At 32.1% G+C, this 60,544-nt stretch overlaps 2 protein-coding genes, 1 long non-coding RNA gene and 1 pseudogene across 6 annotated transcripts; 1 reads left to right on the top strand and 3 right to left on the bottom strand.

The window, feature by feature from the left end:
• The first annotated feature begins 8,546 nt into the window (after positions 1-8,546).
• Positions 8,547-10,681, top strand: LOC125370382. Its single transcript, XR_007216287.1, has 2 exons — positions 8,547-9,535; positions 10,417-10,681. It is a non-coding gene; the product is annotated as an uncharacterized LOC125370382 (long non-coding RNA).
• A 4,052-nt stretch (positions 10,682-14,733) lies between these two features.
• On the bottom strand, positions 14,734-19,561 carry LOC8278984 (putative disease resistance protein RGA4). Of its 4 annotated transcripts, XR_001535757.3 has the most exons (5): positions 16,079-19,561; positions 15,885-15,934; positions 15,713-15,753; positions 15,282-15,541; positions 14,734-15,170 (listed from the first exon to the last, which is right to left on the bottom strand). XR_001535757.3 is itself a non-coding variant. In XM_002526712.4 (2 exons), exon 1 carries the CDS (start codon positions 19,426-19,428, stop codon positions 16,126-16,128), a length of 3,303 nt encoding a protein of 1,100 aa, XP_002526758.1. In that variant the 5' UTR covers positions 19,429-19,561; the 3' UTR covers positions 15,884-15,934; positions 16,079-16,125. The 4 variants fall into 4 exon arrangements, 1 of the variants encoding a protein (XP_002526758.1); XR_001535758.3 differs by lacking the exon at positions 15,713-15,753; XR_007216373.1 differs by lacking the exons at positions 14,734-15,170; positions 15,282-15,541 and having other exon boundaries at positions 15,712-15,753.
• A 14,708-nt stretch (positions 19,562-34,269) lies between these two features.
• On the bottom strand, positions 34,270-34,949 carry LOC8278985 (annotated as a pseudogene).
• Positions 34,950-38,158: 3,209 nt separating this feature from the next.
• Positions 38,159-38,975, bottom strand: LOC8278986 (dnaJ homolog subfamily C member 10). Its single transcript, XM_002526714.3, has one exon. It carries the CDS (start codon positions 38,817-38,819, stop codon positions 38,319-38,321), a length of 501 nt encoding a protein of 166 aa, XP_002526760.3. The 5' UTR covers positions 38,820-38,975; the 3' UTR covers positions 38,159-38,318.
• Positions 38,976-60,544: the final 21,569 nt, after the last annotated feature.

Below are 60,544 nucleotides of genomic sequence, written 5' to 3'. Positions count from 1 at the left end.
TCGAGTCCTTGAATTATGCAGTTTCATGCTATTAAACCCTTATTCCATACAAGTTTTAATTAAATGAAAAAAATAGCAAAGTTTTATTACTCTTATTTTTCTAATTAAAATAATAATAATAATAATGAAGAAGAGAAACAGACTCGTGGATTAATTAGGTAAGGGCAGGCGGACTCAATAATTTTCCATGGAAAAAAATTAGTATCTCTTTCTTTTTTTTTTTTTTTCCTTCTGTTTCTTACTTTATATATTGATGATTATGTGTAGTGTAGGTCAACTCAAATGACGTTTGTATTCTATTTAGGGATGGTGGACGTTTGTATTCTATTCAGGGATGGCAGTCGTATATAGTACAGTTAGACATAGGGTATCTGAATTAATTTCCGATATCCGTTTAAATAGTATATATATATATATATATATATATATATATTATATTACATTATAAATTGTATATAAATAAAATAATAAAAAATTAAAGTTATAAAACGTTATTTAATAGTATATGATATAGATTTTGTGATTTTTTTATTTTTATTAATATATTTTAGAATTTAGTTACTATAAATCGGTTCGTAAATATGTATTCGTTTAATTACTCGAATATTTATATAAACGGGTATTTAATGAGTAGGTTACCTGCTATCCATTTAAATATCCATAAAATTTATTTCGTAACTATATATATATGAAGCAAGTTTTTATTGAGTTTGAGTATTATTGTAAGTAATTCTATTCAAATTTGGGACGACTTCAGATAATAAATGTAATTTTTAAATAGATTTAGAATAAGTTTGAATATATATATTTTAATTAGATTAATATATTTTTAAATGTGTGGATACCTTACCATTGCCATTCCTAATTCAATCAGTAACAAAATAGGGGCCGAGAAGGGCAAATAGAAGTTGGGTACAAATGGTTGTTGGAGGGTTAAGTGGGTTGATGATGGGTCCTTTTTCTGATGTTCTTTTAGGTATGAAAAGATGCCTTACCTATGTTATTTGTAATAAAATGGGACATATTACGAATTATGTGCTACCAAAGTGGAAGAAGAAGAGAATGGGCTTGATGTGCAATCACAAGCTAACTTATGGAAACCTCAAAATTTAGGACGGCTTAAGGCGGCTGAAGATCCCCTTGTCATTCATCCAGGAAACTCCAATAGTGTTTCTTTAGCTGGAGGAAAGTTTCTTCGCCCTAATTCTTTGGGGGAGATGAGTGCGTCTGCATCTCACGCACTAGTATGTAAAGGTAAGAGTGTGTTGCATCCTGTATCCTGCTTTCTCTCAGCCGCCCAAAAAAGATTCCCTAGCTGATGATAATCATGGTGCAAACTTGCTAAATGTCCCTAAAGTATCTCTACTTCTCAAACTCTCGTTAATGAATCTGGTATTATGAAGCTCAATAAGATTTCAGTTGTGGTGGAAGGTGCTAATGCTTCACTATTTTCTGACCTGGACCCTTGTAATATTTTTTCCATGGTCCCCTTTCTTAACCCTGGGCCTTTCCCTGATACTTGGAAGATTGGGCTTTCTCATAAGGCCTTCTGTAATAATTTAAATAGTATCGGTCTTAGTGTTAGCAACGCCTCTTCTGGTAATTCTCTTATGTCCAGCCCAGCTGAGGAGGTTTGTAATTCTCCTATCTTTATTGACATCCTCAGCTTTGATTTAAAAGCCAAATATGCCAATTTGGATCGTACCGATCTCCTGACTGTGGAGCAACAGATAGAGATTGCGACTCACTTGATCTCCAAGAATACGAATATTAAAGGTCTTTGTGCTAGTTCTTTAGAAGGTGAGAGGACGTCTTTGAGAGGTCTTAGTACTAGTCTTATCCTTGAAGAAATTCATGAAGATAGTGTGGTTCTCGGGGACAATGTTATTCTTGGCTCTGGTAATGTTGGTAAGCTTGGGAAGTCAAAGAAATGGAAAAAATTGGCTAGAACCTTGGCTGGTGGTATAAAGCATAAGGAGGAAGACAACCTTATTTCTAGTTCTAATCCTAAACGCAGTAAAGAGGATGTTGTTGTTATTGGAGGTAATCCTGTGAAACACTTAAGATATCTGAATTGTCTATGATGGAGGTGGCTAGCCAGAAGTGGCCCCACCTTGATAAATGAAGATATTGAGCTGGAATATCCAGAGTTTAGGGAAACCTCTGAAATTTCTTACGCTTAAAGAGACTTGTTGTTCTCATTCCCCGGAGGATCTCTTTGTTATGGAAACCAAAAGTGCTAGAGCAAAGGTTGAAAGAACTATTAGAAAGTGCAATTCTAATAAGATGGCTATTGTTGACCCTATTAATAGAGCTGGAGGTCTAACACTTGCTTAGAAGAACTCTACTAAAATTTCTTTTATTTTATCTTCTAAATTTTTCTTTCATTATAATGTATATGATCCTATTAATGGAAATTGGAGTCTTATTACGTGTTATATGTACAGTGTGGAAGTGCATTAGAACTCAACAATTCATTTACCTATGAGAGTACTATAACCAGCTCAAACCTTATGCAGTGATTGGGGACTTCAATTCTATTTTGGCTTACAAAGATAAAATGGGGGCCAGACCTTTCAATTCGTCTCATCACATACTGTTTATGGATTTGGTTATTAGCTTAGGTCTTGTTGATATTGGTGCTATTGGCCATAGCTTTACATGGAATAACAAGCGCTCTTGGAGTAATAACATTTTATAAACGCGTTGATAGAGTTTATGTATGTTATGACTAGAACTTAAAGTCCCCTTGTGCAAATGTTGGCTTTGACCACAGACTTATCCTCTTAGACATATACGGGGAAGGAATTTTTTCAAGTAGCTGTTCATATATGATAGCGGTGGAATAGTATGGTGGAGGTTAATCGGATAGCTAGTAACGTTTAGAGGCAAAGTTGTAGAGGATCTTCAGCCTTTCAGGTGTTCTCCAAGTTAAAGGCTTATCATCATGATCTCATTAGCTGATAAAAAAATAAGAATCAACAGTAAAGTAAATATGAATGTATTAAAAAAGAACTTGTGACTGTCAAGGAGGTTTCCAAGGGCAAAGATTGTTAAAAGATTAGGGAGTTGGAGCTGAGGCTTCAAGAGGATCTTATTAAAGAAAAATGTTTTTAGGCACAAAGGCAAAACATGACTGGCTTAAATTGGGGAGAATAAACTGACATGTTTTGATGCTAAAACCATGCAAAGAATAAGGAATAGAACATGAAGTTTGGAGGACGAGGGGGGTAATTGGTTTATAGCCCAAAAGGATATTTCTGAGGTTGCTATCTTGTACTTTAAGAATTTGTTTACGACCTTGCCTCCTACAAACTTCAATGAAGTAACTAATGGCTTTATCCTTAGAGTGACTGAAGAGATGAACCAAGCACTAACCATGACGATTAGTAATGAAGCAATTAGTCAGGTTGTTTTCTCATTAGCTCTCGATAAGGCTCTTGGTTGGGATGATTTTACGGTTGGATTTTTTTTCAAAAACATTGGGATGTCTTGCAAAGAGACGCTTGTAAGGCAATTTTGGATTTTTTAATAAAGGGAAGTTGTTGAGGAGTGAAAACCATACGATCATCTCCTTAATTTCGAAGGTTACATGTCCTATGAATATGAGGAAGCTTAGGTCTATTAGCCTTTGTACTATTTTTTATAAAATTATATCTCGTATCTTGATGAAAACAATCCAACCTTTTATGCCTTATCTGATTAATGAGTCTTAGAATGTCTTTGTTAAAGATAGGTCCATTGTTGATAACATCTTGATCAGTCATGAGATCTTGCATTATCTCAAGTCCTATCCTTGCAGTGGTAGGAAGGAACTGGCGCTAAGGCTTATGACTGATTACAGTGGGGATACCTGGAGCATATATTAAAGCTCATGGGATTTGACCAGCAATGGATTAGCTAGGTTATGGAGTGTGTGATGTTAGTTTCCTTTTATGTTAATATAAATAGCTCGATTCATGGCTATTTCTCTCCATCTAGAGGATTGCATTAAAGTGATCCTTTATCTCTCTTTTTATTTGTGATATGTGTTGAAGGCCTTGGTCACTTATGTAACCAAGCTCAACTATCGGGTAAGATCCCATGTATAAGGGTTTTTAGATTTTTTCCAACTATTAATCACTTATTATTTGTGGATGATTCTCTCATCTTTTGACCTACGTCTTCCTCGGCTGTTCATAACCTTCTTGTAATCCTAGATAAATATGGGACGGTCAGAGAAAAGTGTATAAACTTTGATAAATTAATTATTTTTTTAACTCTAATACTTCGATGGATACTAAGAGGAGACTTGCTAATATGATGAAGGTTCCTCATATTGGAGCTCAGGATAAGTACTCGGGACTACCGACAACTATAAACAAATCCAATTAACAGACTTTTCAAGAACTTAAACTAAAGGTAGCCATAAAAGTCATTAGGTGGAAGGAAAACTTGTTATCCTTGAGAGGTAGAGAAGTATTAATTAATGTTGTAGCCAGTGCAATCCCGATTTATACTATAAGCTGCTTCAAGCTTCCCCTGTCTTTATATAATGAAATCAATAGCATTGTCTCTAATTTTTAGTAGGGCCAGAAAGGTGATGAGAGAAGAATGCATTGGACCTCCTAGGATAAATTATGTGTGAGTAAGCTGCATGGGGGTATGGGCTTTAAGGACCTTCATGGGTTTAATATGGCATTTTTAGCAAAACAGGTTTGGAGAATTATGGCTAATCCTCAGTCTCTTTTAGCAAAAGTTTAAAGGTAAACATTTTCCTACTACAAATGTTCTTTCAGTGCCCGTTAAAAATAATGCCTCATGGGCTTGCAAAAGTCTCATGTCAACTATGGTTATTGTGAGAAGGGGGGTATGATGATAGATGAGAAATGAGAGTTCTATTCGAGTTAGGGAGGACCCATGGATCCCTTTGGAATATCCTTATAAAGCTATTTGGAATCATGACTGGAATGGTAATGATTTCCTTGTTTCGAATTTTATTAACCATGCTCTGAAATGTGGGAATGTGGTGAAAGTTAGAAATGCTTTTATAAGACTCTAAGCGGATAGTAATCTAAGTACTCCGCTCTTTACTACTGGGTGCTTTAATGAACATATTTAGATCTTCAAAAAATCTAGTCCTTATTCAGTTAACTTGGGGTATTTTGTTTAGTGGTCCTTTTTCCGCTACTCTGGTAGGACTACTGACCATTTCTTAGTTCCTTCTCCTATTTGGAAGCATCTATGGAAATTAAAGCTCCCTAATAAATTAAAAGTATTTCTTTGGAAGCTGGTTGCCAAGGATTTACTGGTAGGATCCTTACCCAAACCCAGATTGAACCATCCCTCTGAGTGCATTAGTTGTGAAGCCAAGGAATCTGCCAAAAATCTCTTTCTGGATTGTCCTTTTGCTAATTCTATTTGAAGGCTTTCGCTGTTGGATTTTAACTTCGGTAGTTTTAATGGTGGTAACTTCACTACCTCTACTGACTATTAGTCTCAGATTATTAAAGATCTATCTATTCTTGATAGCTCAAGCAGAAGTACTATGCTTGTTGTTTTCATCCTTTAGAGTCTATGGAAAGGCATGAATAACCTTTTTTTTTCTTAACCTTCAGTGGAGCAATAAAGTAGTAGAAAAAGCCTTAAAAGATTTTACTGAATTCTCCTCTGTAAATGAGGTGCCTCCTTTTGAAGATAGTTCAATGGTCTTTAAATTTCATGCCTATATTCTTAGAGATGATGAGATCAAAGTTAATTTTCATGCAGCTCTAGATAAAAACAATAATAGTGGCAGCTTTGGCCTCATTGCTACTAATGCTAATAATGAGGTGATTGACTTCTATTCGAATAGACTCTGTGCTTCCTCTTTCCTTTTTATTATGGAATGTTTGGCTCTTCGGCAAGCTGTCCTGTGGGCCATTAGTAAGGGTTAGCGTCGAGTCCTCTTTGAAGGGGATGCCCTGGCGGTTATTCAGGTTGTTAATGGAGTTTCTACTCCTCCGGCTGACTCTGCAGTTGGGTTCTCTGATATTTCTAAATTAGTAGTTTCTTTTGATAAAGCTTCCTTTTATTTTGTTAGGGGAGATCTTAACTTTGCAGCTTATAATGCTACTAAGAGGGTTCTTAGTTCTTGACTTGCTTTTTATTAGTGTTTTTCCTCTTATTAATACATCCTATTGCCTTGTGTTAAAGAAAAAAGAGATTAGGATGTTTATCTCAAACCATAAAGAGGTTACTAAGAGAGAAAAATATTCCTTCTCCCTAAGAGACGAGCCAACCAACAAATCTGTTATAACCTTTAGTAGATTAAGAACATGTATTCAATGTGAATATTATGATGTCATTATAGTGTTTTATGTCATTTCAATTCCTAACATCTTATTCGAGTCTTAAGATTTCTTTCAAAATTTTATCCTATTGTCTTCATCAAATATCAAAATTTAATTTTCATTATAAGTCTATTTTACCATAAATTATAGATGATTAATATAGAAAAATATATAATTTTTTACTATATTTATTTTTTTATAATTTAATCATTTTAATAATTATTAAAGTGTGATAAAATGTATATTTATAAATAAATAAAAACTCGTTGAAAATAAAGATTTGTCAACTTAAATACTGCAGAATTATTTCTTATTTTGAGATTTAAGTCTGATATTGGATTCAGTAATAAAATATGGAAAATTCTTTCCTAGAATTGGTGGATGTCTCCACCTATATACTAAATCGATAGATAATTAGCATATTTATTAGTTTTAAATGATGAGTATGTGTCATTCATATAATACCAAAGCGTAAAATAATCATATATATGTATTATTCTCTTATTAATTGTGGTGTATACAGTAAGTCTAGATAAGAATTTCTCATAAAATATAATCTATTTTCCCTTTAATCTCATTCAGCTCAATAAATAAAATAAGATAATATATTTACAATCATAGTTTTTGTGCTTAAAATTTGTATAAACTTGTAAATTCTAGGGACAAAAATCTAATATATTAAATCACATTTTGTTTGTTCAAAATAGTATAAATCCACAAGAATTGATTTCACCTTTTACTTATTAATTATAAAATGTGGACTAAAGAGCAATATTTATTTTATAAATTATTTTATTATTTAACATGATCTTATTTTGTTGTTTAATAATGGAATAATTAAAAAAAAGTATGTAAACTTATTAAGATTTAAAAATTAAGTGTTTAAATTTTTATAAGTTATATTTAATAAATAAAATTAAAAAAATATTAACATTTAAGTATATGAAATCGATCACCTCTATAAAAGAAGCTGAATAATTACAAAACTGATATGAACTAATAAAAATTTAACAATCAAGTATTTAAACTTTTTAAAGTTATAATTTGGCGTGCATGCAAATCTAGTAAATATTTAAATTCTTATGTATATAGCAGGTCAATAGCAATTATCTTAAAACAAATAAAATCAATCATTATTGAGGATGATAATCTTGACTATAATATTAATTATTATTATTTATATTTATGACATGTATAGTATTTATTTTTATAATTTTTATTGTTTAAACAAAATATTTTCTCTCTTTTATGTAAATATTATGAGTTAAATACTATTTACTTCATGAAATTTGGTCTAATACATAGGTCAGTTCCTGCACTCATTTTCGTTATATTAAATCCCTTTGAATTTTAATAAAATTAACTACTACTCCTTCCATGTTAATCGGATGGGTAATGTTCAACTTGTGTAATTAAAACTACCAATTTTTTCGAGCATTATTCTTTAATACTATAAATTTAAATTATTATATGAAATAAATGTGTTTAGTTAAATTCTTTATCGGACACTGAAATCAAATTATACAAAAAGTGAGACTTTATTTATATTAAATTGTAAGTAAAAGAAAATTAAGTGTTTTAAAAAATTTAAAATTTTATCGTATTAAATTGTACAAAATTAAAAAATCAAAGTAAATTAAAAGATATTAATTATTATTTTGTTAGACTCTAGAACTAATTTGTACTTTAATAAAAAATTGATTTTGAATAAATTTAATATTTAATAGTAAATTAAAAATTAAATTATAATCATTTTTATTAATTATCTTGATATTTTATTATTTTAATATAATAAAAAAATTAATAGAAAATAATTTATATATTAAACCAAATCTCAAAGAAGGAGAGCAACCTCATTCTCTTTCTAACTAATGTTTATTTATTTATTTTTAGTAAAAACTAATACAAAATTTGTTAATTAGAGATAGAAAAATGATAAAACTAGGAGTAAATAAAGAAAAAGGAATCAAATTATCAAATTGAATACAAAAAGTGGTTAATTAAACCTATGAATACGGTTTAATTTTAAAACCGATGGTTAACCAAACAAAATACTTATATTCACACACGTTTTATACACTACATATAGGAAATGTTATGATTAAACAAATATTTCTATTTTCCAACTATAATAAAATTGATACTTTATAGCACGTGCGACTGTACATATATTTATTCTTCCTTTTCTTTAGTTGTTAGCTTGTAATTAGGTTGTTGGGTCAGCAAGTCTTTACTTTCTCTTTCATTAGTTGTTGTACTCGTAGATATAAGTAACTAGTTGGAGTTCCTTTACTTTTGTATCAAATATTATTTTTTCTTGTTATGAATATAATTTCACATTCACAATTCTTTATATTATCATAGCTTAATTCTTTTCTATTTTTCTGAAGAAATAAATAGTTAATACCCTCTCTCGAATTTCATCTTTTAGCCAAACAAATTAGTTTTCTTGAATCCTTGTAACTTTCTGATATTGTTACATATCTTTGTTTTGCAAATTGTTGGTTGGTTGTTTCTAGATCTAGAAATTTTCTTGGTTATTTTCTTGCTGTCCGAACAAAGTTTTTTCTTCCTTTTTACTTGAATGGCTAATCAAGTTAGAGCATAAGATTTACCTTTGAGTCCTTATTATCTACATCCTAATGAGAATCCTTTTCTGGTTCTTGTGTCCTCTTTACTCACTAGATCGAATTATTACTCCTAGTCAAGAGGAATGAAGCTTGTTATTGTCTAAAAATAAGTTAAAGTTTGTGGATGGATCGATTAAGATGCTTGACAAAGAAAATACTTTGTTTCCAGCTTGTGAAAGATGTAATACTATGGTGTTGTCATGGTTGATTAAGTCTTTGTCAACGTCCATTGCACAAAGTGCTATTTCATTAGATTTTGATTTAGATGTTTGGACAGATCTTAGAGATCGTATCTCATAAGGAGATTCTATGTGTATAACAGACTTACTAGAGGAGACTTATTCTTTTAAGCAAGGATCTTTAATAGTTATTGAGTATTTCACTCAACTCAAGATACTATGGGATGAATTTATGAGTTTGAGGCTAATGCCAAGTTGTTCTTGTGAACCTTCCTGTGACTGTCTAGCTTTTTCCACAGTAAAGAACTACGTGCAAAGTGGTTGTGTTATTCGAATTCTGAAAAGTCTTAATGAAACCTTTTCAAATGTGAAGTCGCTAATCCTTATAATGGAACCATTACCTTCCGTTAATAAGGTATTTTCCTTGGTTGTACAGCATGAATGTTAAGTATATCTCTTAATCTAATTATAACTGCTGATCCAACTGCCTTTTACAGTAATAAGATTTTTGAAACTGGAGAGGTTAATGCTGCATATAATAGTAGAACTCCTAGTTTTAATGCTCATAAACGTTTTGGCTTTAGCAGCAACAATGCTGCTAAACTACCTTAATGTACATATTGTATTACTTAGGGCACAGTGTTCAAAGTTATTATAAAAAGCATAGATATCCCCTAGTTTTACTAGTTATAAGGGAAGAGGAACAGGAGTGGTTGGATCTGCAAATTAAGTTGATAGTTATTATCAAATTTTGATGTTAGATTTGCACCTGCTTAATTACGAAAAATTTTAATCATGCCTTCTCTACTGGATCTGAGTCTCAGCACTCAAGTAATTCAGTTTCTCAACATTCACCTACTTTCACTCAAGATCAGTATATAAAGCTTCTTTCCTTAATCCAACAAGTATCAAATCCTGTTGTTAACAACTCAGGTCATCAAGTCAATGTTTTGACTTCTCATTTTACTCCTACTACTGAATCAGGTATCATCACATGCTTTAGTTTTGTTCAATCTCAAGATTTGTTTAACACATGGATTCTGGATACAGGTGCTACAGACTATATTACATGTTCATTAGCCAATTTTCAATTTTCTTCTCTTATTGATCATATATTAATTGGATTGCCAAATGGCATATAAAGTCAAGGAAACTCATATAGGCACCACTCAACTTACTTCTACCTTGATTCTATAAAATGTTCTTTTATGTACCGAATATTTTTCCTTTAACCTTGTTTTTGTTAGCAGACTGATTACTACTCTTTCTTGTTGTTTAATTTTTCAATTTATTCAGGACATCAAGTGATGGAAGATGATTAGATTAGCTGAAGAGAGGAGCGGGTTATATCATTTGCTTCCTTCTTGTACAAATTTCTTTTCTGTTAATTATATTACTAGTGCTAATAAACCTAGTAATCTTTAGCACTAAAAGCTTGGCCATGCTTCTATTAACAAAATAAAGATGTTAACAAATATAAATCCTAGTGAACTTACTCAGCATGTTGATCATTATGACATTTGTTAAATTGCAAAGCAAAGAAAATTTTCTTTTCCTTTGAGTTCTTCAGACTTTAATGCTTGTTTTGATCGGGTTCAAATGGATGTTTGAGGTCCCTTTTCTTCTCCTTCTTTCTATAGTCATCATTATTTTCTTACCATATTTGATGATCATAGTAGGTATACATGGGTTTTTCTCATAAAGTCCAAATCTGAAACACGTTCTTTAATTGAAATTTTTTATGTTTTGTCCAAACTTAGTTTTCCATTAACATCAAAGCCATTAGAACAATTAATTTTGTTGAGTTTAATATGACTTCTTTCTTCTTTTCTAAGGGAATTATGCATCAAAGATCTTGTATTTACAGGCCTCAGCAACATGGTATTGTTGAGCAAGAGGAGCAATATATACTAAATGTTGCTCGAGCTTTGAGAAGTCAAGCTCACTTACCTATTAAATTTTGGTCTGATTGCATTACTCATGTTGTTTATCTCATAAACAGTACTCATTCTCCTATTATTAGCAATAAAACACCCTTTGAGCTATTATTTCATAAGCCTCATGTTCTTGATCATTTAAGGTTGGTTGCTTATGTTTTATTTTTACTCTTGATCATTCTTAGACCAATTTTGATCTAAGAGCAGAAAAGTGTATTTTCATTGCTTTCTCCCTTGGTATTAAAGGTTATCCTGTGTATGATTTTACTTTTCATCAGATTTCTATTTCTCGAAATGTTTTTTCTAAATATGTGTTTCCTTTTGCCAATTACCTTTCCACTTCTTTTCCTGCTGTTTTTTTGTGATTCTTCTCATTTTTCTGATCCTCGTTCTAATGATAGTCTTCTCTCATTTTTCATCTACTTCAACTCCATCAGATGATATTAATGCTCCATCTTCAAATCTAAGTTCAACTTCTTTTCCTGCATCTTAGCCACCACTTTGAAAGTAAACTAGAATTACAACTACCACTTCGTATTTAGAAGACTACCAATACCAATTATCTCACCAAACTCGAACCAGACCTCATTATATTTCTGTTTTTCTTTATTATTCTCACGTTTTACCTTCCTATCAAACCTTTTCCTTCAACTTTACCACCTATTCAGAACCTAAGTTACAATGATGCCATTAAACCTGATAGTTGGAAACAAGCAATGAACTCTGAGATTGCAGCTTTACAGCAAAACCGTACTTGGGACATTGTTTCTTTATCTAATGGCAAACAACTGATAAGTTCTAAATGGGTCAATAAGCTAAAGTTGAAACTTACTCAGGCCTTGCTTTAGGTTGGTTTTTCTCATACTATTGCTAACCCTTCATTGTTTGTTAAACGTGCTGGTGATTCCTTTATAGCCTTTCTTATTTACGTTGATAATGTGATTTTGGCTAGTAACAACATGTTTGAGATCCAACTTGTCAAGTCTCACCTCCATAATCATTTCAAGATAAAGGAGTTTGATGTTTTGAAATACATTCTTGGATTAGAAGTGGCTCGAATGAGTAAGGGTATCAGCTTGTGCCAATGTAAATATGCCCTTGACATTCTTACCGATACTAGTTCTCTAGGTAGCAAGCTTGCCTCCGCCCGAATGGTGCATGGTACTAAGTTAACTGCTTCTGGTTCTTTTCTTCTAGAAAGCTCCTCCTACAGGAGATTGGTAGGGCGTCTCTCGTATCTAACTATAACAAGATCTGACTTAAGCTTTTATGTGCATTAATTGTCTCAGTTCCTTAAGCATCCAACTAAGAAGCATCTCACTGCTACTCATACATCACAGGTTTTGGCACCCCCTTTGCTAATGCCCTCATCTCCTAGAAATCCAAGAAATAATAGAAAATGTCAAGGTCCTCTTCTAAAGCTGAGTACAGGGCTCTAGCCTCTGTTACTTGTGAAGTCCAATGGTTGTCATATTTGCTTTGAGACCTTGGCATTCTTCACTCTTATCTTGCCCTGTTATACTGTGACAATCGTTATGCTGTCCAAATTGTTGAAATCTCAGTTTTTCATGAGCGTACCAAACATATAGAGCTTGGTTGTCGTATTGTTCGTGAGAAAGTTCAAGGAACCGTCATATGCCTCCTCCTTGTGACTTCTAATAATCAATTGGCAGATTTTCTTACCAAACCTTTGGCCATTCTAGTGTTTCTTTCTTCACTATCCAAGCTGGGCATGCTTAACATTCATGCTCCAGCTTGAAGGGGGCTAATAGGATTAATGCTTTATAACACGTCCAACTGCACATATATTTATTCTTCCTTTTCATTGGTTGTTAGCTTGTAACTAACTTATTGAGTCATCAAGTCTTTATTTTCTCTTTCAGCAGTTGTTGTACTTGTAGATGTAAGTAACTAGCTGGAGTTCCTTTGCTTTTGTATCAAGTATTATTTTTCTTCTTTTGAATATAATTTCACATTCACAAATCCTTTAGACTATATAAATTAGTATATTATATAACTAGTTTAAAAAAAAAATACTATATTGATAATAATAATACATATAATTTTATATGAGTGATAATAAATATTGAAAAAACTGAATTAAATAATTGAATCGATTAAAAAATTAGGCCGATATAAATAGTTGATTTTATAAAATTGCTTAATAGTGTAGCTAACCGGCGGTAGTCATTCATAGAACAAAAAAAATTAATGTGTTGGCTCCAAATTGGATTTGCGGGTGTACCATGTGTGTGTACATGGACTGTATGATTGATTGTGCTTCTAACCTCTATCCAAGAACGAATGTGGATTTTAAATGTCTTTAGCCACAATTTGTTTGATGTTCTACTTAATGGACACAAATTACTGTAAATGTAAATAAAACTGCTGGAATAAAATTACTTGAGAGTTTCAAAGTTACAAAGAAAGCTTGAATGCATACAAAAATACAAAGAGTTTGTTGTTCTTGAGTTTGTTTGATTTTTTTGTATGTGATTGTTGTATTTCCTACACCTCTGTAACTTCCACAAGTATATCTGCAAATGATAAACCACTTGTTCGACTTGAAGAATGGCCGGTCTTTTTTCTTCTTTTGTCAACATTTATACAACGAACCAAAATTTCAAGAGTAATTGTCATAGAGAGAGTTTTCAAATAACTTTCTATTTGAATCTTCCTTCCTCCCATTTTGTATTAAAAATAATTACTATTCACATAATTAAAATAATTATTTTAATTAATTATTTCTATGGGTCGAGCTTAATTTTGGAATATACTCCGTCTTTTTTCTTCTTTTGTCAACATTTATACCACGAACCAAAATTTCAAAAGTAATCGCCATGGAGAAAGTTTTTAAATAACATTCTATTTGAATCTCCTTTTCTCCTATTTTGTATTAAAAATAATTACTATTCACATAATTAAAATAATTATTTTAATTAATTATTTCTATGGGTCGAGCTTAATTTTGGAATATACTCCATCATTATTCTAAGTTCAATTTATTTTTTTATTGAGTTGAAAAAATATGGTATAAACACAAAGAAACGAAAGAAATCAGTTAAATATACATTTTAAATTCTTTTAGCTCGTATTGTAAAGATATCCTGCAATATCTTTGTATCTATTATCTCTCTTCCTCCCATATTCATGGAGTATGGCAACAAGAGAATATAGATACAATGACATTGCAGTAGCTAGAATAAAACCAACTGCACCAGCTACCTAACCTGGAGGAACCATAGTATCCCAGAATTTTCCCAGTACATAGGCACTCGATACCAGTTGTAAACACAGAACCCATTTGGAAACATGAATCTGTATATTCCAGGAGACAAGAAACTAATAAGCTTCAATATCTTAAATTAATGTTTAAATATTGAAAGAGTACCAAGAGACACAAATACCTTCTCTAGTCATTACTGATACAGAGGCAACAAGATGGAAACGTTTGACAAATACCCAAATTAAGACAAAACATATCTGAAGAGTGTACTTTTTCTTCTTGGAAAATACTTAAAATAATGAATCGTTTATGTATTGAATACTTATAAAATAAAAACAGAAGAAATTGAAGTAATGAGTCACTATATTTATTATTGTTTCCTTTTCCTAGTGTAAATAAAGATCAGTCCTTTCTCCTTTTGTTTAGTTACATGTTCAACTATAAACATCCTTTCAGCAAAACAAACTCTAAAAATGGATTTTATATCAGGTTGGATATCTGTCAAAACATTCCAAAATTTATTTTGGGTAACCAATAACTGAAATTCTAAACAAAAGTAAACATGGAATAGAAATAGTTCTTGAATTGAACTTGTAGAACATTACACAGATGAGTTCAGAATCCATTCCTAGAACCAAACTAGTTTAATCATTGGTGCAGTGAATCTCAACGTTTGAAATTTGAGCAATCTTTGGGTACCATGCATATGGTGTTTCAGCATCTAAATCTCTGAATACTAAGATGCCAGTAGGTTGCTATTCTCTAAAAGAACTGCATAAGACAGCTTGTTGATTCAACTGACAAATCATGATCAAGAAGGTAAGTAAATCTCGACGATCATGTAATCAATAACGATGGCCTCCACCACACAGATTGATGAATGAATTCTGAAAAACAATAGATCAGATGAACACCACTTAGTTGTTTTTTCCCAAGTTAATGGATCATCACAAACAAAAAAAGAAAAAAACAGAAGTTAATAGACCGCCACAGCTCACCGTGTTAACTCCTCTTGATGATAAACGATTACCAACTTCCTTCCCATCTTCCCTTCTGAAAGAGATGTCAACTAGCAGCTTTAATAAATTCTGAAAGCAATCCTAACATAGTCATCACCAAAGGTGTCCTGCAATCCTGCACTGTTGACAAGCAGCAACTAGCAAGAAAGAGGAACATTCCATGCCAAACAGATCATGCTTCTTGTAGTGAGAAGCTTTGAAATAACTATAAACTGGGGCAACCTCTGTATATTGTTTTCCTGCAAAAACAAATTAAATGAACTCAATTCTTGGGGTTGTTTGATGTTTTAACTTGTTTGTGTGCAAGTAAATAGAGTATAAAGACGAAAAAGCGATCACTGGAAAACTAAAATGTATGTCAAGTAATTAAGAATTAAAAACTTTTGGCGTAGATTGATAAATGACAAAACCTACAAAACTAGGCAATGAAAGCCATCCTAAAGTTTTGAAGCTGCATAACAATTGATTATAAGAGGATGAGAACAGAAAAATTATTAGAAAAAGGCAGAGCAAGACTTAATTGTTGCAAATCAAATTGACTATCAGGTGCACAAGTTTTTATTGCAACAAAATAATTCTCACCTTCATCATCTTTTGGATTTAAGAAAGACCACCGCAAGACATATTTATACCTGCAACATGCAAATAAAATAAGAGAAACAAACATGTCAAGATACAAAGATTTTTTTAAAGAGAAAAGTAGACTGGGTCTTTCAAGTACAGGGGAAGAACAAAAGAAAAGTGAAATGAGGACAATGAATGAGAGAAGAACAAACCTGATATAAAAAAAAGAAACTGAAAAATGTCCAAATAAATCTTCTAGTCACAGTTCGTAGTAGCCCTTCAATTGAATCCATCTCCCATCAATTTTGATATTTGGAATATGAGCAATCTTGGACCAATCCTCTCCCTTATTGTTACTGCATTTCTGTGAAAGAAGAGGACATTCATTGATCTCCAAATGTCGCAATGTCGTGAGGCCACTGATCCACTCGGGTAAAGTCCCCAAAATGGGACAACTACAGATTTCGAGTTGTTGCAAAGTGGTAACATGTTGAAGGCCTTGATGCAGTGACACCAACTTCGCTAGATTTACAATGCGAAGCTTCCTGAGGCTTCTGAGGCACTGCCACTGCTCTGATGATAAATCTAGCTCCTTACAAGCCCTGATGATAAGAACCTCAAGAGAGGTCAAATGTTGCATATCATGAGATAGAGTGGTTATTCTTGGACAATCTATGATATCCAGCTGTTGCAGGGAAGTGAGATTTTGCAGCAACTCATCTGGTAGAAAGTCTAGATCCTCTATTTTCTGAATACTCAATTCTTTCAATTGTACGAGAGAAGGAGACAGAGAAGAAGAAGAACAAGAAGAAGAGGCAGATTGTGGCAGCAAAAGTTTCAACTTTAACATGTCCTTCATCGACTTGATGCTGGTATTTTGAAATACCATCCTTTCCACAGTTGGAATCAGTGGCATTGAAGTCAAATTAGGACAAGACTTGATTTCAAAATAAGCAAGACAATGAAACTGGAATAACTCAGGCGCTGATGTATCAGTCCTACACCATCCCTTCAGATTAGGACAATTTCTGAGCCATAGCTTCTCTAGGGAAGGGAAAAATAATGCCGGTCCTGACTCTGCACGATCATAAGTTATCCCACTCTCAATGTACTTCAAATCATTTAATTTATCAAGTGTCAAATGTTTAAGAGAAGGGAACTGATCTAGAGGTGGGAGATTTTGGCAGTTTATGCAGTTATCAATTCGAAGTTCCACCAAACTAGTGAGTGAAGCAACCCAGCTTGGAAACCTCAATCTTCCCCACCCACGCACGTCTAGCCATTGGAGATTCTCGTGTGGCTGTAGCTCTTCCAATGACACGTCATCATTTGAACCACTTGCAGTATTATCATCCTCATCACCTGATTTCCATGTCAGTTTCAATGTTTGAAGGTGCTGCTTCTCTTTCAGATTAGCTGTCCTAAACTCTGATGCTGGATTTTTCACATTCTGCAGATTCATGATTTCTAGCAATCCTCTCAAATTATTCAAATCGCATAACTCGCCAAGTCCACTAACATGCTTGGAGACGCCATCATCTTTGGCCACTAGGAATCTCGACAAGTAGCTAAGGGAAGTCAATTGACCAAGCCCAGGGGGCATGTGAGTCAAACCATCACATTTCCAAAGGTCAAGATGCATCAGATCCACCAACTTCTTGATGTCCTTAGGCAGTTGCTTCAGCCTTCTCAATCCTGCTAGTTTGAGCACTTGCAGGTTTTGCAGTTTAGTTATGGAATCAGGAAGTGTCTCAATTCGTGTATTGTATGAAAGATCAAGAAATCTTATATGCTTCAACTTCTCAAGGGAACGAGGAACCATCACAATTCCAGAATTGTGTGCATCTAATGCCCTTACTCTCCTTAAATTGGAAATGATTTCAAGGCCTTGGTTTTTATTTCCATTATACCCCGGTTCATTTGACAAGAAAAAAGTCCGCATTTTTCTTACATCTAGCAAACTGGGAAGCATAGCTCCCTTACAATAATCAATCGATACATGTCGAGTTCCTTTACTGACATATTTCACATTTGAAGATGATAAATTACTTCCTGAACCAACCACTGACCAACAAAGATCATGCATAAGATCATGTATTCTACATATATTAATATTTCCAAAATGATCCTTCTCTACTTCTTGGAAAAAAGACCTCCAAAGAAGATCATTAAAATATTCAAAGCCAACATCTTCAAGACATTGACTTGGATCGGACGACTTGATATATCCTTGTGCCATCCAAAGATAAACCAATTTCTTGACATTAATCTTAGACCCTTTTGGAAATATTCTACAATAAGCAAAGCAATGTCTCAAACGTGGGGGGAGATGATCATAACTCAACTTCAAAGTGGACAAAATGTCATTCTCTTTCAGATCCACATTCGAGAGCTCCTTATTTTTGAAGGATAGCCACTCAGATGCATTCTTGAAATACAATAAGCGTCCTATTGCTCTAATGGCCAGGGGAACTCCAACATATTTCCCCACAATCTCCCTCCCGATAGCATCAAAACTAGGACTTGGCACCTTCCCTTGTTTAAATGCCATTAGTTTGAACAAAGACCAAGAGTCCATGTCAGAAAGGCCTTCTAACTCATATGGCTGATTTGTGCTAACTATCTCCGCAACCTTCTTAATTCTAGTGGTTATGATTATTCTACTTCCTCTAGCACCACCGACTAACAAATCTCTCAAACGACACCATGTCTCAAAATTATCACACCATATATCATCTAAAACAAGCAAAAATCTTTTCCCATTAATTGTCTCATGAAGACGATTTTTCAGAGTATCCATCTCAAAACTAAAACATCTATCACCAGTAACAGACTCCAAAATTTTTTGAACTATTATTTTCACATCAAAATCATCAGAAACACAAACCCAACTACTTGACTTGAAATGGGTTTTAACCCTCTCATCATTGTACACAAGTTGAGCCAAAGTGGTCTTTCCTAACCCTCCAATACCAACTATTGGAATCACTACCACATTCTCTTCATAATTAGAAGCCATCAACAACTCTATAATTGCTTGTTTATCTTCTTCTCTCCCAACAATAACTTCTGGTGGAGAGGAGTGAGTTTGCTCTCTTTCCCTAGACATGATCACATGATTGGCCTCTACTCTACGCTCCTCTAAATGAAACTTCCTATTAGCTACAATCACATCAAGTCTATCTCTAACAGCCTTAATCTTATGAGTCATTTTAAGACCAAAAGCAACCTGGTTTGAACTAGAAAAAAAACGACGTACCTCCTTAGCCATCTTATTACCAGTCACCGTTTGTTGCTGCAGAACTTCTGTAGAAAGTTCATCCAACAAGTCCTCAGCATCATAAAACACTTCCTTCAGTGAATCAACCCAAACTCTGACTTGATTACTTTTTGAGTACTGCTCCTCAGCATCAAGAAGCACAGCTTGGATCGTTGACACTGTTGTCTTGAATTTTTCAAGCTCATCTTTGACACCAATCCACATGGTATTTGCTTGAAATGGTCGCGAACCCAATTTTACAATAATCTCTGCTACAATGGTAAACAAGATTGATTCTGCCATGGCTTCTTGATGAAGAAGGTGGAAGATAAAGGTGTACAGAAGGCAAAATATGAAAGTATTGTGGGCTTCTTTTAAGGAAAGAAGTGTGGACTCACCTAAGAATTTTTTAAGAATTTATCTATAGCTATCTGTATTCATGCAGGAACATGAACATTCAGACGATGTTGCTTCGAGAAAGGGTTAACTATCAGCCCCCTAAAGTTTTGATAAGTTTCAAGTCACCCTAAAATTATTTTCTTAGGCTAATTACCTAATAAAGTTTACACTTTGATCAATGCATCCCAATTTTTCACAATAAGAGAATGAATTACACTGCTTGCTAAAGAATATAAACTTATGCTTCAAATTTTAAGTAATTTAAAAATGACACTGACTAATTCATGTGTATATTGAAAAGGAAAAGTATAAAATCTCATTATGTCATTTGACTTTTATCATAAAACGCCTTGTGATTTTTTTGAACAGTTTAATATCGTTAATAATTTATATCTAAATTCACTAACACGGCAATTCAATAATTATAGCTCGATGCCAATTGCGTGTAATTCCACCACCATTTGATTCACATCAACTTAACTTTCATTCAAAACTAATTATAAACTTTTTTATTAAATTTGGAGAAAATAATAAAAAATTTAGAGAAAATAAATTCATAATTTAACTTTTTCTTTAATTTTATTCAACTCTGATAATAATATAAAACTCTACCATTATATCTGACGAAACTAATTTTGCAGCGGTTAGATTTTTAAAAATAAATTAATGCTCAAAACTATTAATAGAATTATTAAAATTCGAATACAAATTACTAATGGTATAATTTTTAAAATGTTAAAATGTTACTGAAAAAACTACAGTACCTGTTATGTCAAAAGGTCAAATCGTAAAATAAAATTTTATACTTTTTCCTATTAAAAATGGTCAATGAATGTGAAATAAATGAAAATTTTATACTTTACCTAAGTCACTCACTCACTCTTAAAAGCATGTGTAACTATATTTGATTGAATCCTTATTCGACTACCAAACTTTGTCCAATTTTTTTTAAATTTAGACATTTAATTTCTATTTTAGACCGACATCAATCTAAATTTTATAAAATATTATTATTTTTTGGAAGAAATTAGAAACATTATTTGTTAGGAGCTCTTTTAACAAGTTCACTCTACATAATAAATTAAGTAAAAACATTATATATAGTTTTACTAGGAGGCTGCACTTGGTAAAAATTCTAGATCACATGGTATGTCGGGCCAATTACAGACTAAGACTTAAAAAATTCAAGCCTAACTGTGAATTTTTATATAACAATGATGAATATTTGTGTTACAAGAATTCTGAGTTTATTACATCTTGAGATGAAAATATATACATGTTGAGATTCTAAGTCTTCTTTCTAACGGATACTTCTCAGTTTTTTTTTGGGGAAAGGTGGAAGTGACCTTTCCTGCCTTGCAAGAAAGGATGCTCCCTTTTTCCTTGATCAGGGATGAAAGGTCTGCACAAGCAACCTAGCTTGTGCAGCCTCTGAGACCAAAAGAGCTGTTAATTTCTGTTTTCTTCAACACTCCCCCTCAAGGTGGGTTCGAATAAGTTTATCGAACCCATCTTGCTGAGAATAGAGTAATGAGTCTGATTGTTGAGAGATTTTGTGAATATGTCTGCTAACTGATCTTGACTCTTAATGTAAGACGTTTCAATTTCTCCTTTATGGACTTTTTCTCTGATAAAATGGCAATCCACTTCGATGTGCTTAGTTCGCTCGTGAAATACTGGATTGGACGCTATGTGACGGGCAGCTTGGTTATCGCAATGCATTTTCATAGGTTATGCGCTTTCAATCTTTATATCCTTGAGAACTTGTTTGATCCAAATGAGTTTACTAGCTGTGGATGCCATTACACGGTATTCGACTTCAGCACTTGATCTAGCAACCACACTTTGTTTTTTGCTTTTCCATGTTACCAGGCTTCCTCCGACAAAGACACAGAAACCAGTGGTTGACTTCCTATCACAGCTTCCAGCCCAATCTGCATCAGAAAAACTAACTATGTTAGTGGAGTTGTTTTTCTTCATCCAGATTCCTTGACCGGGTGTTCTTTTGAGATATCTAAGGATTCGGTCTATGGCGTCGAGATGGCTGGAGCGAGGAGCATGCATGAACTGACTTACCATACTAACTGCAAATGAAATGTCAGGTCTAGTGACAGTCAAATAAATCAATTTTCCTACCAGCCGCTGATAATGCCCTACATTGGTGAAGGGTTTTCCATCTTCAAGGTTGAGTTTGATTTTGGTTTCCATTGGAGTGATGGCCGGTTTAGCTCCTATTTTTCCTGTTTCCTTTAATAGGTCAAGGGTATATTTCTTTTGATATAGGAATAATCCCTTGTCAGATTTTGCCATTTCTATACCGAGGAAATAAGAAAGTTGGCCAAGGTATTTAATATCAAATTCCTTTTTAGGCTCTGTTTGACCTCTTCTATCCCCTGATTATCATTACCTGTTATTATGATGTCATCAACATACACTAGAATAACAATAGTATGTTTGTTAGTGTGTTTAACGAACATAGATGAATCCGATTCACATTTATTGAAACAAATGCTTAATAAAAAATGGATGAGTTTAGCGTACCATGCTCTCGGGGATTGTTTCAGGCCATAGATTGCCTTCTTTAGTTTACATACCAGGAAAGAATCTGAGGTTGACTTATGTTCGGGAGGTAGCTTCATGTAAACTTCCTCTTCTAGGTTTCCTTGTAAGAAGGCATTCTTGACATCCATTTGGAACAGATTCCAACCCTGATTGATTGCTATTGATAGAAGGATTCTGACCGTATTCATTTTAGCTACAGGAGCAAACGTCTCTTGATAGTCAACTCCATAAGTCTGCGTGAAACCTCGGGCTACAAGTCTTGCCTTGTATCTTTCAACAGTTCCATCACTATTGAACTTAATTTTGTAAATCCACTTACATCCCACGGGTTTTTTATTTTGTGGAAGTGGAACAATGCTCCATGTCTCATTCCTTTCTAAAGCAAGGAGTTCTTCTTCCATACCTTTACACCAAGTGGGGTCAGTGTTGGCTTCATAGAAGCTAGCGGGTTCAACGAGTTTGGAAATCTGACATAGATAGTTGCGGTATTGATTAGATAAGACATTATAGGAAATAAAATTCTGAATTGGGTATGTTACCGAATGAGACACATAGTCTTTAAATTTCACAAGAGGTCTGGTTTGTCTGGTAGATCTTCGCAAGGCAATTTCTTCTTCTGCTACTTCTTGAGATTGGTCCTCTAGAATAGGATTGTCTCCCCCTGAAGGAATTAGCCTAGAGGTGAGAGGGGACTCCCCCTGAAGCTGACAGTCCTGGTCCGAGCTGCTAAGAGGGAAATCAGAGTTAAGCGGAAATAAGGAAGGGGGAGGACCATTGGTAAAGTTTGTGCTGGTGGGAGTGGTGTAATAGGGATCATTCTCTACAAAACTGACATCACGAGAGACATAGGTTTTATGGGTCACGGGATCATAGCATTTGTATCCTTTTTAGGTGGAGGAATATCCTAAAAAGAGGGTTTTTACAGAGCTGCAGTCTAATTTATGCTGACGCTTTATATAGACATAGTAAACACAACCAAAGACTCGAAGATGACCTAAATCTATTTGGCGGCCTTTGAGAACTTCTAGAGGGCTCATGTTTTTTAAGGTGACAGAGGGTAACCGATTAATGAGATAGGTGGCAGTTAAGAGAGCATCCGACCAAAAAACAGAAGGGATATTATTTTAAAAAAGAAGGATGCGAGTGACATTGAGAAGATGTCGATTTTTGTGTTCAAAAACACCATTTTGTTCGGGAGTATTAACACATGTGGTTTGATGCAAAATTCCATTTTGTTTAAAGAAACTAGAAAAATTGTGATTTACATACTCCGTACCATTATCGGAACGAAATATTTTTAGTTTTGCATTATACTGGTTTTTTATAAAATTAAAAAATTCTTGGAATCGAGAAAAAACTTCATTTTTTTATTTTAATAAATAAATCCAGGTGTTACGAGAGTAATCATCAATGAAAGTGACAAAATATCTAAAATGATTATAGGCAGTAATGGGGGCAGGTTCCCAAACATCAGAATGAATTAAATCAAAAAGTTTTTCTGACCTACTGGAAGACAAGGAAAAAGGCAATCTTGTATGTTTGGAAAATTTACACACATCACAATTACTCGAGTTTAAATTGTAACAAAATAACTTATTTAGAACGGAGTCGGAGGGATGCCCACATCTCTGATGCATGAGCAAGCTAGGGGTGGTTGATATAAGGCATTGTGGGGAAGGACTATGAAGGTAGTAGAGGCCATTTTCTAAGTGTCCTTTACCAATCGTCTTTCCGGAATTTCGATCCTGAAAGGAGACTAAAGATGGTGAGAAAATGACATTGCAGTTCAAATTTTGAGTAATCTTACTAACAGATAACAAATTAGAATTAAATTCAGGCAGAAATAAAACATCATTAATGTTGCAATTAAATAAATTTATGGTGCCATGGCCATGAATTTTGACCTTGTTCCCGTTTGCAACGGTCACATGATGGGAATCTTTGATGGAATGAATTTTGTTTAAATTTGCAGGATCCCAAGTCATATGATCAGTAGCGCCATAGTCAATAATCCATGCATTATGATAAGATTTAGCATTATGAAACAAATTGTTTTGAACCAAACGTGACCCTTCGGGTTGTACCGACCCGAATCCATGAGGTTGCCGAATCAAGGCTTGGATTTGGGCCAGAAATTCAGTCATTTGGGCCTGACTGGTGGGCTGGGCCTGGGAGGCCGGCTGGGCTTGATGGGCCTGTGGAGCTGGATAGGTCTGCTGGGCTTGATTGGAGAATGGGCCTGGCCCATGGGCCTGCTGGCTTGATTGAAGAATGGGCCTGGCCTAGCGGAGAGGTCCAGCCCATGAAGACCATGGATCATTGGGTCAGGTCGGGTTGCCTGATTTTGTTCATTTTAGGTCGGGTCGAAGCGGGTCGGGTCGGGTTGAGAAAACCCTAGAAATTCGGGTTGCCTTTCGGGTCGGGGCGTCATATATTTTTCGGCATATGACGCCCCCATTCCCAAATAAGCTCCCACACCCTTTCTAGGGTTTTCTTCCCTTCTTATTCCGCTCCGCCCGTCTCTCCTCTCGCCTCCCTTCGAGCCAGCCCCCTCCCACCCTCTCGATGGCCTTAGCTGCGGATGGAGGTGCCAGCAGCCATCGCGGTGATGACCCTGCTTTTTGCAGTGGTCACATCACACGATGGTGCTCGGCCCTCCTCTTTGTCGGCCTTGGTCTCGACGGGTAAGGTATGAGTGGCTGTCCGTGCTTTTTGATGACTCATTCATAGTGTTCCGTCTGGTTTCTTCGTGTTGGATAGTCGCTATCACAGCGTCTATTGACGACAGCCGAGAGGCGAGGAGGATCTGAGAACGCAAGCTTTCGTAGCTTGAATTCAGGCCTCCGAGGTAGGTGTAGATCAAATCTTGTTCTGCCCTTCTTGGGAGTTCTTCTGGATCATTAGACGGAGGAAGGTAATTTTGTAACTCTTCCCATCTAATTAATATCTTCGTTGCATATTCTGTGGGATTCTTGGTTCCCTGAGTGATTTGAGAAAGTTCCTGCTTTAATCTGAAAATGTGAGCAAAATTATTTTGATGCCCGTAAAGGCCTTTTAGTTTTTCCCAGATTGCCTTTGATGACTCCATGAGTATACACAGTCGGGAAATCTGGCTTTCCATGGTATTAGTGAGCATGGACATGACTAGATGGTCATTAGTCTGCCACTCTTCCATTCTGTCCAGTTCTTCTTCTGTTGGAGCTTCTGGAATTATAGGTTTGGGTTTTGTTTATTTCCAGTAATGAAACCTAATTTTTTTCTGCCACTGAGGGCAATAAAAATAGATTTTGACCACTCAAAATAATTTTGGCTGCCTCGCAGGACAATGTTTGTGATTTTTGTGGTTTCTGGGTGAGCCATTTTTGAGGCTTGAATTTTGTGATGATGGGGTAGATGATGACTGGTTTTAGACCAGCTTTGATACCATGTGAATTTTTATATAACAATGATGAATATTTGTGTTATAAGAATTCTGAGTTTATTACATCTTCAGATGAAAATATATACATGCTGAGATTCCGAGTCTTCTTTCTAACGGATATTTCTGAGTTTTTTTGGGGAAATGTGGAAGTGACCTTTCCTGCCTTGCAGGAAAAAATGCTCCATTTTTCCTTGGTTAGGGATGAAAGGTCTGCACAAGTAACCTAGCTTGTGCAGCCTCTGAGATCAAAAGAGCTGTTAATTTATGTTTTCTTCAACACTAACTGAACCTAGTCCGATTCGAGTTTTAAACGGGTCTATGTATAAATCAATTTCTTGCTTTTGGGGCTAATTGTCACATACTAAAACAGTTTTGAGTAAGTAAGACAATGTTAATTTTTTTAGAGTGATCAAAGACAAATTATCACCTAAGCCCTTGGAAAATATTAACTAAAACAATCTTCTTTCTGCATATGTTAATTTAATTTATTTATTTATCGGATAGCACGTCATGTGGGGTCATATGATTGCGGTGTTTTTGCCGTGTTCGACTGTTTGGGGTCATATGATTGCGGTGTTTTTGCCGTGTTCGACTGTTCATCAAAGAATTATATTACTTCCTTTGTTTGTTTGTTTATTTAATTATTATTATTTTTGTTTTGGCTTTTCTGAGGGTTCTTATTGGAAACATGATTATGCCTTGGACATATCTTTACCAAATCAGTCAAATTTATTAATATGCCTTGGGCATATTTTCGTTTTGCCTTTTCCTGAGGGTGTTTATTGTCTTTTCGACTTTCTTTCCCTTTTTTCAACTTTTTAAGGCCAATATTTTTGAACAATAGGCCAATATAATTTATTATTTATAAGAAAAATAACTGTATCAGCTGGTTATTTTGTTATTTTTATATATTTTTATTGTTAGACTATTGCCATTATTGTTTTTAGTTTGTTAGTTTGGTTTTTGGTGATTAAATTAATTATATACATACAATTGTGTAATTTAATTTAAATATAAAAACTTATATACGGCGTTGTCCTAAAAGTAGTAGTCTTGTTTATCAGCTCATATTGAAGATGTTATCTCATACTCATTTATTCAGCTATAAAAAAATTACTTTTAATATATAAAAAAAATTGCTTTTTATTTCTAATTTCTATAGAAATAATAAGATTCTAAACAACCTTCAAAAACGAATTTTAATAAAATATATTTCAAGAGAATATAAAGATAACATTATTAAAAAAATTATAATGTTACAAGTTTATTCATTTACTTAATTTACAAGATTCGAACTAATTATATCTTTTTTTCAATTCGCTAATTTTTAATCATTCATACATGTACTTAATCCAGTAAATTATATATAAATTTATTTTTTTATATTTCTACGTCTAACTTTTAATAATATCTAATCCTGAACTTAATTTTATGATAATCTTATTAATTCCCATTTAATTCTATTTTATTAATTTTATCAGAAACTCGATTATATCTTTCTTATAAATTGAGTTAATTCTCCCGTAAAACATATCTAATTTTTTTTTAAAAAAAAAGAAAAAAAAACACACAATACACAAAAATACCCATCTAAAGCCTTAGTCCAACTTTCGTGTATCAGTCCAATCTGCACGCCCAAATATCCATCATCCAGTTTGGGCATTATCTCCAAGCAAAAGAATATTCTAACTAATACAAACTTCCAATTAATCCTGACAACAATACTATTTATAATAATCACTCCTTTTTATCTTTTCACCAACAATAATTGATTATCAATTATCATAATTAACTTAAGCTATTATATTATAATAATATTAATCTCGACAATATTAATATAATTTTTTATCTACTAATATATTTTTAAAATTGGCATTAGAATTTTGGATTTGAACAGCTTTAATCGCAGTTTGTTTGTAACGAGAAACCATGGTAGAATATAGTGCTGATTTTATTAATAAAATTTTATTTAACTTTCAATTTATCAACAACTCTATATCTATTATCATAATCTTCAATTAATTATAATATATTTAATCTACCGAAATTTTAATTACTGATCTAAAATCAAATAGTTAAGAATTTAGCTAGATGGGTGTAGCATCGAATCCACTCTGGTCATTGAAGTCGGATCAATGATCCAAGGACACTGTCAAATTCATATCATTGCGTAGGTCATATTTCTGGTGTCTGATCTTCCATTAAGACTGTCAGCTTTCTATACTTTGTGAGAGTTTTTCCAGTTAATTTTCCAATAGAGTGCAATCGTTGTGATATTAGTCTTGTAGGAAAGGTCGAAAAGAGTGGAGTTCATCCTCATAATCTGATTTTCTATTGCTTGCCGGAGTTGGCCAGAGAATGAGAAAAATTGATTGTAGTTGGTTTTCTCTCTCCTCGCCATACTCCACTTCCTGTGACAGTACACAGTGCCGTTACCAAGGAAGGATAGCTCAATCAACGGCCGTTTGTTTAATTGAAATCAAGGCTTGTTGTCGCAAGGAGAAGGAGAATAAAGGCTCAAAGTTTCGGTGCCCTAAACTTCTTCCCTTAATTACTCTCACCAGCCATCGTTTTAATCCTTGCCACTGCACCATTATGCTTATTGGTCGTCAGATTACAACTTCGTCGGACCTTAGCACCTCACTCCTCCTCCTTCACCTCCACCGTACACAACAACCTCCTCCCCTTTCTCTCCCAAGTTTCTTCTTACCTTACCCCTACTTTACTACTTATTTTACGGAAAAATTACCATATGACCTTCTAACTATTTTTTCTTTCATTTAAGCCCTTCATTAAATAGATGGGGCTAAATTGTAATCACTAAAAGAATGGGAAGTCACCATGTGAGCCTCGCCCTTAGTTATAAAATTACTAGAGTACCCTTACCAACTTAATTATTTAGAAAAGTACCAAGCATAGTATTTCAACATAAGGATAAATATGTACAATATGGTTTCATCATTTGATAATTTTTAGTATGTGATTTCATTTTCAGACAAAAAGGGGCATGTTGTTACAAATCGTAATAAAAAAAGTATATCATCATTAAAAGGTCTTGCTTTTCCGGGATTCAGCTATCTACATTGCTCGGCCATCATTATCATGTTATCTGTATTTGATAACATGAATTTAGAGCTTAACAACTCCTAATTTCAATATTTGACTATTAAATCGCGATTTAAGAAGTCATTGATTCAATGATATCGATTTAATGGTCAAACAATAATATTTGGAGTTGTTAAGCTCTAAACCCATATTATATCAAACATGAGAAATATGACAATAATAGTTGATCGGAGTAAAGCTAGCTAAATCGTTTCCAATTAAAACATTTTAATAGTGAGATATATTTTTTTTATCATGATTTATAACTACATGCTTTTTTTTATTTGAAGAAAAATCACATACGGAGTTGTTAAATGATAAAACCACATAGTATTTTTATGTACTTATCCCTTTAATATATTAGTTCCTCAATAATCAAATTGTCATTATTAAACCCATTTATATCTCAAATATTAATTTAATCTAATTATTCCTTTGATTTGAAATTCAATTAAAATTTTAATTACCCAATTTTTTTTATTATTTAATACTAATCATACTTAAAATAAATTTTTTACTAGCACTAAAATTATAACTCAATTTTTATTAAAATTATTATTAAACTCTATATTAATTACTTAAATCAATTATAAAACAAGTTACTCAATGGGAAAAAAAATGTAATTATCATTATGATTCTTCCTTTGATATATTTATTTATTAAATCAGAACTTATGGTATTACCACATAAAAAACAGGAAGCCACAATAAGCCATAAATGATTCAGATGACAACAGATTAGCAAGAAATGAATTTATTTATTAAATCAGGATTTATTAAATTTCAATCTATTATTTATCATCTTTGAAATCAAGGATTTTTTTACTTGTTACATAATTTTTAAAAGAAAATTTCTAGTTATAATAACTATTGAAAAATCTATCCCATATAACTAAGGACGAGCAAAAAAATCTAAAAAATTAAATCGATCGAAATCAGTGAATTTTATCAATAAAATAAATTATAAAATTATTTAATAAATAAGATATATAAAGTTTAAATTTCATTGTAAAACTTTAAAATTTTCAGTTTGACAATATTTGTATCCCTAAATAAGTCCCTTTAAAGCTCACTAAGGATTAATAAATATACAATATTAATTTATCTCAATAATGATAAAAAAAATAATTCTATATGGGTAAAACATCAATTTATTAAAATAAATAAAATTTCTATAAAATTATTTTTCACTTTAGTGAATTTCTTTTCTTATTCCATTAATACTTTTTCTCACAAGGAATAAAGATAAAATTAGGAAAGAAGTAATTAATACTCCATTAGTTGCTTAAAACAATACTTAATTTAAAATAAGAAAAAATTTATTTTAAACAACACTTATTTTAGAATAAAGAAAGTAATATACTATAATTTATAGTGGAGATGAATAGCTAAGTAGTTTAATTAAATTCATCAAATTTTAGTGTAATAATATATAAAAAAAGAAATTATAAAAATAAAAGAAATTTGTTATACGAGATTTCTTTTAATGGAATTTATCATGTTTGTCATTATAAAAATAAACGAGTATTATCTTGACATATAATTATATCACAATAAAAATAATTAAGAAATACAAAATAAAAAAGATAAAAAAGTTCCACCAAAATTTCTTATGTGTTATGTATGCTTCTTTTTTATAAACATAAGGGTTCTTTATACAAATATCCTTTTTTATAGCAATAATAATATTTTTACCTTCAAAAAATCAGCTTGCAAAATTACTCTCTTTTAGGCATAAAATTTACAAAAATACGCTCAATTTTTTACTCTCCATTTTCAATGTCTCTTTCTTCAATAATAAAAATCAGTTTCCATATCTAAATTTACTCGTTTCTACTTTTTTCTTATACATTTATTTCTCGGTACTTTGATTTTTTTTTTTTTGAAAAGATTGAATTTATTAAATTTTCTCATTAGATCTACATTCACTCTCTTCTTCTTCTTTTTTTTTTTTAAAAAATTAAATTTCTTTTTCTTTATATGTAATTGAACTCCACTATTATTTTTACTTTGGCAAGCCATATTATTGTTCATCAAAAGTCATTGACCCTAGACCACATTTTACATTTTTAAGCAGCATTCAATATTTATATAGTTCGTCTTAATAATATGTATAATTGATAAACCAATGCTAATATGCAACATACATAAGTTTAATAATTTCTCTTAGTAATACATACATGTTTTAATCATTCTTCTTAGCAATTAACATCAATTCTTATTTTTTCTAAATTAATAAAATATATATGATTTGGGTTATAATATCTATGGAGCTCTTAGATTAATTGTGTTTAAGGTAGTAAAATTAGAATTTTATTAATCAACTTTAAAGAAAATTATCACTAAAGAGTTTCATCTCTGAACATTATTATTTACTGGTGCATAATTATGTACAACAACAGTCTTTTGATTTATTATGGCAATGTTGAACAAGTTTTTTGTATTTATATAGTTTTACATGCATAAATTTTGTAATTTCATAATTTATTCTATTTTATTATTGCTTTTTTTTTATTTTCTAATTATATTATTTTCTTTTTTTAAATGGTAAATTATTAATTCAAATTATAATTATTTATTTACATGTTCAAACTTTTAAGTTGAGCTTGATTAACATGCAAGAACTATCAACCAATATTTTAAAATTTATTTATTATAGAAATGAAAATCAATAAAAGAAGAATTTTAAACTTTTGACATAAAGTAAAATTTAAAATCTATTTAAAATTTTCAAAATATATATTTTTACATAAAAAATAGAACTAAAATGATAGACATAAAAAAGAAATTGAAATCTAAAAGAAAAAAAATAACGGTTCAAAGAAAGAAATTAAAAACAGTTCTTCAAAGATCTAAAAATCAACCAAATGTCAACTAAACATCAACCAAACAACAACTAAATATCAATAAAATTAATTAATGATAAAGAATCTAAAACAAACAAAAAAGCATAAGTTAATCTAAAAAGTCATAATGGAACTCTAAATATAATCCACAAATTATAAGACTTCATTATATATAAATATATATAAATATATCAAATAATTCAAATAATTTTCTACGTATTGTTAGAAAATCCAAACTTTTTATAAAAAATAAAATTCAACAAATTTTAAGAGAATTAAAATAATAATATTTATATAATAAAGAAAACTCAAATAAAAAATATCAGAAAAAGAAAGAAAAGAAAAAAGAAGTTAAGATCCAAAAGAAAAAAAAGAACAGTTCAAGAAAAGAAATTGAAGATAATTCTGTATAATTATGAAAATCAACTAAATATAAACTAAATATTAATCATACATCAATCAAACATTAACTAAACATTAATAAAATCATTTAAAGTAGCTAGTTCTATAACACAAGATTCACTTAATTTGATTTTTTCCCTCATGTTTCTACGACGTGTTTTTTTTATATCAATTTCTCTTTCTTTCTCCATAAAAAATACCAATCAACTTGTCAATACAACCTATTATTATTTTTCAATTTTATTATATATGTATATATTAAAGAAAAAAGTTGAGTATTTAAGGTTTTTTTTTATGAATGTATATATATTGAATATATTTGGATTCTTATTGTTTATTGCAATAGTATGAATTTCTATTATATTTAAATATAATTTTTAAGGATATTTTAATAATTTAATAAATCTTGGTACATTAAATGTTTCGAGACATATTTAAACGTGCTAATTTATCTTTTATTAATTATATTTCTGTTATTGTATTTCTCTTAAATTATTTTATTTTAACATATTTTATTTTATTTTTGTTTCTATTTTGATTTATGTAGCTATCATATTACGGAAAGAAGTCTTAATGCTTGCACAAATACCAAAAAAAACCTTACCGGCCTCAACATACTAAAATAGCCAATAAAAGATTATGCAAAATTTTCATCAGATGACTCAATAGAAGCAATAAATTTTTAATGAACCTTAAACTATTTAAAATTACTATTGATTTATAAATACTAAGGTCTAATCTACCAAATGTCTAGTTTTAACATCTTAATATTAATTGGACCAAAATTGAATCATATTAACATGCTCTATTCTATACTTATTTACTTAAGTTCTTCATTAATTAATTATTTAAATTCTAATCTTATAAATGCCTTGTCTAATAATATTAATTAAAAATTACCCTCAAACTAAATTAATAGTTTAATTAATATCCTTATTGTTGTTCATAAGAAAAGAGAGCAAATAACTTTTAAATCAAAAAGTAAATAAAGAGTTTTGAGATTTATTTTAATTTTTTATAAAAGAATACTTATTAAGGGATATTAAAATTTTTTTAGGACAATGATTTCTCCATTTATTGCTTTAGAGCATGCATAACTGTTAATAGACAAAACACATGAACTTCTATTGCTCTTCTTTTTTATTTAACTTATTTATTTTTGAATTTAAAAATTATTTGTTCTCTTTTTATAAATAAAAATAGAAAAAACGAAAAAAATAAGTCAAGAGAGTAAAATGAAAGAAAGTAAAACACATTTATGGTTCAATATTTTAAATATTTTGCAAAGACTTAAAAAAATATTTTCTTAGATTATATTTTATGAGTTTAATTAAATTATTTATTAATATATTTACCAATATTATGATTTGTCTAATAAAATATAACCTAATATTGACTAATAGTGACTTTCCATGATCAACATCATGAAAAAGCAAGTTCTCTCTAGGAAAAAGAAACAAGCATATAAATGTTAATGAAGAAAGTACAATTGTAAAGAAAAAAGGATGGAAGTAGAAATGTAAAGATTTCAGCAAAAAGCGTGTTGGATATAAATTTCTTTAAATTTAATGCAATAATATAAAACCAAAGCAATTGATATGATAATAAATCAAGAAGTTATAGAAAAAGTTTCATCAGAAAAAAAGTAATACTAATAAAATTATAGAGGTAAAATTGAAAATAAAAATAAAAATATAACAGTTTAATTTATTTATAATAATAATTATAATAATAATAAAAATTAAATTTATTACCAAAATTGAATACTAATCATAATAATAAAAACTAAGGTCTATAATAAAAAAATATTTAAAATAATTATTCTTATTAAAAATAATTAAATTAACACTAATTGAATAAATGAATAGATAAAAATTTATATGAATTATATATTTTAGATACCTATATAAACTTTGAATGGATCGTATACGAATAAATGAGTTATTTAAGACTAATTCTTTTCATATTCAACCCACAACTACCAATACCCGTCCATATGCCACCTCTTGTTGCACCATATAGCCTATTCAGCTCTCTAATGAGACAAAAATGGCTAGAAGCACTTTAATTAAGGATTTTAAAGTTTAAACTTATTTAAATAAAGAAAAAGATTAAGAAAAAGGAGTACAAACTGGAATAGCATAAAGTGCAGAACTGCTCCTTGAACTGTTTAAAAAGAATGTCGTTTCAAAATATAATTTGGATCCTTAAAGGAAGAACAACATGCCTTCCTCGGTTTATTCATACTGAATAGAGTGGCCATGCCAGTTTATAAAACAACTGTTATTTTACTCATTATTCAGAAACGAGATGTCGCCGAATATTGGTGTTGATTGTGAAATGGTATTAATTGGAGCTTGTTTATGCAAATATATGATAATGACAAGCCTACATTGTCGAAGAGGAAACAAAATCCAGAAAAAGAAAAATCGTAACAAATCCATGTATCATACAGAGCTGAAGAAATAGTAGAAAATACAACAAATCCAGCGTAACCACTATAAACGATAATAACAATCTGAACAATAAAATTACATGAATAATCGACTCGACAAGAAACATAGGCTACAAGTTTCTATTCTGGATAATACATGACGCCACATTGAATAGAAAATGAAGTTTGCTATGAAAATCCACCAACGAAATGTAAGATGGTATGGTTATAAGCATTTTAAGGAGCAGTAGTTGACTGAGGTGGTTTAGTATCTTTGAGAACAGTTGGTATGATAGGCATAGGAGGCTTTGGAAGCTCAGGAAAGTGGGGCAAAGGTGGCAGTTCAGGTTTTGGCAACTCAGGAAGCTTAGGCACTTCGGGTTTTGGCAATTCTGGTACTTTTGGAACTTCAGGCTTTGGCAATTCAGGGAACTTGGTCAGTTCAGGTTTTGGTAGAACAGGAAGTTCGGGTTTATGTAATTCTGGCTTAGGAAATTCTCGTTTTGGACTTCTGGCAATTTTGTCTCAAGAAGTTGTCGGGCATCTACATGGATTGATAAAGCGATGAACAAGAGCAGAAAAAAGGATGATCGAAAGCGAAAATAAGCCATAATAAGGAGAAAAAATATCTGAGCTGTTGAGAAATGAGTAGTATGTTTCTGGTTACATTTCCACTTGTATTCAGCTTTTATAGATATGGGGAGTGGAGAAATGGGGAAGTTTCAAGGGGGATTTGGTGGGAAATTAAGCTTGTGGTTTGGTAGTTCAACTTCTCACCTATAAATTCTTCCAAAACAATAATAATGAAGCAGATCATTCTGCCTAGAATACAATATTCATTTGATTTATCTATTAGTTGGATAGCAGCAAGCAATTGCTAATTTTCTATCTTACACATGTCCATTAATCAGATAACACTCAAAACAATGTTGAAATATAGATCTCCATTTAAAAGACTAAAATTGGAAGCTATTGCTATGTACATGTTCTTATTATCAGTTTCAGAATCAATCCGCATAAAGTAATAGCAGTTTACCTAACTAATTAACAGTCACATCTTCACCTATATTCATTCATTTCTTGCTTGTTTGATCTTGTACAAGGACAACATTAACACAACTGACATCCTTAGTTATCCTAACCAAATTTGACACGGTTGATCCAACCTACCCTGAAACCTTGAAATATTCCTGTGAATAGTTATGAATTTGTTGAAGTTCAAATTCTGAGAATCCTTATAGACCAATTAGGTTTACCCTCAAAAACACTTTTGTCCTTGGTTTTTCAAAAACTAACCTTTCTGCCTGAGTTTAAAAACTGTCATTTTAGTCTGAGATTTACCTGTTACTTTTTAGTCTCTGCATTTATAAATCAACAAACACTACTTTAGTTAATATGTTTGTAAGAGAACGAACGCTACAATTCCTCTAATTTTGGTTCAAACATTACTCTCAACCATGCCTCTTTTTCTCATACTTTGTTTTATTATTGTTTGTTCTTTACTAATCCTGTCATTTTTCAATATGCAATTCTTTATTATTTTAAGATGCGACTGACTAATTTTATTTTGTAATACGATCAACCAATGCAATGATTCATAAGAAAATATTTAAATATATAATCTAGGAATATAAAATATATGTTAAAAAATCAAAAAAGAATAATTTGGGATAAAAAAAATAGTTCATTCTTGATTTTTGCTATTGAAGTAAAATTGAAAAGGACATAGAGTAAAGAGTTGGTATATTGAAAAAGGAAAAGTTTCTATAAAGATCAATAAATGATAAAACATAGTATGAAAAAAACAAACATGACTGAGTGTAAAGTCTGAATCAAAAGTAGAGTAACTAAAGCATTCTGTCTATTTACAAAGTAAAGGGATTATGTGTTTAATTCTCTATAAATATATGGACTAAAAGTTTTTGGGAACCTCATGGACTAAATTGTTTGACAGTAAATAAACCTTACGGACCAAAGATTAATTTTTGAAAAGGCATGAACCAAGGTGTTTTTTAGGGTAAACCTCAAGGCGCGGTTGTAATTTCATAGAAACTATTGCTTGAATTCTGTACATAAGTGTGTGATAAACAATTTCTATGAACTCTAAAGCCATTGATTCAGAATCTTGTTTCTCACTGTGGAAACTGCCAGAACACAAATATTATTTTGCAGTCCTGTTTTCTGATACCCTCATAACATAATCTTTTCTATTATAAAATAACAATGCTTAAACCTGTCCTTTAGTCTTAGTCTAGATGTTAACATTAATTGCATTTTTGTGAATTTAACTGAACCTTGTGTGATGCAATCACAGATAAATTCGATAGAACAGTGAACTGAGAATGCATTCAAGGAAATTCTGATTCTACTATATTTTACCCAACACTGAAGCGGGATGACTATCCGGATAGGAGCTCAAATGCAGAACACGACAGAGACAAGAACTGCAGAAAACAGCAACAAAGGACAAACCACAGAAACAGCCTAAAGCACAAGCAGCAGGAAATGAAGGTAATACTTGGACAGAAATTATACCTAGACCACTTCAGGATTACAAATCAACTAGCAAAGAACTATATTAGTTTTTCAGCTTTCCGTTCAGAACACCATTCTGATTAGCCTTATTTAAGATCAGGACAGAGAATAACCTTGTGTTTTTTTGTCGTTTGTGGTGAATTATGTGCCTTTAGCATCAGCAAGCAAGCTTTCCTGAAGATGTTAATTTCAAGCTTTCCATAGATAAGACAACATTTCAAGCTAAGTTTTTGGAGCATCAAGATTCGCTGAGCTTTGTCCTGGCAAATGTTTCACTGCGGAAGTAAAGTGTCTCCATGCTAGTTTTTAGCAACTCTATGATTGTTGCGGTGTTAAGGCTATTATTTTACTTTCATAAAAAATGGAAAGTTTTAGTGGTATCATGTATTTATCCATTGTAGTAGCAATAAAAACCATAAGAATGTGCTATGAATTAGATTCGGTACTTGTACTTCTTTGCTTTTTAGTATTTTTCTTTTTGTTATTAGTAACTGAATTGGACATTGGGATAGCCATCCCTCCAAACATTAATTATTGATCTGTGCACTGCTTCAACAGTGATTATGACCTGTTTAGCTAGCTAACTAGATTTGATCTATCATGTCATGCTCAAAATGAAATATATCTGCATGCCTGGATCATCACTTTACTACTCAAAGCTGGATCAAACATGCATTACTTGAGAACGAGAACTCTTCTCACTCTACTGTTGCAACTCAAGACTCAAGAGTCTTGCAATATCCCTTGAAATTGCATTCATATTGTTGCTCTGGGTAAACTTTCCATGCCCAATTTTCTGACTTAACACAAATAACCAATAGCCTGGAAACCCACAACAAATTCCTGTGCAGAGATATTTTTAACATTAAGCCATATACGTAAAACGAATTTGCTAGATCACAGCAGTCTTGTTTCTGCAGGAACATGAGTAACTACAGTCTTTGTTTTATACAGTATATTGTTTTCCTCTTAAATTCCTCATAACCAATTTATGCAATGTAGCTTACTTACATTAATTTGTTTATTTTCTACTGTTTCTCTATGTTGTCTCATTGTTACCTAGCTAATCATGTCAAAGGCATGTGCAGGCCTTTACCATGAACAAATGCTTTGAATGAGACAACAATCACAAGAAAGTACAATAATGTTAAATATGCTGCTAGATATATTTAGTTAATCAACTCTATTAGAATGCCATCTTGTGAGTTGTTAAATTTTATTCTTCTCGGGCATTTGAAGCACATATTGTTTGTTACGTACCCAACATCTTCGATCAGGAAATAGTTGTCAATGTAAATTCAAAGTATCACATGCCGCTGAAGAATTAAATAAACCTTGCAACATCAAGCATTATATGAAGATCAAAGACTGCAACATAATACATAGCAATAACTGAATTGAGTTTTCTCATTCGTACCAAAAGAATTACATATCTCGTTTCGGTAAATTTGCTAGTAATACATACCCATACTACTAAACATATTAAAGTCTAAAACAATCTAATATGATGATAGCCTTCGTTAACTGCCAATTTGTGAATACCACCTTGAGCAACTAATTTACTAATGCGATCAAATTCCGAAACGAATTTCTTCTTTGAGAAAGAAGGCTCCTTTGGTGGTTCAGAAGGCGTCTTTGGATCCATGGGTTGTCTCGGACGCTTCTTGGAAGACTCTTCTTGTTGATCTCTCTGCCGCTTGTTGCCACACTGATGATGATTCTGATGATAATTCTGAGCCTGATTCTGACGTTGTTGTTGAACTTGAAGAAGATGATCAAATTCTTTGCGGGAAATTGGATGTTTGAGAATTTCATAGGAGGAGAGCAGTTTCTGGAAACTGGAATTGGCATTGGGATTACGGGGGTTCTTGTCAGGATGTAACTGCAATGCCATCCTCTTAAAAGCCTTGGAGATTTCTTCGTCTGTCAGGTTAGGTCCTGTAATAGATGCAAGGCCTAACACGCTGTAGTGATCCACCAGGACAGCCATTGTTGTTTATGATGAGAAAAGCAATGGATCAAAGGAAGCAATTCTAAAAACAATACAAGGGTGTTAAAGATAGGAGAAATCTTCAGACAGAAAATCAATGGATCGAAGGCGGCGATACTAAATAAGAGGAAAGGGTTTTGTAGTTAAAAGAGGACTTTGTTTTGGAGTAGGGTTCTGTTAGGAGTGAAGGACAGTTGTGATTATAAAGTATGTTATGAGGTAGCATTGAATTGTAATCCGAAATTTGAACTGCTGATTGGTTAACCAGTAATAAGACAGCGTACAACTGATTACTATATGCGTTTAATCCTCTAAATAATAAAATAGAAATATGAATTTACGTTGTCAAATAGAATCTTCTTGTCCACCTAAAACTCTGCTTTCATCGTACAAAGCAACAGCACTTTAATTATGTTCCAGTTTGAAGTATACTTTAAGACCACAACCAAATTTAATTCCAGTTTGAAGTATACTTTAAGACCACAACCAAATTCAATTGATTATTAGAAAGAGGTTCATTTTTGCCTTTAATGTTTAGTGTTTAGGAAAAGATTCGAATTTAAATTATTTTTTAGCATAATTATATTGTTAATTTTCTTTTTAAATCTAATAGAAAAATTAACAGTGTTAGTTAAAGATGATGTGGCTAGTAGCAGTTTCTTAAACTGATATAGTCTTTAAATTAATTAATTAAAAATTACATTTAAATATTAAAAACAATTCTCTTTTTTCCTTAATAAAAAGACCACCTTTCTCTCCTCCTCCACCCAACTATAAAACATCATTGTGGAGGTCAAAGAGAGTATCAACAAAAGCTATACAAGCAATACAATTACTCAAATTAGCTAAATCATCAGATCCGAGATTAAACCAAGTTTTCCACACTAAATTATCAAGACTTCTCAAAACTGATTTGCTTTTTGAAACTAGACAAAGGAGTGTTGAAACCTGGTACAGGAGCATTTAATGAGGTGATTGGGGCTTATTTGAAAGTGGGTTCGATGCAAAAGGCAATTGAAATTGTATTGAAGAATGAAGTAACCATGTTGTGTAATTTTGATTAGGAATCTTGAGGAATCTGGAAGAAATCATCTTGTTGATATCATAAAGACAGAATGCGGTGATTATATGGATTATCTTAGGAAATTTCACGAAGAAGTTGAGTGGAAGAAAGATGTTTTTTTTTGTTTGGGAGTTTGTTATTTATTTGTTTGATTTTTATGCTCTCTGTTTATATTTTATGTTTAAATAATGAAAGAAAATTTTGATTTTTTTTAATCCTCATTTAAAACAGAGTATCTGGTGATTTAGACACATGTGAAAGGCACTTATTTTCCTTGCTTCTAATTTGTGGTTAATGGCTTGAATTCTGTGGAGCTTGGAACCATCTATTGTTAGTGTTAACTAGGATATAATTGCTATCTAATTCTATACTTTTAGTACTGAGATGGAGAAGCCGATGGACATTTGGTAATCTTGTTAACTTAACATGGCATAAAGACTCCAGCTTGGCTGACTTGCTTGAGTAAAAGGTAATAGAATATGTATTGACACCAATAGGAGCTAGACCCATATAAAGCTAGTGTAATATTTTTTGTGTATATGAGACACGGTAAACATTGTAAGAAAACATGTTTTTAGATATCAATGATATTTTTTTTTCTTCCAAAATCTGACATGGTATCAGAGCTTTATTTTTCCATTACCTTCTTCTTTTTCCTTTAGGGTTTCGATCCCTACCCAAACCAGTGGATCTTTCTCACTGATGTTTGACGTCGACGACTAATCCCTTAGTTGTCTCTCACTTTGATTCGCTTTGAAGATAAGCAAAGATGGTGTGCACAGTTGGTTTCATCGACAATGCTTAAAGTGGTGCCTCAGTGTGGCTGCCATTTTGTTTCTTGTTTCAAGAATATTGAGGTGCGAGTTGGAGTTGGCATATATATTTTTTGTCGAACAGTTAGTGAGCAGTTGGTGAGTCGAAAATTTTGTCGAATAGTTGGTGAGCAGGACTAAATTTTGATTTTGTCTAAATTCTACTGTTTGGTTGGGTGCCTGCTGTGCTATTGCAAGTTTTATGTATTAGCTAGATTATTTTTCTGGGTTCACTTTATTGACTACACAAAACCCAATTACCAGATGAATTTGGGTTGGTATACTCATCAAGCTCCACACTGCTAGCACTTCTACACAGAATGTTATTGCTAAGAGCTCATCTGCTAGCAACATTGTGGATGCTGGTAAGACAGATGGCTTGCAGAATAGCAGTGGCCAGAGTACAAGTTCTGCTTTAATTAGTAGACATGACAGTAGATATGACCATATAATGGGTTTTTTTAATTCTGCTAGCTAATCAGTTTTTTTTTTGCTTATTGATTCTGGTTGTAGTTTTTGCTCACTCTTTGGTAGGTAGTCGTTGGTGTCGATGTGGTTTTCTTTTCCTTTAGTTGGTATACGTAAAAAAAAAATGGCTAGTGCAAGAATGGTAACACTAGCTAAATCCGCGACAACTATAGCTATTACGGTAGTTATTTTTTAGACCATTTTGGGGTTGGTTTCCCGAAGCTTTTTGAGTTTCGGAAGAAGCATTTATTACATGGGTTCATTTTAATTTTTTTTTAGTGGGCTGTATCCGGATCCATGATCAATTGTTAGAGCAGCTAGTGTACTCCACCACAGCTGGTGTTGTTTTCCTCTTTGTAGCAACAAGCGGCACTTTCCCTTCTTAATCGCATCTGAGATTCCCTATCAATCTCTTCAATGGCTACTGAAGATTTTAATTCTAGACAAACCTTCAAGATCGATGATCAGAATAGTGAATATTACATCCACCCAAATGAAAGTTCAGCTCTCATGTTAACCTCTTCTCAATTAACTGGCAACAACTATCATAGTGATGGGCTACTGATGCAACCTACACCTAAGGCAGTGAACCTATCGATGCAGTATAGCACTAGTGAGTATCAAGGTCATATCCCTAGAGATCGGGTGAACCTAAAGTTACCACTGTTCGCTATGTTAGCTAGTCTGAAATAAGGTGTAAGAAGTCTAGATTAATTAACTAATGACTATGAATGCAAATAAATAAATGAACAGCAACTAACAATCGAAAGACAACCGTAACAAGAGAAAGAAACCCAAGGGGACCTAAGTGATAGAATTCTAAGGTTGATTTTATAAATTACCAATCTTGTTTACCCATGCTTAAATCCTGAATCGAACTTGGTTCCTCTCTTGAGCTCGCCGAGTTCCTAAACCTGCACTAACCTAATGGAATCTCTTCCTATCAGATTATTACAGATTAGCATTAAGCGTGATTTAGAACTATTAAAAGTTGTTAATTCTTAATCCGACGAGTAAATTAACCTTATCTCTAAGAGTTAACTACCAGTTCTTACTATTCAAATTCCAGTTATGACAAGCATTTCTCAATGTCAAGAAACAACCTAAAAGACAATTAATTTAACATCTCAAATTAACTGAATCAAAGTTTATTACTAAACAGCAAGAAGATTACAAGAATGGCAAATAAAAATCTAATAATTAAGCACAATCCATCAACAAAGGTGAACCTCAATGGGTTCAGCAGCCCTAGCTACTCATAATGAAAGAAATAAATACAAAAGGAAATAAACAACAGAAAAGGAAATGGAACATGTAACCCCTCTTCTCTCGAATCAGTCGCAAGCCAACTCTGAAACCAGCCTCAAGTATGGATCTTAGATGTCTCGATCAATCGTCTAGAACCTTCGATCTTTGCTTGAATCTTCCAAATCAATCCTTTGAAATGACGTTGGTCTACCAAAATGTCAAGAACAGAGGTGTAGAAGTGAGGAGTCGCGAGCGTAGAGAAGTCTAGAAAATCATAAGTGGAACCTTGTCTCATTTTGCGTGCGCCTACTTATAGGTAGAAATGCCCTAGCCCGTGCCATGACCCGTGCAATGGGCAAGGGAGGCCGTGCAAATATGCACGGTCATGCAATTGCCCGTGCAAAAGCCTCGAATTGCGCGCCAATAAGGAATCGAATCTGACAAACATCTAATATGCGTAAATCATCCATATAGCTTGGTTTCTGCCCCGAAATCAATCAATTTCCCATCAAGGAGTCTGAAAACCTGAAAAACTCAGAAACATACCAAAGGGCGATCAAACAAGAATAAATATGACTTAAATACACGAGTAAACGACTATTAAACAGTCAATAAATATGCATAGAATCATCTACATCACATAGCTAGGCACGATCTATGAAGATGTTTATGATTTCAAAAAATAAATTTCGATTTGTTAATGGTTCAATTAAGGTTCCTAGGGAAGAAGATCCTTTTTACAAGGCTTGGTTGAAATGCAACAATCTTGTGCTTTCTTGGTTATGGAGGTCCCTTAATACAAAAATTGGGAAAAGTGTAATGTGGCTGGACTATGCATATGATCTTTGGGCAGACCTATATAACTGCTTTTCACAAGAGGACCTTATAAGGATTTCTGATCTTCAACAAGAATTCTTCTCTCTGCAACAAGGTAACCTTTCTGTTACTACTTATCATACATTACTTGAAGATCTTATGGGATGAGATATGTAATTTGAGACCTCTACATGCTTGTGAATGTTCTGCTAATAAGTTTTAGAAAATAAGATTTTATCCTAAAGTTTCTTAAAGGGTTAAATGAGAAGTTTTCTATCCAAAGGTCTCAGATTCTTATGATGAAACCAATGCCCCCTGTGAATGAAATCTTTGCGATTGTGATTCAACATGAAAGATCTTTAAGTGCTGTTATAGTCTCTTGTGATTAAAATATACTGCTTGCTGGGAAATTCAATATGAATACTGGAAGTAGAACAACCGGTTTTAACCTTGGACATAATCAACACTTGAAGAATATGAATGGTTTTAGGCCGAAGATAGAAAACTAACAATTTAACCTTAGTAATAGTCAAAAGAGATTTTTTTGGCAATTTTAGAATTTTTCCAAACAATAGGGCCAAGAAGCCTACCTACACTTTCTGTGGAATGTATGGGCATCTTGTTGACAAGTGTTACAGAAAGAATAGATTCCCATCGGGATACAAGGGAACAAGTAAGAATTTTCAGAGTTCTACAAACCAGGTTGCATCTTTTCCTTCTGACAGTCATAATTTTTCAACTATTGAACAAATGTCATATCAAATGAATTATGATAATCATAACTCTTTTAACAAATCTGGTGATGATGCTCCTGTTACTTTTACAAGGGATCAATATAATAGTCTGATGTCAATGATTCAAGAGAAGGCAGTTGATTCTCAGAATGCAGCCACATCTCAGATCAATGCTTTATCGTCTATCTTCGATCCTATTGCTGAAAAATGTATTGTTCTATGTTGTTATAAGCAATTCCATAATAGGAAATGGATTGTAGATTCAAGAGCTACCGATCACATTACTAATCCTCTCAGTTTTTTCAAAAGGCATTACAAAGTTTTTGAAAAATATGTGAAGTTGCCTAATAATGAATTAGTTTAGGTTACACGCATAGGCACTGTTGAATTATCACCCTCTTTGATTCTTCATAGGGTTTTCTACATACCAAATTTTGCTTTTAATCTCATTTCCACTTTGCAGTTAACCAAAACAACCTTTACTCTCTCATTTTTTCTTCCAACTTTTGTTATATTCAGGACATGAAACCTTGAAAGATGACTGGTATAGCTAAGCAAGTGAGTGGATTGTATCAACTTTTACAACAAGAAGATAGTGAGAAGTTTTAAATTCATTTCTTGTTAGTTGTAATGTCGTTGTGTTTACTCTGTGGCATAACAGACTAGGCCACCCTTCTAAACAAGTAATGAAATCTCTTGATCAGTTTCATAATGCTGTGATTAATGATAATTGCTTTGAATGTGAAGTTTATCATTTGGCTAAGCAAAAAGAGCCCATTTTTCCTGTTAGCAATTCTTTTTCTACTTTAATATTTGATCTTGTTCATTTAGACATTTGGGGACCCTTTCCTGTCAAAAGCATATGTGGTCATTCATACTTTTTAACCATAGTTGATGACAAGAGCAGATTCCTATAGATTTATCCTATGAAGCTTAAGCCAGAAGCTAGACACTTGATCATTGATTTTTACCACCTTGTTGAAACTCAGTTCTCAGTCAAGATTAAATGCTTTAGAACTGATAATGGCAAAGAATTTGAAATGACCAATTTTTACAAATTAAAAGGGATTGTTCACCAAACTTCTTGCACCTATACACCTGAACAAAATAGTATTGTTGAGAGAAAACACTAACATATTCTCTCTATTGCACGGAGTTTAAGGATTCAAGCCAATCTCCCTCCTCTTTGTTTTTGGATTGATTGTGTCCTGTATGCTACTTTTTTAATTAACAGGATCCCAACACCAGTTTTAAACCAGTCAACTACTTTTGAGATCCTTTTCAAGGTCAAATCTTCTTATGATCAGCTCAAAGTCTTTAGTTGTTTAGCATTTGCTTCTGTTTTATCTCATCCTAAGATAAAAATGCATCCTAGAGCAATCAAGTGTATTTTCATTAGTTTTTCTAAAAACACTAAAGGTTATAGAGTATACAATTTAAAGGATAAAAGCATTTTTATTTCTAGAGATGTAACGTTTATAGAAAACAGGTTCCTATTTAAAGAGTTTTTTGCTACAATATCCAAATGATGTTCTTATTCCTGTTTATCAAAATGAAAGTTCACTTGAAGATTTCAAAAGGGCAGATTCACACACAGTTGATCCACTCTATTCATCTACTACTGAAATACAATCTCCTCCAATTAATTCAGGTATTGTTCCTCAACCCTCTCCCAGGCCTACTAGAAATATTCATCTACCATCAAAATTTCACGATTTTGAAGTTTCTTTGCCCAAACCTAGAACTACACCACATTGTATTTCTCAAGTTCTATCTTATGAAAAGATCTCACCTCAGTACCAGTCCTACATATGTAATACAACAATATTACCTGAACCAAAATATTATAATCAGGCAATCTCACATACTTGTTGGAAACAAGTAATAGCTGAAGAAATAGCTACTTTAGAAGAAAGTAATACCTGGGAATCCCTGTCCTTTGGTGTGAAAATCTCAGTGCTAGTGCTCTAGCAGCTACTCTTGTTTCCCATACTAAAACTAAGCATATAGAGGTGGATGTGCACTTTATAAGAGATAGTCTTGACAAAGAAGTTGGATGTCAAATTTGTTCCTTCCCATGATCAAGTTGCAGATTGTCTCAATAAAGCCTTGTCTCATAGTAGATTTAAGTTCATGAGGAACAAACTTCGTGTGGTTGAATCAGAGATATCCACCCAAGTTTGGAAGAGAGAGCTAGAACCAATCCAGGAAAGGGTCTTGTGTAACCTCCAAGGAAGTTCCAAGCTACATGTCGTTGGTGCAGTGTCAGTAAGCATATTGTTCTCATATGTTGGTTGTCTTTATCTTTATTTCTTATTTTTACAATCATAGACAACAGATCCCATAAAGATTATTTGCTTTGTATAGTTACACGTGTATAGCTAGGATTACTTCATTAATTAGGGCTTTTTGTACTGTTTTTACTATATAAATGAAATATTCTCCTTAGCTCAAGTTATGTTGAGATTTATCCAGCCATTATCTTCATTTCTTCACTTTTTTCAAGTAATTTAGCATTTGACTAGATATTTTATGATGATAACAAGTTGTTAAAATTTATATTTTTTTATTTTAATCAATTTAAGAATTTTTTTTTAAAATAAAATTTTAATATATTTATAAATTTTATAATATAACTATTAGATGTCATATTGTTTAAAATATCATAATTTAGTGATGGTTCAAATTAAATACATGCAAAATTATATAAAAAATATAAATGTGTACTAAAATGCTAAAAAAAAGAATATGTGGTACTCCTTTGATACAAAAAATTTTCCTAGAGTGAAAAACGTCAAACCACATAGTAGTCTTTTGAACTTTTCCTATCAATATACTAGGAGTTTATAAAAATCTAGTTTTAAATAAGAAAGTACACTTGAACATGATAGCATTATTATCATTATCTTATTAGATAAAATCAAGGACCATAAAGTACAACTTTAATGTATCAAATGCAATTGATAAGTTACATTACAAAGCACAACAAGAAACACACAACGCAATACTCACACCACTGAGGCAGTACACCTTGTAACATTAACCACTAGATGAAGTTTGCTATGAAATCCACTAAGTAAGAAATATACTAGGGTGAAATCACTTATGGAATGCTTGTTGCATGGAAGGGGTTAATGTCCTTAGAAATCGATGGTATGGCAAGTAATGCGAGTTTTAACAAGTCAGGAAATTGAGGAATGGATGGCAATTCTAGCACTTCAGGCTTTAGCAAATCAGGCAATTCAGGTTTTGGCAAGTCTGGAGACTTAAGTTTTAGCAAAGTCGCTATTTTTAGTAATGGTGGCAATTCAACAAAGAAGGCAGTTCAAGCTTTGGAAGCTCGGGTATTTCAGGAAATATTATTTCCAGCAGTTGGCGTGCATTATAATAAGAATTATCTAGCTGTTCAGTACTGCCATACTAATCAACACAAGTGGTAACATGAAAGATAGGAAGCAGTGATAAGCCATGGATGGTTCAGATGACAACATATTTTCAAGAAATGAGAGCTATATCAACTATAGGAATGGCAAGACTTTGCCTTGTGATCATGACCGAGTACGCTAAGCTTTTATAGATGTAGATGGTGAGAAACAAGGAGACTTCAAAACTGAGTTGGTGGGAAAATTGTTAGTGGCTCAACTTCTCACCAATGATACTAATACAAATTCATCTCCCAAACTTTTTTACTTCCACAGTCATTTAGAAAAAGATTGATTGTGTTCACAATCATCGAGTTGATAAACAACTGAACAATGTCTTTTACGGGCAAGATGAATGCATGTAAGCTTTCGTGTACCAAATGAATTTGTAAGCTATGAGGTAAAGATCAGTGGTTAAATATTCTTTTCTTCTTACTGCAAGAAATCAAGTTTCAAAGTTAAGAAAATTCTTCCTTTGAGAGAAGGGAAAGATAAATTGTTAATCCTTTATTATAGGTAATGATATACTTAAGTTATCAAATCTAAGAATAGCAATTGGGCGGCTCGGGGCGAGTTTGACCTCCCCTATCTCTGCCATCAAAGATCGGGATAGGTATGAGACAGAAAAGCATCGAGTTGGATTCGGATAATATCTATTATATTTATTTAATTTAATTTTTAAATATATTTATTTAATACTTAAATAAAGATATAATTTTTTTAAAAATATATTAAATATTATTTAATTTTAGACTCTATCTATTCAATTATACTATATAAATATAAAATATTTAAAAAAATATATATGAATAGTTTAGGTATAGTTCGGGGTGAAAAAAGGACAAGTCAGGGTGGCTTAAATTCGTCCCCGCCCTCATTACTAGTAGCACGATGGATATTTCTCGCCTTGTTTGGACTAGGTTACCTGCATACTTATAGGTATGGGCAAATTTCTATCTCTAATCAAATCAATAGTGTAACCAAGTTTGATCATATGTTCAATAAAATCATCCATTTTTACTCAGCGCTACGACATTATCCATTGGGGTAATTACCTTTTACTTCCTGATTTTCACTCTATTATACAAATTGCACCCTGTATCAATTTTATTATACTAAGTTTTCCTTATATTTTTAAAAAACTAACTACTAATTCTTTGCATCTAAAGTCAATATAGTCAAAGGACTAAATTGAGAAATAAAATTATAATTTGATCCTTGAATTTTTTATCAAATATTAAAATCATCAAATATAATTATATGTTAATTTGATAATGTTGCTCTAAATATAAGTACTTTTAAAATATTTAATTTTAGAATTAATTTGTACTACAAATCAAAGTAAAAATGATAATTAGTTAATTTTATTAAATATTAAAATTAATTTATTGTAGAACTAACTATTACTCCCACTAAAATTAATAATTTTACTCTAGCATGATAAACAAATTTGGATAATTTTACACATGGTAAAAATTAAAGGCTAAGTTGTAATTTTATTTTTCAATTTAGTCCTTTAACCACATTTACTTTGGATGCAATGGGTTAGTAGTTAATTTTATAAGAATATAAAAGGGATTTAATATAATAAAATCGACATAGTGAGCAACTTGTATATTAGAGTAAGAAGCACGGAGTAAATAGTAATTACCCCTTATGCATTAGATATCTCATTTTAAAATTTCAAGTTCCCCTATAATATTTTTAAGGCACTCTTTATATATGTCAAATTTTTTATTTTAAAGAATCATATAATAAAATAATATTTTAATTCACTCTTTATTTTTTAAGTATAAAGAAGAGAGTTAATTTGGCTCTCTACATATAGAGAGTCAAACTTCACTTTCTATTTTATATTTAATAAATATACTACAAATTTCTATACACTTAATAAATTGATATTTGTAGCTCTTATTTTCCTATTGGTAAAAATTAAAATCGTTAATGCTTATAGAAACAAAAGCAAAATAAGGAATAAAACATAAAGAGTCCATTGGAGTTAAACTAAGTGTTTTGTTCTTTATATTTAAATATTTTAGAAAATGCTCTTTATTTTGAAAAGTATAAATTCTATAATAAAAAGCGTCTTAAGGAATATTCAAATATAAAAAATAAAATATTTTATTTAAGTCTAGTGTACTCTTCGGATTTTATTCTTTATTTCCACCACATAGACATTCATAAGCTGCTCTACCGTAATTCTTAGCGAATAGCCCCAATTTAGGTTTAATAGTACAACCCAATAGAGGGCGACCATACTTGTTCATTTTATCTCTCTCAACTTGGATGCCATGAGGCAGCCCTTGGAAAGTTTTAGTATAAGCAGGAGGGATTCGCACATCCTCCAGACCTAGGGCGCGTAGGGCTTTGAACCCAAATACATTACCCGCAATGGAAGTAAACATTTCAGTAACAAGACCTTCTTCAAAAAGGTCTAAGGGGTAAGCTACATAAGCAATAAATTGATTTTCTTCTCCGGCAACGGGCTCAATGTGGTAGCATCGTCCTTTATAATGATTAAGACTGGGGAATGACTTTTAATTTCTTTTTTCTTTTTTATTAATCATTACCAATAGAAAAATAAAAATTACAAATAATAATTAATTATGTGCATAGAAATTTATAATATATTTATTAAATATAAAATAAAAAGTAAAGTTTGGCTTTCCATATGTAGAGAGCTAAATAAATTATCTATTTTATATTTAAAGAATAAATTGGAGTGTTAGAGCATCCCCAACAATACTCCCTTTTATGTCTTCCTATTAATTATAAATAATTAACTCTCTACTTTTAACATGTCTTGAAATGTGTGTATTCCAATAATACTCTCTATTTTATTTTTTTGTTCATTTTTTTATTAATAAAATAAAATAAATAAAAAAATGAACAAAGAGATAGAATATGACTCTTAAAGAAATAAAATGAAAAAAGAAAGAAAGAGAAATTATAGAAAATACTTAAGAATCATTTAAGAACCACTTTTTTCTTCCTTAAATTTAAAGAGAGAGAATGTGTGGTTCTTAAGTCATTTTAGGAAAGCATGATGAATTAATGAGTCTCTTAAAACATCTCCACCAATACTCTATATATGTTCTTCTATTAAATTATAAATAATTAACTTCTATTTTGATTTGTCTAGAAATCTGTGTGTATTTCAATTTTACTCTCTAGTTAACTTTTTATTAATAAAGTAAAAATAAAAAAAATAAATAATGGGAAAGAATATTACTCTTAAAAAAGTAAGAAAGAAAAATAATATAATATACTTAAAAGTCATTTTCTCCCCCCTTAAATTTAAAAAGAGAGAATATAACTCTTAAATCATTTTATGGCAGAAGGATAAAACAGGGGGTTTCTTATAAGCTTAATTTTTATATAGACTCCCTATAATAGAGAAAAAGCATGACTTAAGAGCTTGTTGGAGATGCTCTTAGAAGCTTAATTTTTGCATATACTCCTTTTAATAGAGAAAGAGCATAACTTAAGAGGTTGTTGGGGATACTCTTATTTTATTATATGACTCTTTAAAATAAAAAGTTTGACATACATAAAAAATGTACTCGAACTATTTTAACACTGACAAATATATGTTCTTACTTTTCTTAAGACTAGAAAGCTTTTATAACGGAATGCATATTTCGACACATAAATTTTAGTCATTTAGTTGCTTTTAATAATTAATAAATGCTTAAATTTTATATTTATACTTTCTTAAATTACTCACTATGTAACTAGTTTTAATATTCGCGCTTTGCGTGTATACTATTAAATTTTATTCCTTTAATTTTTAGATCAATGTAACTAATATTTTACTTAATATTTATTAATTTTTTAAATTTTCTATTTTACTTCTTAAAGAAAAAAACAACCTGTTTTACCTTTTTTATATTTTATAATTTTTTTCTTTCAGAAGTCCTATACTACTTTCTAAACAAATTTAAAATTTTTATTTTTTCATAATAAAAATTATAAAAATATGAAACCCACCCAAAATATAATATATATGCTTATGAATGATGAAATTTCATATTACAAGATGCAAGTTAACAGTTAGATAAAAATAAAACTACTAATAATAACACTTATATGTAATTGAGTTTGAATTAGTGTTAAATAGTAAATGTAACCTATATGGATATGAAGATTATAATTTGAGTAAATTATTTGTTTATATAATTTATTAATTATAAATTAGTATTAAGAATTTAAGACTCATATATTTATCCAAAATTCTAAAGATGTATTTTCTCTATGTGGCTTTCTAAGTATCTTTCTGCTTCTGATTTAGTATATATATATTATATATGTTAGTATTATAATAATACGATCCATGTATATATAATTAAGTTTCTTAATTAAATGGTATAAAATAAAAATAATAAGTCTAAATAAATGCATCGAAATTTAATACCTGGTATTTATTATATGTCTAATTTGTGCTTCCTTTAGCTTCTGCACTTTTTAATTAATTTTAAAATTTAATTGCAGTTGAAGAAATAATAAAATAAAGTGGACATGTAACAAATTAGTGGAATATTTAGTCACTAATTTAATCTGGATATCTAATTTTTTTTAAAAGTTTTATTTTATTTTGATAAATATTTAATATTAAAATTTAATATCATAATATAGTTCTTATATAAATTATTCACATTAAAGCCACAATATTATTTTTATTGGAGCTCTACATAATATAGCTTTATAAAATATTGCCAAGTAGAGTTTTATGAGAAAACTTGGTTTGCTTTATATACATAATAGCAATTTGCTCACGCTACTGCATAATTATTTTATTTATTTAATATTAGAAATTTTTCTTATATATTATATATAATTTAATTTATATTATATTAGTATAAAAATAAAGTTTTATTTTAATTTTTATAATATTTTTATTATATCTATATTAGTCTTCTATGAAAGTCATTTAACATATTTTTATGAAATTTTTATATTTATTATATGCTAAGATAAATAAACATTAAAAGTATATATCGGTAAACCGAATGGGTAAAGAGAAATTTAAAAGTTTTCATAACTCGACCTGTGAACTCATGGACCAATGGAACGAATAAGACTATCGAATACCGTAACAAGTCTAACTCAGAAATAATTTATCACGCATAACTATCCTCAGTAAGTCCATAATACCAACTCCACAATCAATAGTACCTAAATAAATAGGCCAAGTACATATATAGACATGGTAAATTGATGAGTTGTGTCAACACCTCTTTTTCGGATCTAGATATCGAGGAAAAAATAAAAACTGTATGATGAAAGCTACTACTTTCTCGGATCTCAGGAGGTATAGAACAAGCGAATCTGAGGCTAGGGTCGAGGTTAATCCAGTTGGAATTATCTTTTTGAAATCAATTTGGACCTAATTGTCAGAAAAAATTAAATTTCAGGGTCAAACGGTAGCTTTTATAAATTCAAGGACCTAATTGTAAGTTTTTTTTATAAACATTTCCTGTATAAAGCCAATCAGTTGTACATAGAGCCGAGCGGCTATATATAGAGCCAATTGATTGTATATAGAACCAATCGGCTCTATATAGTGCTGATTGAGATTTTCGCACTTCGATGTTGTTTTTTGTGACGATGTCATGTTCAGATACAGATTCTATAAGGTCTCATTGATGATAATTATTTTTTTAATTGATAATTATTTAAATTTAAATAATTAAAATGAGATATCTATCAATATTCTTAAAAATCTATCGCTTTCTTTAGGGTTTCCTTTGAAACCCTACCTCTATAAATAGAAAGAGGTGTTTAGGGTTTGGGGGGGGGATTAAGAACTATAATCCAGCTGTAAGTTAAATCGATACAGAGAAAACACTGAGAAAGAAAGAACTAAGAGAAAATCAGAAAAAGAAAGAAAGAAAAGCACTATTAATCTTAGCTATCGTTAGAGAGTAGCCACTAAAGAAAGAGTCATTTTAGGAAACAAGTCACTTAAAAAAGAGCATTTTTGAAAACTATTTTTCAATCGACATAATATTTCACAAAGATAGATCCAACTCAGGATTTCTATCCGGTTTTTGATTCAACTGCATCCTCATCGTCTGAGACTCGTAGATCCAACATTCACGCTAATAACCTAAGGGTTCCTTCCACCGTACATCCGCATTCATTGTATACTATTATGTGCGGAAGAAATAAGGTTGGAAGGATGTATTGTATACTATTGCGTATGCTAACTTTTTCTTTTGTCCTTGTGCATCTCACGTGCATAATGCATACTATGCATTTCATGCATCATACTAACTCATTGGTTTGAAGCCATTTTAAATTATCATCGTTAGTTTGGATAAGATAAAAATGGATATTAATAGGGCCCATGTCACTAGCAATCAAGACAAGAGCCCAAGAAGTAGCACTTCAGAAGTTGAAACAAAAATAACCCATAAGCAAGATATTGATGCTATCAAGACTGCAATCATGGCTAACCTAAGGATGTGATCCAAGAGGAACTCTAGCAAGCTTTGGCTGAGATTTTTGAGAAATAGACTATCCAAAAGACTGATACTGCCCCTGCAACTACTGCTGCTGCTACTCACAATGTGGAAGCACATGGTCAACACCTCTAGAACTTAGATGACTACATGCTAGAACAAGCTAAGAAAGAGTCTGCTCTTACTGCAAAAGCTGATATGGAATATGAGATTCTGTAGAGTCTAACTAAAAGGTTCAACAAGATGCAAGATATGCTGAAAGATCAAGGATTAGATTCAACCTTTGATTTCGATGAACTGATGCTGATTGGAGAAGACAAGTTGCCTCCTAAATTTCATATGCCTGAAATGCAGAAGTTCAATGGAACTAGAGATCCAAAGGTGCACCTGAAGCAATATTCTACTATCATGAGTACTACTCATTTGGCTAAGACTCAAATCATCAAGCTGTTTGTACTCTCATTAGAAGGGCTAACTGTAAACTGGTACCATAGGTTGAAAAGGCCCATCAAGTCTAATTGGAAAAGGCTCTGTGATGCTTTTGTGCAGTAATATGACTACAATACTCACCTAGAAGTCTCTATAAGATATTTAGAATTGACAAAGCAAAAGTCCAATTAGTCTTTTTCTGACTTATTGATTATATGAAGAAACAAAACATTTTTAATGAAGAACTAGCCTTCTGGGAAAGATCAAGTTCGAATGGTAGTTCAAAATGTTCCCCATCTTGGGTGAAAAAGCTTCAAATGATGAATCCTAAGACCTTTGCAGGCTTGTACGATGATGGCTTACAAGTAGAAGAAATTGAAAATGCTAAAGCGGGATGGGACTTGGAAAACTATTAAGCTAGAGAGATTGAAGACCAATCATTTGAAGATGATGAAGCTTCATAAGATTTAGCATTAACACAAAAATGTGATTATGCTTTTGGGATTAATAATATAACTCTAGTTTTGCTTATTTTATAATATTTAACATGAAAATGATTATTATATGAGTATATTTGACATTAATTATATTTGAACTGATTTATTTAATCTAGGTACATTTCTACTATACATAATATAACTCTTGAAGAGAGAAAAAAGTGAGAGAATAAGAAAAAAATGACAAAAGAGAAAAAAAAAGGAAGAAAAAGAGATAGTATTTCATTCACATGATTGAACTCAAGGTAATAGAATTATTCACCAGACTGGTGGCAAGGTAAGAAGGCCAAATTCATCTTTCATCACATTACAACCTTAAGAACAGCAAGGACCTCCGAAGATAGAAGTGATTAAAGATTAGTACTCTAACCTTGAAAAGTGCAAGACCTATTGCATTTGACTCTAAGAAGAAATCTAAATCGAGTTAGAAACTTCCATATAGAAAAAAAGATAAGAAAATTATTATGCTTGAAGATGCTAAAAGAAGTTCAAATCTCGGGGGTGATAAGTTCACAAGTCAATCTGTATTGTTTCAGATACTATCTTTTGGAAAAAAAAAGACAAGATCTTGCTGACTAGAGGACCTGTATAGGCTAGTCAAGCAAAAGTTAAGGAAAAGTGAAGAAAAAATAGTTGACTAATAAATCCAAAAGGACTAGTTGATAACATGAGTAGTATTATATGAAATAGAAAATGTACTCGTTTGTGTACAGATTAAATGAAAAAAAATTATCAGAATTTTTGTCAAACTTGCACATCAATTTTCATTCCTTGTGCACTGCCACAAGGATAAAACAGAATAAGAAGTGAAATCTATGAGATCTGAATAAAAGCAAGATCAATTTCTTTAACTTTCTCGCAGGAAAAACCCAAGAATTGGCAGCACTCAAGTCTCCATCAGTCTTGACATCATGCATAACGAATCGACAAATTCAGAGCCTTTCAACATACATTTAAAGAAGTCTTGTCTCAAGAGAAGTCCTGAAAATCAGTGGAATTATCTACAAGCTTGACAAAAGAGACTGCAAGTACTCGAGTAATCAAATCTGCAAAAAGAGAAAATAAGAGAAAAGGGAAAATAGAGACAAGTATAAAGAAAAGAAAACACTAAGTTGAAAATCCGAAAGAGCGGCTTAGGTAAAAATAGAGTCTGCTAAGTTGAAAATCTGAAATGGCAGCTTAGGTAAAAGTTAAGATATTAGCCTACTAAGTTGAAAACCTGAAAGGGCGGCTCAGGCAAAATTTAGGCGTAAAAGTAAGAAAAGAAAAGATATTTGGTTGCTATCCATATAAGATTGTGGCAAAGCCAACTGTCATTACATAAGTATCAGTACAGCCTCCAGGAAAAACTATTCAGTCCTTGCATGCTTGAGTTATCTCTAAAATCATGCTTCTTGTAGTCATAATGACTTTTAGGTCTCTGATATGCATCATTATCTTCATCATTTTCTATCAACCATTTGGCTCTATGCCCTATGATCGAAGAGTAGACAACTCACTTGTCAAAGCGTCAATATATTATTGATGAGTGTCAGAATGCCTCTGTCCAAACTAAAGGATAATTTTTAGAAATGCATGTCATAAATAACTTGCATATCATATACCTTCACTACTTTTGCTTGAGGAGATCTCTATATGTACTAGTATATATATCACTAACCTATAATAGAAAAATAAAAGAAGCTTAAAAAGAAACAAAGCACTCGAACTACACTCAAGTTTGTTTCCTGAAGTAGCAGATGCATCAGTTTACTTTCTAAAGCGGAAGATTCATCAGTTTACTTCTCGAAGCGGAAGTTTATCAGCTTACTTCCCGAAGCAAAAGCTCACAAGCCTACTTCCTAAAGTGGAATACAATCAGTGAAAGATCATCAATCTACTTTCTGAAGCGAAAGTTCACCAACCTATTTTTTGAAAGTAGAGAATCAGTTTAAGTACTAAAGAATTGACACACATCCCAAAGTGGAAGTTATCTAGGAGAATAAAGACCAAATCACAACCCGAAGCAAAAATTACAACATAATTGAATCTTAAAGCAGAAAGTAATCAAGAAGCCAGAGGGAAGTCTCTGTAAGTGCAAATCATCGGGCGTGGTTCCTAAATCATCAGGCGTGACTCCCAAATCAGATGGGCGTGGTTCAAAAACCATCAAGTGTGGCTCCCAAATGAGACGGGCGTAGTTCCCAAATCATCGAGCGTGGCTCCCAAATCAAACGGGCATGGTTCCTAAAATCAGTGGGCGTGGTTCCCAAATCAAGGGGCGTGGTTTCCAAATCATCAGTCATAGCTCCTGATTCCATTGGCGTGGATCCCAATTCCAACGGGCATAGTTTACTAGAAAGTAGGTGAAGTCCTCAAATCCTAGCAGACGAAGTCCTCAACCTAAGCAGGCGAAGTCCTCAATCCAAGCGGGTGTGGCCCCACATAGAATCAGCAATTCCCTAGTGGAGCGAAGTCCTCAACTCAAGCGGGTGTGGCCCCATATTGAATCAATAATCAAAGTTTGAGCTTACGAGATATGACTTCTACAGCTCACATATACTTTTTTTGTATCCTTGATATTTATGATTTATCTCTATTTATTCAATGCATTTGCATGCTCATAAATTTTGACAAATCAGGACAGCTGTGAGCACCCCTTTTTCGGATCAAGATATCGAGGAAAAAAAAGGAAAATAATGGAAATTTATTGCTTTTTCAAGTCTCATAAGGTGAAGGACAGGCAAATCTGAGGCTAGGGTCAAGGTTAATCCACCTAGAATTATCTTTTTAAAATCAATTTGGACCTAATTATCAGAAAAAAATAAGTTTGAAGGTCAAAATAGCAGGTTTTCCAAATTGGGGGACCTAATTGAAGGTTTCTCATAAACTTTTCCTGTATAGAGCCAATCGGCTGTACGTAAAGCCAATCGACTGTATGTAAAGCCGATCGGCTATACGCAGAGCCAATCGGCTCTATATTGTGCCAATTGAGACTTTCGCACTTCAACTTCCAGATATAAATTCTAGAGGGTTTCTTTCATGATAATCATTCTTTTAATCGATAATTATTTAAATGTAAATAATAAAAATGAAATATTTATCGATATTCCTAAAAATCTATCGCTTTCTTTAGGTTTTCTTTTGAAACCCTACCTCTATAAATAGAAAGAGGTGTTTAGGCTTTTGGGGGGGAATCAAGAACTAAAATCTGGCTTAAGTGAAATCAATATGGAGAAAACACTAAGAAAGAAAGAACAAAGAGAAATTTAGAAAGAAAAAGAAAGTAAAGCGCTGTTAATCTTAGCTATCATTAGAGAGTAGAAGCTACTAAAGAAAGAGCCATTTTAGAAAACAAGTCACTTAAGAAAGAGCATTTTAGAAACTACTTATCAATTGATAGAAGATTTCATAAGCCAGATATAGCTCCGGATTCCTATTCGGTATTTGATTCGACTGCATCCTCATCATCCGAGACTCGTAGATCCAACATTCACGGTGATAACCTGAGGGTTCCTTCCACCATACATCTATATTCATTATAGAAATCGGTTCTTTCATTCCTTCTAATGTTTTTAATATTATCTATTCTTAAACATGATTAGGGTTTTGATCTATGATAAATATGAGTAGATTAGGTTTTTATTAATATGCATGAAATATCTTGGATCTATGTTGAATTGCTAAATACATGTATTTGAATCTTTTTTTGTTTTACGCCCCCTAACTCTTCCTCAGCCAGGCTTGGGCAGCTCCTGAGGGTGAGGCGGTCCGAAGGAACAGGATAAACTTAATATGTTAGTCCGACATGTCCTACTCTCGTCCCCGCCGAGACCGGAATGGGTCGAAAATAAACCGGCCTTTGAAGATCACCCACTTTATCAATGCGCGTGATGTTCGCCTAAAGCCGTAACTTCGTTGTTAAACCTTCGCTGGATTTTGAATCTGATAATAAGAACTTAAGGTTTTTTTTAGATTTGATTAGAAACATGTTACATGGTTAATATTTAGATCTATTTATTAATATGATTAAGTAATTGAACCTGATAAAACTTAATTCTTTTATTTTGATTGCCTTCTGTTATTTTATGAGATTTAGGGTTTTTAGTAATTGGCTTCTTTAACTTTTATTTTATTATTTTTAATATATTTTATCTCATTCTAATTAATTTTTAATATCTGTGCATGTGAAAATCTGCTATGGGGTTGCGAGATTATGCTGGCGAATGAAGGAAAATTGATGAAACTTGCCTAAGGACCCTAGAGCCGATTGACTCAATGTAGAGCCAATTGGCTCTACGTTGAGCCAATCGGCCCTTTATGTAGAGCTGATCAACTGTTCAAGTCAGACTCCAAATTTTGTGTATTTTTGACGTACTTTAATGTATTTTTAGCCTCTGTATAGTTTTAGGTCTTTCCATTTTTACAATTGTAGTTGTAGGCGGATTGTAATAATTAGGATTTTACTTTTTGCTTTATCTTGTTTATTTTTTTATTATATGTTCATTAAATACCTGATTATGTGATTTATTAACTAAAAATTGGGCCATACAGACTTAGGGCTAAAAGCTGATCTAACATGAATCTGGTAGTCTAATAGGCTAATAAACTTTAACTCGGCTTGAAACCCTAAGATCCAAGTAGACTAGGAGGCTTTGACCTATTTAGTTAGAATTTGAATTTAGTTAGGGTTGAGATTACAATGAATGGGCCTTCTTATAATAAGTAGTCCATTTAGGTCTAAAGGTTGGGATCCAAAAAGCATAATTGGTAATTGGATTTGATTTTGGTGGGCCTTATACATAATTGATTAGTTAGCTAAATTAACAACTTAAACATGGGTTGGGCTTGAATAAAATGGGCTCGACTTAGGTGTATTGCGTGTTGTTTTGACATGCCTATGTATTAATTGCTTGCATTTATAGGGAATATTTTGTTAAACAATAAAATTAAATACTAATATACAAAAATAAGGAAGTTGGCTTCCGGATCCATCTCTAGACTCTATGGCGTAAGCTTTCTTATGGAATATGAGAAACACCACTAATTAGTAAAAATGACCTGGTGATTACTTAGGTGGCGACTCCCACAGTGATTAGTTAGCGTGTTCCCATAGGTTGAAAAGGCTTACAGTGTCGTAACCGCTAAAGACACTTGGGTGCACATCCGAAACCTTCACCCGCAAGCTGGTACTAAACTTTTGGACCATGTTACAAATTGATTTACTAATATTTTGATTCGATTCTAATTGGTACCAAAACTGCACGAAAGTATATTAATTTAGGATATCATTCCATTTTTTGGCTAACTGAAGCCGATGTGGCAATCTGAGAAGGAATATTCTTTTTAATTCCCCATATCAGCTTTTGCCACATCATTAAAAATTGTCTAATCACTAACCAGGGCCCATTCCCTTTCTTGCCCTAAATCAATTCTTAATTTCTCTAAATTAAACCCTAAAATTTTACGATTAGGAATCTCCTTCATTTTCTACTAAGTCTCTATAACCTAAGCTAAAGATCTCTCCTTCTGACCTCGTGTTTTCTTTGAAAAACTCAAGCTCTCTCCTTCAACTACTCAAGCTCTCTCATTCAACTTACTTTTGATCGACCATTCCCTTTGATTTAGTTTTCACATTATTGACAAGGTTTAGAGAGCATATTATGGTCACTACTGTACTTATCCTGATGTCTCTTCAATGGAGGTGAAGGGATGAAGGGAAATGGAAACCCATATAATATAAGTCATATAACTTGCATTTTGTATATAAACTTACTTTGTGGTGACTTGCAT

Source organism: Ricinus communis, chromosome 6, assembly GCF_019578655.1.
Source record: "Ricinus communis isolate WT05 ecotype wild-type chromosome 6, ASM1957865v1, whole genome shotgun sequence".
In the NCBI taxonomy this organism is placed as follows: Eukaryota; Viridiplantae; Streptophyta; class Magnoliopsida; order Malpighiales; family Euphorbiaceae; genus Ricinus; species Ricinus communis.
This window is presented reverse-complemented; position numbering and strand designations above follow the sequence as displayed.

What these genes read in the sequence shown, in the direction of transcription:
- LOC8278984 (XM_002526712.4), bottom strand. Translation starts at nt 19,428, where the DNA reads ATGGCAGAATCAATCTTGTTTACCATTGTAGCAGAGATTATTGTAAAA.
- LOC8278986 (XM_002526714.3), bottom strand. Translation starts at nt 38,819, where the DNA reads ATGGCTGTCCTGGTGGATCACTACAGCGTGTTAGGCCTTGCATCTATT.